At 38.7% G+C, this 72,089-nt stretch overlaps 3 protein-coding genes across 4 annotated transcripts in view; 1 reads left to right on the top strand and 2 right to left on the bottom strand.

The window, feature by feature from the left end:
- cth (cystathionase (cystathionine gamma-lyase)) overlaps positions 1–3,084 on the top strand; it is a 9,206-nt gene extending 6,122 nt beyond the window's left edge. Inside the window, exon 12 of the mRNA XM_044044836.1 lies at positions 2,609–3,084. Coding sequence (XP_043900771.1) covers positions 2,609–2,626 — 18 coding nt within the window. The 3' untranslated portion in view covers positions 2,627–3,084. The remainder of the gene's footprint in view (positions 1–2,608) is intronic.
- Positions 3,085–50,152: 47,068 nt separating this feature from the next.
- Positions 50,153–57,184, bottom strand: ptger3 (prostaglandin E receptor 3 (subtype EP3)). Its single transcript, XM_044044201.1, has 2 exons — positions 54,250–57,184; positions 50,153–53,062 (listed from the first exon to the last, which is right to left on the bottom strand). Exons 1-2 carry the CDS (start codon positions 55,099–55,101, stop codon positions 52,733–52,735), a joined length of 1,182 nt encoding a protein of 393 aa, XP_043900136.1. The 5' UTR covers positions 55,102–57,184; the 3' UTR covers positions 50,153–52,732.
- A 66-nt stretch (positions 57,185–57,250) lies between these two features.
- zranb2 (zinc finger, RAN-binding domain containing 2) lies at positions 57,251–62,161 on the bottom strand. Of its 2 annotated transcripts, XM_044044203.1 has the most exons (10): positions 62,030–62,158; positions 60,656–60,708; positions 60,457–60,565; positions 60,209–60,291; positions 60,050–60,126; positions 59,771–59,920; positions 59,532–59,689; positions 58,947–59,006; positions 58,355–58,504; positions 57,251–58,142 (listed from the first exon to the last, which is right to left on the bottom strand). In XM_044044203.1, the coding sequence occupies exons 1-10, from the start codon at positions 62,083–62,085 to the stop codon at positions 58,085–58,087; spliced, it is 954 nt and encodes a 317-aa protein (XP_043900138.1). In that variant the 5' UTR covers positions 62,086–62,158; the 3' UTR covers positions 57,251–58,084. The 2 variants fall into 2 exon arrangements, with proteins under 2 accessions (XP_043900138.1, XP_043900137.1); XM_044044202.1 differs by having other exon boundaries at positions 57,251–58,504; positions 62,030–62,161.
- Between the last annotated feature and the right edge of the window lie 9,928 nt (positions 62,162–72,089).

The following is a 72,089-nucleotide window of genomic DNA, read 5'->3' as shown; positions in this document are numbered from 1 at the left end:
TGTTGTGTGAATTTATATTGTAGGCCTCTAAATTCTACTTTTGTCCTTTTGCCTCTCTTCACATTTAAATACAAGTATTAGCCTGTAGACTGAACTGAAGAAATCCCCCAAAATTCCCAAACATTTTTTCCAAATAGCAATGGAATATGTAAATGAGGAAAAGACGGATAATATTGTGGATCTAATCCTTTAGTGGATATAACACAAAACATTATTTGAATGCAAAACTGTGCCATCGAGATTTGTGGTTAAGCATACCACAAGTCACTCCATACACACAGAAACATAAGAGTCCTTATTGTTGTAAAACCGATAATGATCATCACATACAGTCACTTTATTTCACTCGGTGCAGTGTTCGATTTGTGACCTTATAAGGACAGTTTCTTTCTTGTTTGTAATTTAAATCATGAATCATGAATGTGTCGTTGTTCTGCTCCAACATAGTTAACTATACACGTCAAACTTTATGAAATGAATATGCTGAAGAGAGGCTCCAGATATGTGATTTGCTATTCATTAGTCAAATGTTAAATATAGCTGGCTCTATATACAGTTACATCCATCCATCTTCTACCACTGCCATAGGGAAAAAGTGGGGATACACCCTGGACAGGTCTCCAGTCCATCACAGGGTCACATAGAGACAAACAACCATCCACTCTCACACTGACACCTACAGTCAATTTAGAGTGTTCAGTTTACTTAATCCCAACATCTGCATGTTTTTGTACTGAGGGAGGAAGCTGGAAAACCTGGAGAAAACCCCCACACACAAACATGCAAATTGCATGCAGAAAGACTCTTGTTCCAACCAGGTTGTGAAGCCAGGGGTACAGTTACATGGTTCTAATTTTGCCATGTCACGTGAGTCAAGATATGCGCTGATGGACAGGTGCATTTGAGTTTCCAGGGAATTTATTCTAAGGAATCTTTAGAAAAACAAAAACGTAGAATCCAAGAAGCCATTCCCATTTGGAGTTAGGGACATGCAAGCTTTTTCACAAGCAAATCGATTACTCTCACGAGGAATGTTTCCATGCAGACCTCAGACTATAGATTTGACCTGTATGGTGCCTTTATTTTGGCACCATACAGGTCAAATTTATAGTAGTAGTTAAGTTAAGTATATAGTGGTTTCATGTCGACTTCTTATACAGCTTTGGCATTTCCATCCATCCCATAAAGCCACTCTCTTTCTCTTTCCACTGCACAACCAGGAGTGTGTTTTACCAAAAGCGCAGATGCTAACTACATTAACAATAGTAAAGCTTCAATTACCTCGGTCAGAGCAGCTCATGAGCGTGTGGACACTGCATGTATCAGCAATGACAAGTATTAGTAGAAGTGTCTGCTTACTCAGTTCTCTGAGAGAAGAAACAGTGCTGACAGAAACTAGTTAAACTAGTGGGACATTTAGATCAAATGACATAAAATGTCACAGAATGTCAGTAAATGTTGGATCAATGTTTCCCAAACCTCAAAATAACGATGTTCTTTGGTGTCTCTATGTCCACAAAGAAACATATTCAGTTGATTTCTTTGTTAAACAGGGCAAAGAAACCAGAACATATTTACATTGAAGAAGCTGAAAATTTAAAGAGCTTGTTTTATCTATTAAGAAAAACAACTCAAACTACTTACTTGTTTATTAAAATAGTTATTTAGTAATTGGTTAATCCATTCAGTGTTGCAGCCCCAGTAAATATCAATGAATGGAGGTAATCACCATGTGAGTTATTCTTCATATCTGGCATGGATCCAGACATTGACATTCTTATCACATTTCTCTCATAGGACCAGCTTGTGGTGGTATTATGATCTTCTCACTTTAAGATCTTATGTTTTTGTCTTTTATGTTATGCATATGCATCAATAGAAAGCAACTACACACTAATTAAATAGCCAGGATGCAAACACCCATTTAGACTCAATTTGACACATGAAGATCAGGTTTTGTTTCAATGTTATCACATTGAAACAATATTACCAGCTCCCACATGCACACAGATTCCCATCTGTCATCTCAATGGCTATCAGTAGAGAATTTGATTTTCCTGAAACTCTCTTTACCCTCTCTCAAAACCATATCCTGCATTAATATCACGTGCCCCTCCTCTCTGATTCATCTCCGAATCCCTCTGCTGCTGCTCTGCAGCAAATGGAAATTAAATGCAGACAGATATCTCTAATGACTGTCTGTGGTCCTCGGAAAAAGGCAATTCTGATCGGTGTAATGTTTAATTGGACGGGACGTCAGGTCGGATTGGGGCAGGCGGTCACATTTCCGGTCAATCTCCTCTTCCTGGGGTTAGCTTTTAGTCACAAATTCAGCTGTTGCTTAATCATGAGTGGGTAAATATGTTTATAATATTTTTGTCTACACACTATTTGGTCCGTGGTGTCTTTTATTTGACCTGTTTGTTAATCTGCTTCTGACATCTCGGTTAATCAAGCAAAGATTGCACTTCCTATTCCATTCTCTAAGAAAAGAAAACTCGAAGAAGGTTATTACTTGTGGCCAATGTCTGTCTGCTGCTTCCTTGATGTGGAGTGCAGAGTATTGATTTCACTGCTATTCTTTTCTTTTCCTCTTTTCCTATAATAGCATCCACAGAAGAATTGAAATTACCTCACTAAGGTTGAATCGGTCGAAGTCAGGATCATCACTGCAGGCACCTGAAGTCCATCGCAGATGGGCACACGGCAAAACCTCAGTCGAGCGCACAAACACAGTCGATCAGCTGTATACATACAATTCATATCTCTGAATCATTTACATGATTTGCAATTGAATCTTTTCATTGATTATTCTACTAGAACACAAGTTTTAATCTTATTTATCTTATGCTGGTTTTGTATGTTTGTATGCCTTTTCTTTCAATTTGAAATGCTTTAGTAGGTTTAAGTGCTGTCCAGCTTAAACTGACACAGAACAAGGTTGTTTTTTTACTTTGTTATTTCAATGACATGTTGTGTCGGAGACCAATAAAGCTTTCAAAGAGGTGCTTTTTAAAGTCTTGTCAAAATGGATGTAAAGCCTGCTCAACAAGTCTCATTTCATAAAATTGTTTTTGAAAATTACAAGTGTTTTTTTTTTTCATCTTATTGCCTAAAATATAGGTAACACAAACAAATAATGAAATATTATTTAATATAACTGTTACACAACAAATGAATGCTTTCAACACAATTGCAAAGCCATAGTTAATTATTTCCATTTATTCAGTTAAACCCAATAATTATTGATGAAAATAAAGATTTCTAGTTATGCCACATATAATGTGTATGGCGAATAAGATCACATTAAATGCAAATCAACCAGAAAGTTCCACTCCAGTACTGACAAACCAAAAATAATGTGAAATTGGATTATGCTAAAACAAAATCAACGTCATGTTTGAAAAAGCATTCTGAAATGGTCTGTTTATATCAGTTTATATCCCATGATTTAATTGTTGGGCATTTCTTTCAGTGGTGCCTGGCTTTTTGCAAATAATTTAAATCAATAATCTTTTAAAAAATGATTTGCTACCAAGTTCTTCCTATAATGTGTAGATTTATGATAAAATAATATATTCATAGTCATTTGCTACCTGCCTTGAGTTTAAAGAAGCCCCTTTTTAAAAAAAAAAAAAAAAAATCAGTATTCAAAAGAGCTCTGAAGACTTTCATTCAGCCATTATTATATCACTCTATCTAAATAATATTACATTACATTTTGCATTAATATGCGTCTCTTGTGACCAAGTGAAGGTCCATTGGCTGGTTGTTAGCTTCTGACTCAAAGACCAAATTTTAACATACAGATCATGTTATGTTAAAAAGCTGTCGAGTTAAAGAGACGGTGAATCTGCGGGATGTTTTGTGATTGTTTCAACAATAAAATGCTGACTTCATGGGGTCCATGCTGCTGGAGGGTTTGTTTAGTATGTGTAAAGTAAGTTAAAATAATTGTACCTGATAATAAAGGAAATACCTGTGTTACGTGCATAAGCATATACAGTAGGTACATGTCCACGTGGCACAGGGTTTTTGTTTTGAACTTAAAGAAAAATATGGTCACCGCACCATCGTTGGACGTCCATCAGGACTGTGGACAGATATACACTTGGACTTGTGACCATTCGAGTCTGACAGCAATGGAATGGAAGACTTCTGGTAATCCTCAAAAATAATCCTTAATCCTCACCACTATTTGTTAGCATGTACCTGATGCACTGTCTTTAACTCCCACTGCTCCCAACAAGGAATTCTTCTTCTAATTTGTTTTGATTGAAATATCTGACTCTTCCTTCAGTGATGCTCCTGAAACTATTCTTTAAGATGCTTCTGGTGACCAGATCCAAACTCTCCAATATCAGTGTCTGATCAGGAGCTTGACTTGTGTTTGAACTCTAAGTCCGTATTTGGGTCACCACCAGAAGCTACATACATCCCAGAACAGGATTCACATGCTCTTTATCTGTACAAAGAATGTATTTGACTCAGGAATTCCTTATTTACCGTGGCCACTGCTCGTGATCAATATCATTTATAAAACTAACTAATCCATTACTAAGTATTTTGCAGCATGCATCTCAGTGTCTCTCACCTTCTCTCTACCATCCTGGTCTACAAACATGTACTAATTTACTAATATGACACTTTTAATTCAGTGGTAGGCTGATGAAGCAGGTTAGCTGCTGCACTAATGACCGAACCACAGTTCTCCACAGATGCATTCTCCTGTTTGAAAGAGTACATTTCTCATTAGGAACAAACTTCCAGTGTTCCACAAACTTCTGATGAGTTTCCACATCCAGCATTCAGGATTTGTGTAATCCATACAAACTGTCAAATGTATGCCAAAGCAGATTTAATTTGCTAATGTTTTAATTCAGCAGCTTCCAATGTAGCCTCACAGGACCTTAATAGGAAACCAGGCATGTTCATTTTGATCACATAGATTTACTGATAGTGGTGAGCGTAAGTGGAACAGTCCAGAGGGAGTCTGTGTACGGAATGTAGAAGTCCAAATGAGAGGTTTGATATTTACTTCTCAAAAATATGCTCATGAGATATCAATCAGTCAGTCAATCAATCAGAACTAAAAAAAAGAAACAACCCTTCATGGTAATGCTGTTCTATGCATTATTTTACAAATATGGTGTTATAAATTGGTGTTTAAATTAGTTTATGACAAAGCTGCTGTAAGTGCTGCCCAGCTTTATTCATGCTGTGCAGTTTATCAACCAGTAGATGCCACAAACATCGTGAACATGTTCCTTAAATTTGCAAAGCAAATGAGTCTGTAGCCTATTTAAAGCACCAAAACACACCCACAGCAAGCATAATATTATATATTAATATTTCTGCAAGTGTCAATGACCATTTTAGTGAGCTGCTGGTTAATGTGTCAGCACTGAATAAAACGAAATAAAACAAAATAAATATCGATTTTTTATTTAATTTACATTAGCTGTAATATACCACGGTCACATGAGGGATCTTGCCTATTTTACAATGTTTCACTATGTATAAAATATATTAAATAATTAAATATTGTCTTCTCTTCAGTAGGAATGGGACGATACCACTTTTTTGGGTCCGATACCAATACCGATAACACCAGTATCTACCGATATCGATATTAGTCCGATACTCTGAGTCATTTTAGACCATTTATGAACTTTGAAGTTGTTAACATTTGTGCTGTACATACACATACATATATATATATATATATATGTATCGGATTTTACATTTTTATCTGTCCGTTATTGATCCATTATCTGACCTTCTCTTCAGTAGACTGTGTGTTGTACCATCAAACATCGCTCTCTTCCACATCTAGCACCTTGTTTATGCACCTAAATATTTATCTATTTTCATTGTTATTATTATTATTATTATCATCATTATAATAATTATCATTATTTAGATGTTTATTGAGCAGCATTTGCAACCCCTGTCCCTGGTTAGGCCTTTACTATTAAAATAAAAGTTCAAGAGCACTTCAGCCAACGTCACTGTAGGCTCCGTTGATGTGAGGCGAAAACAACGTGCCAGTGTGTCACCGTCCATTGTTGTCAGTGGTGATGATTAATGTGCCACCGCTGCATAGAGATGGTTTGAAAGGGCTCATATTTTTCAACAGCAGTGTTTTTAACAAAATTCTCTTGCCCTTAAAGTCACAGTTCAACAATGTTGTCGTCGTCTCGTCATGATGTCGCATGATTAATAAACACGTGATCATAGTTTTGATTTTATTAACACTAGCTACAACACACACACAGTCGTTGCCAGTGGGGGGATCTATCCGTCTTCATTTGACGTTGAAAAGTGTGATTGTTCAAAAACATTCTCCACAATGTTTTTCATTGTCTGCAGTCAAATGTCAGATGAGGACTGTGGCCTATTTTACTATCTCTCAAAGTGGGTCTAATCTTGTTCTATATAAAATAAAAGTATAATCTCATCTTGAGTAGACTGTGTTGACGCATGTAAACATACAAGGACACCACACATCAGCCTCAGACCATGTTTATCCACCAAAACACAAATTACAAGCAAAACATTATTCAACACCACTGACAGCTCTGTTGATGTTTGGTGAGATTAAATCTGTGTAGTTAATGTTGGTCACTAATGTGTCACCAGTGCATTCAGTATTTGGTTTCACGAGGCTTAAAAAACAAAAGTAATATTATTCTACAGTACATGTGTAGGGGAGGCTAATGCATTTCTGCTATTGACTGGATATTTAGATTATGTCATAGGCTTGTTGACAATATTGCATGTTGTCTGAAGTTATATTCATTTTTAATAAAAATGTGACTGCAGAGATGTGATAAATGAAACCATCACTGGCTGCATTACAATGCAATGACTTCCTTTTTACCGATGTGGAGATGGACCTTAATTGCACTTCAAAAATGGGATTGTTCAAATGTTTAGCCTCCACAGTGTCTCATTGTCTGCCATCAGAGAGTACATGAGGTCTCTCTGGCCTATTTTACAATCTTTCAATCTGTGCAAAATCTTATTATACATACATACATAAATAAAAAATCTAGTCTACTCTTTAGTAGACTATTTGTCATGAAGACATGTTTCTCCTAGGTTTAAGATTGTTTTTTGTCTTCCTGCAGAATTCTTATTCTCCTCATTATTCTTATAACATTGTATTAAAGAGTCCTGCAAGTTTGGGATGTAAAAACCTTTCTAACTGTGCATCACTCTTGAGGTGAGCCTATATACACTTAACAATGTCAATTCTTTTTGTCTGAACAAATCTGCCCTCCATTCCCCCTGCCAGATATGAAATCAAAACCGATAGATTTTAAGTTCAATATGGCAACTTGCCCCATACTTTTTTGTTGTAACCAGTCGTTGCTGCCAAAATGCTATACTGAGTGTTTCAGTGTTCTTTGCTTTCATTTCTCTTCTGTCGATTGAATTATGTTACACTGCTGGTGATAGAGAGATAGAGAGATATATAGATTTCATACAATGTTCTTAATGTTAACAATAATAACAATGATGATGATAATAATAATAATAATAATAATAATAATAATAATAATAATAATAATAATAATAATAACAATAATAACAATAACGATAATAATACATTTTCTCAGTACAACACAAGAATACGTCTGGTTTTAAACACGGCCATTTCCATTACCGTCCTGGATTAAACTGCTCATCATCCGTATATTTATTTCACACTTGTATTTTGTATATTCTTTTAAACTGATTTATGTTTTTACTCTGCTTTAATTCATCTGTTAGACTGTTCCACAATTTAACCCCTGAGATCCCAGAGACCTCAAAAGATAACAGTATAAAGGAAGATACGATGTCTGACCTGAGCTCTTATACTGTAACAAAGAAGGTGTCATGTTGTTTTTGATATGGTGAGGAAAATAACGCTACAGGTGAGATACATTGTGGCCCACCTACATGTTTTTAAAATCCTTAAACATGCAGAAGTTAGGGAGATTTCTCTCAGGTTCAGGCTGCAGTGCTGTTGTAAGAGCTTGACTTGTTTGGATTTCGCTGTTCACTACTGTGTTGCCTCTGTTGTTCATCTTGGTTTGTTTGTTTGCAGGTTTACAGAAAAACTACATGATAGATTTCCACAAAACCATTCTATATATACTTGAATTGAGGGAAATTTAAGGCATTTTTTTCCCATCACTGGTGTGTCATCCCTCAGCTCTGGGATTTTGGTGTTTGTCAGTGTCTGACAACACAACTGAAAGGACGCATTAAAAGTAATGTTTTGGCTTTGTGGTATTTTCGGTGTTTATGTTACAGACGACTATGAAGTGACATTCTCTGCTTATTAATGTGTGCAGTCATCCGTTAAAACAACATAATCTGAGGCAAAAGTCTTCAATATAAACACAAAGTGGCTGCTACAACTCCCACTGTGTGCTTTCAATGTGTTGCCTCATTTAAATTCAAATGCTGCCTGCATTGGACAGCATCTATGGTTTGTGATGACACCCATGTTCATACATTTGTTGATAAGATGTTTTTATAGTTCAAAAGGGCAAAATGGGTCTGTGAATGTCCTGAAAATGGCAACAAGAGGCAGCAATTGATTCAAATTGCAAATAACACGATTGTGTTTGTCAGTCTGGAGAGTTTGTAAGTGTATACCAGTAGCAAAGGGGCGTAAGATAGAAGAGTGTTGAGTCCAACTCTGGATAGCTGTTTACTGCTGTTTAAGATACAGATATTTCTGTTGGTTCAAGTTCATATTTCATGTCAAGCCAGTGAGAGTCACATCTGAGTTTAGTTTGAAGAATTAAATCATGCTAACATAGTCCTGTACTGTACTGTAAAATCACAATTTGTTGCTTTTTTTTAACAAATAAGGTCTAATTAGTGAGCTATAAAATAGATTCATACGATAGCTTCATATTTAAGACTTGGCAGAGAAGATGATTTTCCCGTTTAAGTTCTTTGTGCTAAGCTGACCACCTTCTGACTCAATGGTAATGGATGAAGAGTGACACTGATACTCTTATCCACCTCATAGCACCTCAAAAATACACAACAGTTTATTTACTTATAAAGTCGGGGTGCTATTACCCATAGCTTTTATTTATTTGGAACAAAAAAACTAATTCTTATATTACATCATAATTTTGCATGCCAAAATAAGACATACGTGTATTGTGCTTTATAGCCCACCAAGTATTGGTTAATTGTAAGTTAATTGTTTGAAAATGAAATTTTAATTGCTTTTAAGTGACTACTTTTTGCAATTAAGAATACTTATGTTTAAAAACAACTTAAACTTAATGCTAAGCAGATGAAATTAAGAATAATTTATGTCAAACAGATAAACATGAAGTCAATGAAATGTCAAAAATGATGGTTATGTGTAACCAATGAGGATTGACACATTTCCTTCAACGCTGAGCAAAACTTCACCTGCTGATGAGGATAAGTATCATGTGACTCAGTGTTTAACAGTCACAGTTTAACATCAAGCCAAAGTATATAAAAAATTGTACTCAACCTGAACAATAAAATAGCTATGATTTGTGGGTGTTGCTGGTTTAAAGTAAATCAGCATCTGACTGCGCAGACCGTTTGACCAGAGGAGAAACAGAATGATCTCTGAAACCATTCACTCACGTCCCATATTAACCAGTTTGTTAACGGGAAGAAAGCCTGTGAGTTTATCGTTGAATGCACTGCATGTTATTTACCATGTAAGTTACTGTGGGTACATGAGAGGGTAAATAAACCTGCTTCATGGCTGATAAGAGCTCCATCTGTGTGCAGCACCGATGAAGTATTTCTGACTTAGGGTCCAGATCTGCCACAACTACAGCATTACGCCAACAACCTATCTGACAGTGCCTAATTACAATATTCTGCTGCCAACTGCTTGAGGCAGATTTTTAAAATTGAGTTTCTCTGTATCTGCATTTGACGAAAGACTGCTCATTGTGGGATGTTTCGGGTTTCTCCCTCATGTTACAGTCTTGACTTAACTCTGTAAAGTGCATTGAGATAATGAACGTTTTGATTTGGTGCCATGCAAATAAAAGTGAATTGAGTTTAAATGAATTAAAGAGCTGCAGTAAAAAAAACCCCAACAACCTAGATTTATATTCCCAGCACATTGAGTTCTGTGTGATTAAGCTTACAACTACCAAAACATACTGAATAGGAGCACTACTCGCTATTTTAGTTCAAAAGATGTGTTTCCTGATTGGTTTATTAAGTATGATCATTGTGGCTGACCTTCAGATTAATAATCTTCTTGTGCGGTTTCAATTCTTCTCAAGGTTTGAGCCAAAGGAAGAAAACAGTGGCAGGACAAATCAGTTTTACACAGTCTGCATGTCACAGTCCCAGTCACTAATTTAGGAAATGAAGAACACAGATCGTTGTGCCGAAGAGGGAAGGCGCACAATTAGTCCTGTATTGATTCTCTGCAATGTTAATTTTTCTGCTATTCTAGGAATCCATGGCAGCAGTTGTCGATCTTGACAGTGGTCAGTAATTTGAACTAACTTGCCCAGAAGTGCACTGCAAAAGAGGTCAGAGACATTTTGTAAATTTGGACTGATTTCTGTGATATGACTCATTGTTGGTGATGTCCAGTGAATATAATGATGATATGTTCAGAGGAGGAAAACCATTAAAGCACCTGCTGAGCTGAGGTTATAATCAAATCAGCTCACAGATACACAGTAAATGCTTGCAACTGACGGTGAATGGGGAACGTGTGCAGACTGTGCAGGTTGAGGCTCTATGTTGGCAGAAGTGTAAACTCAGTAACATGGTGCTTTAGTGTGCAGAGCAGCATTTGTTTTGATACCGAATGGCTTTAATGACACAAAAAAATGAAAATGAAAAAGTGAAGCACCTGGCTGTGTTTGCCGATGAGGACGAATGAATCAGGTCCAGATCTAAAAGCTGGAACATGAAACAATAATACAGCTCTCGGTTGGGAAAATCCAATTAGCAGTCCCAAGAGAAGTTAGGACTGATGAGTGGAATCACATTTGGTTGCCTCAGCTGCAGAAACACATTATTTGTCTAAAAATCAGCTGTTGTGGCCCTAGAGAAAACAGGGGGATCATGACTCTCCAAAGCTGATGGATGAAACCAATAAACCAGTAGCACATCACAACAATGTTCTTAAGGGCAAAGCACAATCAATGAGAATCAATTCAAATCTTTGTATAAAGATTTTACAAATTATTTGAATACACTCTGAAGGGTTTAACAGCAACATGGTTGTTATTTATGGCTTAATCTTCTTTGCACCATCCAAATGTTTTGCATTTCAAAGTCAAGCCTGTGAACTATTAAAAGGGATTTTGTCTTTAGTTGTTGATCTACTTAAGACAAATTTACAGCGAAATATTAAACCATATTCAACCTCATGTTGTTATACATGTAAACTTAAAATGATATCTATCAAAATCAATTTCAATCAAAAGACTCATTGTTGCATGTCATCTCCTCCTATAGCTCTAGAAAAGCATTTAACTCACAAAACCAAAATAATACCCCTCACTCCCAACCTCCCAGAGCATCACACAATATTACAAGACACCACCCATCCCACTCCACTACGATTTCTCAATCCTTCCAGATCCCTCCAGACGCAGATACAGAACACTAACATGCAACAAGGCACACGTTAAATACAACCTGATCCTCTATTTATTTGTTTCAGAAGGTATAGTAGGTGCATGATAGGTCTATGCATTTTCACATATATGATACAGTTAAATGTGGTTTTATTATGTGTATTAGTAGTAATTATCAGGTTTCCTTGAACCTACACCATAGAATAAAACCATAGAATAAAAAAAAAACCCTTCAGTAATCCTTCTAGGGGGACATATTAAATACACTTGCTCATCTTCTCCCGCTTTATCCTCCATGTGAGGGTCACAGGGAGGCTGAAGCCAATCCCAGCTAGTCCATCACAGGGCCAACATACAGAGACAAATAACTATTCACTCACTCAAGCCCCTTGATTTGACCGAGAGGGGAAGTAATGCCATTGCTCCACCGCGTGGCCCCACTATAGTATAGTGTAGTGTATTATTGATTCTTATTGTGTAGTGTAATATTGAGTTATCATCATGGACTGCAGAAAATAGACGACTCGGCTGGTTGCAAAAAGAGCAGTTGAAAATAAGGAAAATGAGCCTATCTCTTATTTGATTTCTTATTTGATTTACTGCTTTTCCGTCATTAGCTTCTCCAATATCTGATATTGTGTTATTGTAGTTTGGATGATTTGTCTTTGTTGATGTGTGTGTGTTTGTTGCTGTTGCCTCTTGGCCAGGACACCAAGTAAAACAAAGGTTCAATAAAAAAATTAAAATAAGAGGTTAATTGCCTTTATAGCTAATTTTAGGCCTTTTTTAATAGAACACAATGTCAGTTTTTTAAACAGTTTCCCATTTACAGGAAAGTAGATGATTATACCACGGCACATGAGTGGGCGCCAGTGGGATTGACGGCTGTTCGTGTCCAATGGGCACTTCTGTTTGCATAACTTCTACATGGTACTGGCCAAATCACAAATCTCAAGGCCTCAAAACGGGAGATATTTATGTGCAACATCTCGCCGGGTTGCCACTTGATTATCCTCATCAAAAACAAAAGTAGCTTCTGTGTACTCTTGCCTTTAAAAATATTAGTGTATAGTATGCCATTGTCACGCACAAAGTCATATTCAGGCAGAAGAATGCAAATGTCCACTTAAAAGGCAAACACAGTGATACATAAACTGCACCACATGGGACCAATAAAAGAGTCAGAACTCATTTAAAAAGGTGGAAAAGAGTGATTTTTAAATGCCAATACACGCTCATATTTCCAGATTAATTTATTAGTGTTTGATCACGATGGAGTGAAAAATGTATCTGATGTCGAGGCCTTTGCAACTCATACCATGTCAATAAAATGCTTTTTTAACTCTGGGCTAAAATCTGTAGCAGCACAGCATGCACACTCTGCACACTCATGGTAAGATGAAGCAGAAAATTGCCTTGTTCCTCATCATTAGACTCTGTCTGCTGTTTGCCTTGGATCTCTGCATAAGACCTCATCAGTATGCTGACTGTTTGTGCTGCCTCCCCAAGAGAAAGCAAGGTCCAATACAAGTCCAGCAGATTAGAGAGTGGGATAGAGTAACTCCTGAGTAAGGAAAGAACTCGTCAGTGTAAACGTGGAGGAGATGGATGTGTTGGCACCTTGAGCTGGAGGGAATGTTTCCCCTGCTCCTGACCCTGTTGATGTAAGGTATCGCATCAATTATTTACTCTCTGAGGTCTTTTCTGGAGTGCAGACAAGATGCACCATAACCCCTGGATCTGCCTTAATCCGGTGTTTCATTCGTTTCCCAGAAGTCCCTGCATTCGCCATTAGAAAATTCTCCTCCTCTGATTAGGAAAAAAGATTCTGCTGTGAAACTGCCATGAGTCACAGCCAGCAAAGAAGCAGAACACCACATACTGATATCGCTTAGACAAACATTATGGTTAACGCTGAGTGAGATGACAAGTGTACGTGCAAAACACAGACAACTGTTTAAATAAGTCGAAGAGACACAAGGTTTAGCTCGAGATAAATATACCGAGTTTGGTTTAAAAAGTGTGATGTGAAGTGAGTCATGAAATCTGTTTATATATTGTATAAATGGAAACAGAGCACAGAAAATTGTATCCACTACATGGAGTGCTGTACTTCATTAGGAAGAAAGAAAGACCAATAAAGAGTATTTTGGAACCAAAGATATGGATTCACTTGAGAGAAAGAATAATCTCTTATTTGTTTTGTTTTGTAGTTTGACCCCTGCAGTAGTAAAATGAAAATAAGATGTGGATGTGAACCACATGCAGCACATACAGGTTGTGTTAATGGACCTGCAAGGAAAGCAGGCTGCTCGGGCTACCACCACTAACATTAACCACACTCTGTAAACTAATGACTTTGTTTACTGGCAGATGTTGTGATCTCCACTGCACTGTGCTCATTTGTGACTGATGTACAGTATGTCTGTTTCTAAGAGGGTGTGGACATTAGTCACACATTGACTATAATATCTTACTAAGTCAGACACAAATGCTTGCATTTGTGTCCTGATCTGTTGCTCTGACGAAAAAAAATACAATTTTAGGAATCTATGATCTTTGGTATTGATTTGGACAAACTTCATGCTCTCTCTCTTTCTTTTTTTTTGCAAGTGTTGAAAGAAAAAGAAAGCCAGAGTACATTCCTTCTAACAAGTTGGCCTTGTGTGCTGTGTCAAAGAGCTTCTTGTTCTCTTCCTAAAAAAAAAAAATCTGTAATACACAAAATAACTGAAGAGACAAATCCATTATATAAAAAGATTTGGATGTCGAGTGGTAAATGCACAAAAAGTCTCTGCCAAGGACATGAGGGCACAACCATGTGAGTCCATGTGACTGTGCATAATAAAATAAAATACAAAGTATGAGATACCATTTCTGAGCATTAACAATGAGCCAGAGGCTTTGATTTTTGGAAGATGGATGCATGTGGTGCGAAAATAGTCCGCACCACAAGCCCATTGATGGACGTCCTCCAAAGAGAGATCGTCCACACAGCAGGGACAGAGTGGGACTACGACTGAAGAATTTCAAGCCTCAGAGCAGCCGACACTCAGGGTCTGCTCTACACATGCTCAACTGCTTGTTAATGCAAATATAAAATCAGCCTTCTACATGACATCCTGCTGAAGTATACTGTATAGTATTGTGTAAAAGTCTTAGCATTAGATTTGCTGTTTTAGCAATCCTATAATAACCACACTGTAGATTATTACTTTAGAAAACAACCAGAAAATACGGGAAATATGTATACAACGTTTACAACAAAGGTTATGGCTACAAAAAAAAAAAACAGGGCTACATCCATTAATTGTTTTAGGTATAATATAGTGGTGTTTTAGTGTAGTTTTAGCAAGTTTTAACATACTTTATTGTACTGATATTATTAATAATTTGTATATTAATCATTTGACAAATGTCATTGTGTGAAATGTAGCTTGGCATGTAGTTGCTATGTATATGCATTTACATTTTAATGTGTTATGTAATTTTAGCCTGCAGTTCTGTGTTATAGTGTATGTGATCATGTAGGCATGCATGTTATTATACTGTTAATGTAAAAGCCCAACAACAGACAAGAGTTGCAAACCAGCAATAGCTATAAACTATGTATAGCACATCAGTTGCATTATTTTGTATTGGAACCATGTTAACTGTATTGTCCCTATTTAAATTCTATTCTAATCTAATCTTAAAAAGTTTGAAGTTTGGCCCGAGCGGCCCACGTACTGTTCCAGCCCACCAGGAATTATTATGGGGTGGAGGGATGAAATGCGGATGTTACCCGTCGTTTAGCAAAGCTGTTGTTCTATTTCCACTCTCCCTGCTGTGCTGTTGTCTGCTGTACTACTGAAGAAAGCAGGATGAAACTTAACAAGTGAAAGAAATAACCAAGTAAGTCAGATTGTGTGTCATTGCCTTGCACCTTCTCAGCTCCTGCAGTGGAATAAAATGCATCTTCTTTTTTTTGTTTGTTTTTAAATGATTTTCTCCTCCATGGATTTTGAAAATCTGCCACAGTTTTAAAATTGGATTCCTGCCTGCATAGAAAGACAGAGTGTATTCTGCTTAAATGAATCTGTGCAGACACATGAGTCAGTCAAGTCAATACTGTCAGACACAAACCTGCGGTGTCACTCTGAGAAGTATCACATTTAGATTAGCGAGTGACTGACGCTGCGGATTTACTGCAGCCTGCTTGCCTCAACAGTCTCCTTGAATATTATGTGTTAAGACACACATCAACGTGATTTAAGTGAGAACAAATCAAACCGGTGGACGTTGATCAGGCCGGAAAAACATCAAAGAGAATTAAATTATATCACAACTCAAGGTGAATCCATAAGTACCTGAAAAACAGTCTGGAGACTCATGTTAGTCACGTGAAACAAAGAATAACCAGAGCTCGGACATTTGTATCCTGACAAATACAACAACACATGACAACCAATAAAACATGTGGACACAAATAAATACATATTGACCACTTAAAAAAAAAAAAATCATTCTAAAAGTCAAATCATAAACTTTTAGCATAAAATAAGGCTGTGACAAACCGGGAGTTCATTTCCCAATAAGAGAAATTGTACTAATGGTTTGGTGTGTGTGCACATGGATAAGCTTCTGCACAAGATTTGCTGTTGCGCACATTCAAACACTGGAGACAGCTCTCCAAGACGCACACACGGTGAGAGAACTAGATTTCTACAAGATCAAAAGGAAGAGAGAGAGAGAGAGAGAGAGAGAGAGTGGAACAGCTTCACGCAGGAATGTAAATCATGTTGATATGAATGTACTGTTGCACATTTATTAAATCAATGGAAATGTGTAATTGCAGCGTTCAATGGCAAAATTCCCTAATGAGCAGATTCATATTCATAGTTTAGTACTTAGTCAAAGGCTATGTTCCATGATTGTAATGAACGATAAGTCATATCCAACTTAATATTACATTTTAACCCACGACAACACAGGATCAGGTTGTAAACATGCTCTTCAGATGCAGAGACATTTCCCTGCTAAACTGATTGTATGACCTTAGTGATCCGGTCAATACATCTTCATCTATACTGTATGTCCTCTTTGAAAGAGCCTCTGCTGGAGGTGAAGATCAGTGAGGTGAAGGACAGATGTTTCCACATACTACCACTCCCTGTTGTAGTAGACAAATGTGGACTCATTTCACATTATGTCCCTACGTTCACTTGGAAATAAATCCTTAAAATATTTCATTTAATTCTCTCACTCCCTGATTGATTGTGTACAGTTTCCACAAAACACATTGAGACTGAAACGCCAACACTGGACATCGAAGTCTAATATGGGATTTGTCCAATAGTAAGAGAACAGTTTGAAGACAAATTAGTTCCGTTGTGCAACTTTGGACTTCAAGTTAAAGCCACATTTCATATAAATTGACAGAGATGAGAAGGTGCCACAGTCTTGGCCTGGGACTGTAAGGACTGAGTCAGCAGAATAAATCTGATTAGCTGGACCTTTAGAGCAAATGTGAGTTATAAGGTCTTTTATTGGTGTTGAATTTGTTGCTGCAGGTCCTCAAAATTCCTCTATACCAGCAGCTTTGTTTGTTTTTTGTAGAAGGATAAATCATTTTTAATCAAGTTTCACACTATGGGCATGGAACACAGCAATACTGAAACGTGTGTTTATTTCTGACAGAATTAGACACTTTTTTTTTATCTGCACCTGTTTCTATCACAGCATTCATCACACTGTGGTTACTGCAAGACAGGAGAGCCAACGTAAGATAATGAATTCACCTGCCATAATTGATTATGTTAATTTGTTTACAATGTGGAGACCCACTCCTCAGATCAATGGACATAAAATCGATCTGCAGCGACGGTTGCAAAACACAAATATACAAAGCTGTAAACACAGAAATCAAATCTATGCTGGTAAAAATCAATTAACGATGTGTCACATTCATAACATTAACCTGGTGACTCTTCATGTTGTGATGGACCTTTGTTACACGGAGAGCTGTTTACCGTGTGGGCATAATGAAGAAAAGGGACCACATAACAAGGATGGAAGACACACCCCATTAATGCTGAATTTACATTCTTGACAGTACGTCACAACACCAATTTATTATGCCATTAGGATCTCTCTTTGTTTTCTTGGACCATGCTTGAGTGGAGCAGAGACAGCAGAGTTTGTTATGGGCCAGAAGCAGCATATTCTTAGATGATTTGTTTCATAAATCTTCCACTAGGGATTAATAAATGGAACACTTACCCTGCTTTTCCTTTTACTTTCCGTTATAGGTCAAAATACACTGTAATAGATCATGTAAAGCAGAGTGCATTAAGTTAAATTATGAAATAAATCATCCTTATGGACAACTGTGTGTGTTTATTTTAGCACTGTGGACAATTTGTTTTTACCTTACTTTGTTGTTTTTAGCTGATAGTCCTGTTGCGTGTGTGTGTGTGTGTGTCTTCTGTGGCCATTTAACCTGCACATCTGTGTTTCGGCTTCACTCCTCAGTGAATCAACTCTCACCTGTTGCAGAATAATAACAGAGATTGTATATCAAGAAATGTACTGTACACACTGTAGCTTCTTGGGTCATGAAGATAGCCAATGTGGAAACACATGCAACCTGTATTCTCTTTAATGGCCATCAGGGGGCAGACTCCACTGGTTGCAAAAAACAAGTCTGTTTGTCTGTAATTAACTCAAACCAGGTGTCTTCAGCAGATGAAATTTTTGCAATCACACCTGTAGGCGCCAGTATTTAGTTAATTTAGTTTAGCGTTAGTTTAAATGATTGATGCAGGATTATTTGTTACAGTGTAATGTGTGAACAGTTGAAGTAGTTAACCGTTGGCCTTACGACTTTGGAATTTGTTTGCCACAACAGCGCTCATTCATAAAGCGCATCTATATGCAGCTCTTTTTCTATTACACATCCATCATATCCATTCACATGCTGCTGGCACAACCATTAGGAGCAACGTGCAGTTAAGTGTCTTTCCCAGCGACACATCATCATATAGAGTAGCAGATGTCCCTGCGACATATGTTGTAAAGTATAATATTAAAGTTCTTTTTGTGTTATCTATGGAAGCCCGAAGTTCCATAGTTCCAATATGAAACATAACCAGTCGTCACTGTGCATGCTGCTGATTGAATAGTGAATGAATAAGCTACTTTATTGGATTCATATATTTGTAAATGTGACTCCAGTCCAATCCAATCATATTTCAATAGCCCATTTAAAAACAACAGAGTGGACCAAAGTGCTGGGCCTCGCATAAAAACATAAAACAGACAGGAAAAGAAACAGCCATGAACCTCAATGCATGTCACTGCCTCTCATCTAAATATGATGGCACTGGCTACGTTTAAAAACAGAAGCTCACATACCAATGTCACAGTGAGTTTCCCTTTGAATAAAACCCCAACCCATCTATTCTCTATTCCCAAAATGTCAAGTGGTTTGTTGTCATAGCACTAGAGTTGATTTATCTCCAGTGAAATATACAGTCGAAGCTTGGTCATCAGGTTCATCTACCAGCCTCAGTTGGCCTGCTCGACCCTGTGCTGAGAAACTCTGAAACTCACTCCACACCTGCTCAGACTCACCTCACTTCTGCTCCCATGAGTGTTGGATCACATCGTTGGTTACTCAGTCTGCACGTTCCCGACATTCACATTTGTCATGATAAAACTTTTGAACCTTCACTTGACTCCGAGTGACTCTGCCTGTTGGAGTCGAGCCATAGAAGAGACAATGTCAACAGTGGGGCTTGTTTTACCACAAGCTTAAAATTCAAGTCCATATCTTCAATAAATCAGATTTATATATGGCCCTCTAGCCACTTGTTCCCCCTTTAGTTTAAAACTTGTGACCTTTTAAACTTAAAGGCAAGTGTGGCTACAATAAATTGCAAGCAATAAATAACCACTTTCGCTACTCCTAGAAAAACTGTTATACATAAACATATGGCCTAGGTTTCGTTTTTTTTGTACAGTTATGTCTGTAGTTTATAGGCGAGAATCTGTAATAACAAAAAATAGTGTTTGCATTTTTTGCATAAATTAAGTATTTCTCTCTATTAGTTTTTTTTTTTTCACTCACTCTTCCTGCAGATCACTTCAGGTCATGATATATTTTTAGGCCGTCTTGCACAGAATGTTAAAAAGATCTTTGTTCCACAAGATTCAGACTGTGTTTGTTGGAGAAGTTCATGATGGATTTTGACAGGACTTTGTTGACCTACTTTACACAGTAATGTAGCTTTATATTATACAGCATACACCCAGTATATAGAGATATAAAGGGCCATAATTCTATGTTGGAATATGAAATACTTGCTTTTCAAGAAACTATGTGTTGCACTTTTGTTTTGTGGCAGAAAATCCATCTTCTACGTCTCCGTCTCTGGCCACAAGCACATATGCAGTCCAGATGAAAATAGAGATATTTATTTTCATTTCACATCATCTTCAGGTGTGTGGTCACTTCATGTGTGACATTCACAATCTGAAATGATCAGACACTGGAAACAGACTGAGGAGCACAGAATAGCCTTCCACACATGTCCATGTGTCTTTTTGCTCTCAGCCACGAGCCATTTTCCATAATCTGGTCTTTGACATTTTTTGCTGAATGCCTGAATGTGATTTATGTGGTGTCCTGTTGAATCACCCACACATCATACAGTGGCTTGTAAAAAGACACATACAATTCATTGTGATGTGCAGGATATATATATATATACATATATATATATATATGTATAAATAAAAAGATCTAAAGCCTGAGCTGGTTGTTTGATTTTCAGACCCGTCTTTGATAGCTCTTGTGACATCCAATTATTAATTTGGTCAAGATAAATGACAGAGTTTCCACAGGAGCACATACAGCACCATGTGTCAGGTGAAAACCAATTATCTCTCCATGTTTCATGCTGCTATACTATACGCGAACTGACTGATGAATATGGCTGGTGATTTATACGTACGTAGTGCCTCACTCTGATAAAATCATGCATGTATTGTCTAGTCAAATAAAAAAACATTGTTATGTGTTAAATTATATTCCATGATCTTTTTTGGGATCCTCTTCCTCTCCTCAATCACAGACTCCTCTCAACCATTTTATGTGAGTCAGGTCTTCTGCCTCCCTGTGTTGTAAATCACGCCAGAAGGCTCCAAAAAGAGAGCCAACCTACATCAGAGCTACATCGAGCAATTCTTCACAGCCTTATTTCAATCTCTAATCAGTTTCCTCCTTCAGCTCAATTAACCTGCACTTATCTCCATCCCTCCTCCTCCTCCTCCTCCTCTGGAGACTGATGACAACGTTCATCCATCTGCATCTTCACCATTAGCAGCATCAGGATGCCTTAGAACAGCTTTCCTGGCCGGGCTAATGAGTTAATCCAGTTAATTGACCCTCTAATCAAAACTGTAGGTGTAAAGAAGGGTGGAAAGATTTCTGTTTTAGAGTTTGGCTGCTTCTTTGAAAATTGTAAGAAAATTCAATTCAGTTAAAATAGGTTATATACACACACACACACACACACACAGAGTAAAACAGCATACACATTATGTGCACACATTCATATTAACACCTACATCAATACAGTTTTCATATAAAAAATAAGCTCAAAAAAATTCTTTCAATATCCATTTACTGTAACTGAATCTTCCGTCTGTTATCCACCAGAGACACATCCTCACCACAAAACACACTCTATCCACTTGTAAACAAATCTGTGTGTTCACACTTCAGAGAGTGAAAGTGATCATGGTACTTTTATTAATCCCCGTAGGGAAATTTCTTCTCTGCATTTAACCCATCTACTAGAAAGTAGAAACCTTCCTACAATTAGCAGCAGCCACTGAGAAGCACCCATGCTCAGGAGTACCCCAGCCCTTTAACCTGGTGGGGACTCTAACTGGCAACCCTCCGGTTACAAGCCAAGTTCCCTTTTCACTTCTTCCTTACTAGACATGTGGTTTGAGTTAATTAAAAATGTCCTTACTCTCCATTATATTGACTTAACATCTAATCTGTGACTGTGCTGGCCTGACAATGAACACTGAGTTTTATTAATCACATGTCTTCAGTCATCAAAACATCTGACCAAGTTGCACTGGAGTCTAATAAGAATTTATAATGGTGACACCGTTTGTTTCAGACAAGAATCACATTGAAAAAAGGAACATGTTTTAGTAACTCCTCTGCTGTGATTGAGTCGACTTCTAGTGCGAGTGCACGGACAATCTGAAGATCACATTTATTTTGCCATTATGATGATGCATCATTTTGTCGTCAATTAATAAAAAACCCCAAAGCATTTCTCAAAAGGGTCTTAATTTATTCATCAATGTTTTGGAGGAAACTAAAATACGTTTTGAAACAGCAAATCTGCTGATCTGATCATTATTGGGTTTTATTTGTAACAATTTTTTTTCCCCCTGCATTTTGTTATTAAAAACTTTGGATGCTTGACACAAAATTGCTCCCAAGTTGATTGATTTTCGCTTACACCATTTAAATTACAATACGATCATGCTGTGAAACAACGTTTCCTGTTCTCATTAACAGTAATATGATATTTAATTAAATGGGACGAGAGTTGTGTCTTTATGGCAATATTGCAATTATTTTCCGTCAGCGACTTCTTGTCGCCGCCCGTTTCTGCTGTAGGTAACACACTGGCATTGACATGTTGTGACCACTGAACCACACATTTAATGACTCAGAAGCCACAGGACGGCATTGTGGCCACCATCACCATCAGTCATCCTACATGTTATGCCGTCAACAATAAATTATGTGTCGTGTCACTAACAGACCATTTTGTCTGCATAAGTGAAATACAAGGACAGTGCACTGTGTATTTCAGAAAGAATAAAAGCCTGCTGCACCTTTGACTATTTGCCCATGTGACACCAAAGCAGAATTTTGAACTAATGGTGGAAGATGGTGCCATTTTATTTTAATTTAGGTACACCTATTCAATTGCTTGTAAACACAAATATCTAAATCAGTCCATCACATGGCAGCAACTCAATGCATTAAGGCATGTAGACACGGTCAATATGACCTGCTGAAGTTTAAATCAAGCATCAGATTGGGCAGGAGAAGTGACATAGTTGTTGAGTATTTAAGAAACTGCTGATCTTCTGGGATTTTTATGCACAACCATATCTAGGGTTTACAGAAGATGGTCAGAAAAAAAAAAAGATAGAAAATATCCACTGAGTTCTCTTGGTGAAAATGTCCCACAAATACCAGCAGTCAGAAGGAAAATTGCCACACTGGTCTGAAATGAAAAAGGCATCAGTTACTTAAATAACCACTCGTTACAGCCACAGTATGTGGGGAACATCTCTGAATGCACACAACATCAAACTTTAAAGCAAATGAGCTACAGCCTCAAAAGACCACACTGAGTGTCCCTCACACTACTCAATCCCTTTAAGTGTTCTGTGTACCTAATAAAGTGGCCATAGAGTGTATGTTATACCATAATAGTTCTGGTGTTCTGTCAATTAGCAAATTGAACATTAAAAAAAATCTATCAAATAATAAAATTGTTGTTTTTTTTCCCCTCAGTCCAAACGAGCGAGGAAAAACAGATGTTGAAGCTGTGATTATATTAGCACATGACACTCTCAAGCAAAATGACAAACACAACCATTACCAGTGTAAAGTCATTAGTTTGCACAAACAGCTGTTATGCACACTGGTTACATGAACCAAGACAGTTCCCATGTAACAATGTGTTTGCTCACTGACTTTATATAAATCATTCCTCTATAAATAATTCACATCTTAGCAGGAACCTTTTACTCAGCAAAACCATCAAACACTGGCTGCACTTGTCTCGTGTGGCCTTGACTGACTGGAACCATCTGGTAGAAACAGCGGACCATGCAGCTCATGCTCAGGAACATTGATATGGATGATTTTATCAACACGTCCGTGCAGTGAACGGTAAAATATTCAAGGTTTTGCCGCCGGCTAATTTGTTTAAACAGGACTTGAAGCTTCCCATGGCTACAGTGACTCCATCTGTTGTGGGTGTAGGTTTTTTTTGTCTGAGGGAAAACGCTAATCACCACAACATTCACAGTCATTAGAGCCAGTATTCATTATGGATCTGCACCTCGTGCTCGTGCTCTGCAGTCATTAACTGAGCAGTGAGAAAGCCAACATGGGAGTTTATGTAGGTACAATATGTAGTGTGTAGTAAATAGAGAGAGGAGGTCACAGCGTACACGTACTTCACATCTGTTTGTTATTTAAAAATTCATGTCAGCAGGAAAACAAATAGAAGATACATTTGTTATTTCTACCAATTTTTGGAAGCAGGGCTGATATTTACTTACTTTTAACATGAAATAGAGTTCAATTCTGTTTTATTTTTTAAAATGCCAACACAATATGATTGGGTATTATATAAATAGGCTGTGAGGTCTTTATAATGTAATGGCAAAATATTAGACCTTAGACATAAAAGACAAGTAAGTCCCACCATGGAGGACAAGAAATTAAATAAGAGGAGAGCAAAATCAATTTCCTTTTAACTACCCAACTGTGTTAAAGGTGCATTTACACCAAATCTTGTAGGCAATCTTGTGTGTTTTGTGTTGCTGAATTAATGACTACCAACAAACAACAATGCAAACGACAGCCTCAATTAAAGCTACACTGTATATTGGTTAAGTAGCATGTTACAGATGAACAACATGCAGGTTACTGGCCTTTCAAACAGGGCAAGCTCATTCTAATTATAACAAATTCTCCAAGCGAACAACGAGGAAAGGAAATGCGCTAATTATGTAAAACTGAAACGCTATAATAGTGTTTTTATTTACAGTGTATATGTGTGAATGAAAATGGTCTATATCTCCAAGTAAATAACTCACAATGACCAGCTATTTGTCTACAGACTTCCCTCTCAAAATCCACACAGGACTAAGGCAATCAAAAACTGGCTCCGCCTTTCAGACAACTCCTCCAATCATCATGCAGAAGCCCAGCGTCCGCACCCACCCACTGCTCCATTGACTCCCAGAGAAGCTGTGCTTCTGTGGGTGGAAGTAACGTTTTCACCGTTGAGCTCACTGTAGTGAAAAAAACCTATTCGGTGCCATCACACATCGAACAGTTCAAGCTGAGCTTCGAGTGGTTTTAAGGCAGAGGCTGCTATGGGAATAAGAAAATCACGTAAGACGATCCGTCATCCGTGATAAGCAGCGGATTCTGAACTAACTAGTGACACGTTCTAATCGCGTTCTAGTGCAGGTTTAGTATTGAAATGTAAAAACACCACAATAAATATTTGATGACATTTTAGGGGAAGCTGAGCTCCCCTTGTTGTCTTGGAGCGATCACCACTGGTGAAGAGCCACCGCAGTAAAACAGGAACTGCGTATTTGAATAACAGCCCATGGATTGGGCTTGTACAGAGGTGAATGGGAAGTGTTCCCATTCATAAAACCCCTGTAATGTGAATGCATCCTAAATCCTTTGTGCTCTACATGTATATATATATGTATATATATATGTATATATATATATATATATATATATCAAGGGGAAAACTGAAACAAAGACCCTACAAGGCACATAATTTCCTCTTGGCGTTTCCGATGATGAAAAAATATCACGTTTTGTTACTTACAAAAGGACATTTAGCTGAAAAACATGTTGCTGCATAAATCCTTGATGGCTCAACTTGTACCATGGGGATGATTTACAGGACAAGAAGTTCAGTACATGTCAGAGAAAATGGAAAAAAATGTTTTGGAGATATAACTGCTTATTGAAGGATAACAGCGTTGGTAATGCCATTCTACAGAAATGCGTTACCATTACTGGCGTTCTCAGTAAGCCTGGAGCAAACAACAACAACTACAACAAAAAAAAACAAAACAAACAAAAACAAAACAATTACTCTCAGTCACGCATTAATTTAACCCTTTTAACCTCCAGTTTGGACATTTCCTTTCTGTTGGAGCTGATCCCAATCAATGTTCACCATCAATTCTCCCTTTTATCGTACAGCACATTCTGCAATTACCCAATTCAGCTGGCATGTGCAGGCTGAGGCAATTAGCTTCCATTTTGTCCAGTATAGGCTCATTGCAATTCAGTTCAGTCCTGGGTCTGGAGCATGAGACCTTTTACTGAGTTACAGTAAACCGAGACAGAAAATGAGATGCCTGGAAATAGCAGGAGCATCTCACAGTCCAGGGGAAAGAGAGAGGATTTCCAGAGGTTTCGTTTGGATTGCTGTGGTGATGGACTGCATGGAACGTATGCGCAATCATCTCCTCCGATTTCAAAATGCCACCAAAATCCCATTACATTAAATCTATTGTCCAAGGTGTAATTATTGGACTGCTTATTTATTTATTTATTTATTTCCCCTCCATTCATTTATTTATTTATGCACTTTAGTCTGTTTGGTATTGATTTTGTTTTGCTTTCATGTAACTACAGTGACAGGCATGATGAGACTGCAGGGGCTGGAGCAGCAGTCAGTCGTCCACCACTAATGGTAGCACAATAACCACAGCCAATGGCCTCCATGCGCCAAGCCAGCCGTCTGTTTTAATGTAATTGGTTTATGATTTACTGAAACACCAGCCATCAGCAGCCTTATAATCAAAACTCTCCATTCAGCTCAGCGGTCAACTCAGATGTTTTTATTATTACCTAGGTGTATAGTTTCTATACCTTTATTGATTTAGTGCTGTACCTGCTCCATTATGTCTGAAAAGTCAGCACACAGGCAAAGTGCCTTGAAGGTTGAACTTTGTCCTCATAACACTTTGTTGCCAAGGCAAACAGAGCAGCTCGGGCTTATTGTAGGTCCAGTGAAGTACAAACACCCTTCATTATGGCAGTCAGGTTTGGCTGAGATGGCATCTGTAGAAAGATGAATGACAGCGAATAGAACTGCAAAGACAATGCACAGTCACTGCTCCTGCTCTGGGGAATCTCAGTGATCCCTGTTGCCTGTGGGACATTTCCAGACTCACAGAGGCTGTCACTTAATCTGGAGATAAGGGATCCTGTAAACAATGATCCACTCACTGCAATCATGACAAGAAAATGCTCAAATTGAACTAATATAGAGTTAACTCAGTGTTGTGGCCATTTTGCCGAATGCACCCCGATTGTGCAGAGAAGATAACTCCCTGGGAGGATTTCCATAGAAACAACAGCATGGCGCAAAGTATGATTAGCCATTTAACCAAACCAATTTATTATACAAATGAGAACTAAACCTCGGCCAACTGTGGACCACGACTTCTTTTAAAATTAAAAAGAGCAGCCTGTCATTTTGTGACAATGACCCATAACTGAAATTCAGGTATGTTAATGTCCAGTGAAAGCTTTGGACTCATAAAACTCGTAAAACTGTTTGATTACTGTACTGGACCATCTGTTGAGAGTCACAGATTTAACAGCTGTCTTAATTTAATTTTTAACCACATATGGACTTTCCCATTGTCAGGTCAAACTGAAGCAGGCTCGTTCTGGGCAGTCCTGACCGGTGCGGTGTTTAGCTGCATGTTTAAATATGAAGTACTGCTTTTTAGAGAAATAACAAACCTGACTTGGACAGTGTGTGTGTCTCATGGAAAAATAATGATTATACGATCCTTTGTTGATTCCAGGAACAAATGGTCTCCTTCTCCAGGTATCAGATATCAACTCAGTTAGGCACATTAACTGACGAGTGTCCATACATGGCTCGCTCACGTGAGACATGAGGCTCACGACAGAATAAGTGCATGTTCTAGTCCCAAAAAAAGAATCACACACGTCTCACAGCGAAGATACACAGTGAAAATTATAGCTGCCACATATCGCGCAATCACAACATCTCCTCTTCCTGTTTCAAAGTAAAAGCACTGTTCTTTTTTATTCCAACAAATTGTGAAATATGTGCAGGAATGGACCGACGGATGCATGGCTTCATACTGGAGTCTGTATTTGAAGATTTAAAAGTACGTTTTATTATTTTCAAAAGGAAAACACTATGCATAACAACAAAAACACAGTTTACAACTGCACAACTGATTTTAAACATAGTCTTATTGACTATGTTTGAGATTAATTTTCAATTGAAGCAGCAAACAAATGAGTTCCTCGTTGGAGATGATAAACAGCTGTGTAATAAAAAAGTTAACCTGGGCACACCTGGTGATGTGGTGGCGAGCATTGTTGCCTCACAGCAAGAAGGTAACTCGTCCTTTATTTATTTATGGGTTTTTCTGTGTTTGCATGTTCTCCTTGTACTAAGGTAGTACGGAGACATGGAGACTGGTAATAAGTTTAATGGAGATTTAATTGACATTAGATACCAACCCTCAATATGATACGCATTCAGTAAATTAACTTAAAAAAAAACCCTTGTGCTTTCTAAGAACATAGACGTAACACACATCCATAGATTTACAAAACAGCCAGTCACTGAGAGAATTGACTATTCCTGGAAATCGAACATGGACATTTCAAATAAGGTCTTGCCACCCTGTTCATTCTACGGTTCAAAGATTAAAACCAAAAATGGAAAGTACATCGTTTCTATTGTTAGATATTGGACATTTGCTAAACTGATGACAACGGATCCAATTTGCATGAGTGATGAGTTTGTTGTGTTTATACAGCTGTTGTCAATGACCCGTCTCTATCCATCTGTCGCAAACATCTTGTTTCATTTTAGTTTTGACAGCCTGTTCGTTCATGTTATTCCTCCACGAGGCTGTGCCATTTCAGGGAACATTAGATTTCTCTCCACTTGTTACACTGCCTCAGTGTGCGCTGCTGTCAAGAGCAAACAACCTGTACATAGCTGTAATTCTCTGTTTGAACAATTGCCAACATTCTTGTGAGACAGAAGCGAGGAGAGGAGAGAAGTTCAACAATCTGTCAACAAGAGGAGAAGGGTTCAAGCCCTCTTACTTGCACAACCACCACTTGATTCGACATCCTTGACTCACAAGTTCAAGGAGTGCAGAAAACCATGAGAGAAATGTATCGACATGATAATCAAGTGGTTTTTTGCTGCCTAGTTTCTCTGCAGGTTCAATCAATACTGAATTAAGTATTAATGTAGAGTCCACTTTTCAAACTGTCCATCTCAAGAAATGACAGCATAATATACATTTTTAAAACTGTCCCAAAAGTCAATGCACCGTGTCCACATTTACAAGATCCCGTCTTTTGTTCCGTTTGTACATTAATCAGAAATTTGTATTCTGTGAATACATCTGTCACAATAATGGAGTATGTGTAATCAAAGCATGCCGTTAATTACGTGTGATCTGTGTAGGTGGAGCAGAGGAAATCAATGAAAAGACTAGCCTTCCGACAAATGTAGCTTATAATTACAGAGGAAAGGTAAAGTATAATTTGCATAATTATCATTATTGTTGTTTTTTTTCCACTTGAAAAGGGCCTGACATTTTAATGCTTGGGGTGGGAAATAATATCCTTGTGTAAGTGTGTGGGAAGCAGCGATAATTAAATAGTTGATAAAGGCCAAGTTAAACTTACAAGCTGGAGAAAAAACCCCAGACAAAAGCAGAGGCCAGGGTTTGTGAAATAACCATCACGTTTGTTTGGCAACAACATCTATTTTTGAGCTACCACACCTGGTTCTGGTGAAATATGCAGAATTCTGACCAGCACATAACAAATATCTTTGTTATGAGTTCAGTTCTGAGCTGTGTAACAACACTGAGCCTTGTAACCATACATGTGTCAGGTGATCCTAAAAACCTGACCCTGCAGATGGAGCTGTCCAAGGTACTGATCTCTGTTGATTCAGGCAATGTTACAACTGTTATCACAAGTATTCGGCCGTTAGTGGAGTCTTTTCTTGAAACAACCAGTTTGTCTCGTTATGTGGGTCGTATGTTTAAGTCTTTTAAATGTGGTGCATAACTGCACACAGGAAGTGATTTGCATTAAGTCAAGACAGATAGAAGCCATAACAACAATGCGCTAGTAAAGCAAGATGGCTGCAAACGGGCTGAAGTATGCCTAGTTTCACAAGTGAATTCTACAGCTATTGGAAAAAATCCAACTGTTTCTGAAAGCTGGGAAGTTGCACATTAAAGCCAACATGTGGCTATTACGGTAATTTCACTGCGTCTTTCGAATCTGCGTCTTTGTTACCAGAGTGGAGAAAGTCGCATACGCCTGTGCGTAGTTTACACTGTTTTTACACATTGAGGCGAAGACTCAAAAAATTGTAAATATGTCTTACACTGTTAAAAATTCTAATTTAACATGAAAAACACGCTGTTTTTCTTCATTTTAAATAAGTTATTCTGGAAAAATGGACCAAAACACTTACTCTCAGGACATTTTCTGGTAATTTTCTGGTTAACATAAACAACAAAAACAAATCTACACAGACATTTAGACATTTTGAGGGTTAGGTGTTAAAGAGTAAAAGTCTGTGTAAAGTGACAAACTACATGTGGTCTGACTTTGAATATGTGTTCAATTAAAAATAAAATGCCTCTTTCTAGAGTAAAAATTCCCAGCTGCTTCATTCATCACTGTGATAAATAGAGAAATCAAATCAGAAAATGCATTATTATTGTCATTTTCTTTGAGTCTACAAACTTATTATTTTTATTTTTGTTTTGTAATTCAGAACATCCCAAGTTGGGGGTTGATCTAAACGGATGTTTTGCAATTTATCCACAAATACTTTTGCTCAGACATCTTAAACATGTAGTGTTCCTTCATGCTGCTCTCTTCTCTTCACTTTGTTGCACCACACTAAGCAACAGCTGCATCCTTCCTTTAATAGGCTTTCCTACAGTCGGCTGACGTCCTGATGCTGTAACCTGTCCATACAGGCTGACGACATCAATCATTGTAAACTGGACAATGTCTGGAAATCTCTAAAACATTTAGATTTCTTTTGTTAGTAGTAAAGTCCCATAACTGTGCCACTGTATCCTGGTGTATGATTCACTTACTTCCTCTAAAATGGTATGAAAGCAGATAAAGTCATGGCACACTGCAGGAGAGTGTAGAATGTAACAAAGTAATAGATTTGGCCCATGTGCAACAAGACAGTAGAAGAGGTGAGCCAGAAAAGTATCATTCCCTCTTCCCTTTGATTTATTGCCTTTTCCCAGCAGTAATGTGCCTCTGAGAGGCTCACAAAATACTCCACCACTGAAGACAATGTGGAGCATAATTATTTTGGTTCAGCGGTGACAATTTCCAGGAATCCTCCTGTTATATGAGGTCACTGTACTGACTCTTTCAATGAAAACTAAAAACATGTTTGTGATATTTCTTTCATATGTATAGAACCGTCTATGCAAGTGTCATCCGAAGATAATGAATTCCAAAACTCCACCAGTTCCAGGAAAAGCAGGACTCATGGATGAGAATATAATAAGACTTTGTCTCTCGGCAAAGATTGATAACAGACATGTTGTTGTCGTTGGTGAGTTCACTTAAAACTGGCACTGCAAAGATCACCTGCAGGTCACGCTCCTTAAGTTTATATGTGGAAAAGAAACTTTCTTTAAGTTCTTGAGCAATAATGCTCCTGTTTGTACCCTCCTGTGATTTAATATCGTCCTCTGTGGCTGTAATGTAAAAGTCAACATACCACAGGGATGAGGTATTGCTACCATTTTTTCCCCCCCCCAACACAAATATTTTTGAGTTTTAAACACACTGCAAAATAAACGACGACTAACAGATGAGCACAAAAGCAGAATACGCATATGATTTCTTATAGTAGAATATAAATATAAGTATAGCCTGTGGATGAAGCGCTGCAAAAGACCAAACACATCAGCTCCGTCACTCACTCCTTAAGAGTTTTATTTTAACTGTGTTCCCCTGTGCGTTTCACCTTGCATATGTTGCTAAATTTCACCGTTATTAAAAAGGTAATCTTTGCGTAATTGAGATCCACAGCCACAATCTGGCATGTGACTTGATTGCTGGCTGAGTTTGATAATATAATACAATTCAGATTTATGCATGAATGAGGGGTACTGTAAACCACTGGCTTTGTGAATAACGTGGATTCACTCAGAGCACAAACAAGTGATTAGAGCGAAATTACAAAGCAGTGCTTCACATAAACACAGTAGAACGTCAGGAAGCGAGTTAAAGAAAAGTTTCCTCTCCAAGTCCCCACAAAAATATGTTAGTGGACTGAATTAATTTAAAGTGAAAGCTACATATTAGACGTTGGCCATCCATTAATTTACAACAGAGAGTAATTTGTCTGAGACAATGCATCATTCATGATTAAGACATGAACAGTCTGCCAAGAGGCTATTTTAAGGGTGGGGCGTCTTTGGATGGAGTTGTTCCAGTAGTTAAACCATCTGTGATGGATTAGAGCCCAATGTCGGCTGGGATTGGTTCTCGCTGTGAGCAGGTAAAGTTATACACAGTTCAAGAAAGTTTTCTTGATCCAGTGGTCCATCCATTTATTTACCACTTTATCATCCACATGAGGGTCGCAGGGGGAGCTGTGTCGGTCTCAGCTGACATGGGGTCAAATAGCAAAATTGAAACAATGGGAGTCCAACTCAGGCTGTGTTAAACGCGCTGGAGTAAAAGTATTTTTTTAAAGACAATTTCAAATGCGCAACAGTCTGGGTGCCTCTAACTTAGACATAATATTGTTGGAAAGGCACTTATTTTTCTCAAGAAAATTCAGGTTGTTTTCTAAAAAGATATTTCATTAGGGAAACTTTTTCTTGTTTGTAGGTTATTATGCCATTATTTTACTGGTTTGGCCCACTTGGGATCAAATTGGTCTATATTTGGCCCCTGAACTAAAATGAGTCTGACAACATTGGACTGTGGGAGGAACGTGAGAACCAACACCAACTGAACTCCTTGTTCAGACCGAACCCTGGTCTTCTTGCTGCAAAGGCAAAAGTGCTATCCACTACCACTACCATGTGGCCCCCCAGTGGATGATGATGTAAAAACTTCAGGTGCCATTATGTGATGAGGTAGCTAAATGCTACATATAGCTTACCAATAACGGCTTGATTTAGCTTTTTTTCCAGTGTCCGTTTTTGACATTACACAGGTGGAAAAGCACAGGTGATTCTGATCATATTCACAGTGACTCTGTTCAGTTCAAGTTGTCAGGACAAGCTTGTTTCCCTTTCCCTTGTTGGAACTGGACATCTGGACACACTGGGACAAACCTGGACCATCACTCTGGCAATGCCAGGCATTACACATTATGATGTAATATGTGGGATTTGCCTCAGTTACTATTCAAATGTCAATATGCTTCCACAAGTCTTGTGTCTTATAGAACCAGTGATCAGGAGAGATTTCATGATAATAATTTCTATGAAAGTTGTGCCTGCCTCAGGAAGTTACTAAACTCGCATTTAAAATCCAATCAAGCAACGTGCTTTAAAACGAATCAGCAACTCGATCTGTCCCTCAGCTTTAATAACAACAGACGTTATTTCAGAGATAATTTCCCCTCAGGGCCGTTGTACTCGGACATAAAAACGAGTGGGCTTCCAACTTTGCTGGACGCGACTATGATGTACTGTAAAACTGTGAGGTTTAGAGTTGGACTGGTGCATGGAAAATAGATGCAGGGCAGACTTTTGTGAGGGCCGTGATCAGCACATTTCAAGGGCAGAATGTGTTGGACAAACAGGAGTCGAGACAGAAATGTCTCCCTTTTCCCTTTTTGATGAATTCTTTTAAGTCAGTTTAAAATCTAACCATTCCAGAAAATGGCACCCAAATACAGACGAGTATACTCGTTTGCTGTCAGGTCCGATTCCTCTATTCCAACACATCTCTAAGGTACCAAAAAAAAAACATTCAGTTCATTGCATCATGGTGATCCATTTTCCTTTGCACTCCTCTCAAACAACAGTTGGGTAATTTATTTATCCACAGGGAAAATTCACTTGCATCAGCAGCTGAAAACCCTGAACATGACAAATAACACTGGTGGAATTTAATTAAAATAACAGAATATCTGTATGGCATCACTGCTGTTGAATGTGTGCTGCCTAAAACCACTTATAACAGGTGTTATCCACCTGAATGTCTGCTCTTAAAAGTATAACATGGTAAACAGTAGATGAAGTGAAAATTGCCTTGTGCCATGCTGAATATGTGTTGATGACACACAGATACAGTGCATTTCTCTGAATAGAAAATAAGGGGAGAGAATGTCTGAAAGGAGAAAATCAACATGAAGTCACAGGATTGACGTATTGGGATCGAACTGATGTTAAATCCACTTGTCCTTACAGGGAATGAAAAATCATGTAATCGCCTTACAACTTTTCTTTGTTTTGTTTCCTCCACTGCGGCAGTGAGGAGCCTTGATTTAGTGAGTGAATGTGAGGCCTTGAGTTTCTGCACTAGCCCAAAGAAAAGGCATGAAAGTTCAGTCCATTCACCATCTGGTTTTTTTCCACATCTGTTTTGTCTTTCGTGCTTCTAAAAAGTCTGCATTCAGGACACCAACCAGCCTGTATTTGGACAATGTTTTCAAAACTATGTTTGGTTCTGCCCTGTAAACTGCTGCACTCATTATTATATAAGATTTCCTTTTTTTTCCTTTCAGAGAGACAACAACTGCCGGCAAAGAATTCCTTGTATGCGACTACGTTCTTGGCAAATAAAGCTGATTCAGATTCTGTGAAACACAAATGTGTCTTGTACACTATAATATGCACTTAATGCAGTCATTTTTCTAAATGGTGAAGCGTCAAAGCCTCTCAAACACGCTTTCAATGTTGGTTGTGAGTCAGGAGAATAATGACAAGTCAAAACTAGTCATTTTTACCCGATTAACTTATTTCTGTGCTACAAAAACATGACAACATAACATGAACATAGCAAGGCAGTTCATTCAAACAATAATTGAATTGGACCAACCAGCAAACTCAAAAACATTTCACAGTCATTAAATCAAATTCAACAAACCAACACATAATTCAACATTCAGAGAAACCACCAAATGATTCAAAATGTCTTTCAGTTCAGAGGGATGTGAATGCTTAGCATGAGGTTAGACGTTAGAAGGAAAGTTACAGAAAAACGTACTTATCTAGTTCCTGTGTGTCATCAAACCGAGACCTCTGTCACTGAATCCATGCAACATTCTCAGGTTTCCTGCTCCAGGATGAGATTATTTCACAAGTCCTTTATCTGTCCATAACTGTCTTTTTTTCAGTTGATCAACAGTTGATCAACAGACTTCATCAGATTTCTTTCCGTGTGCTCACTTCTCACAGCATTCATTCCACCTCCATGCTCCTTTTGTTTGTTTCCCTCCTTTCCTCAACTCTCAGGTGTGACTGATTTATCAGTTCCCTCCCCGCTTCACTTCCTGCTCGGGCTGGTCTGACATTTTCCTTTATCTCTTTATCTCTTTCTCCCCCTTTTTGTTACAAAGGACATAAAATATGTAATATCACAGATGCTGTTTATTAACATTTAGTGGTGAAGACGTAACCATCTGAAACCTTCTTTGAGAACCTCGCTGCCTTCAGCTAACACAAAGACATGAAAAACTCTCTTTAGTGCTAATTCTTGATTTGTCCATATTGGTTTATTATAGAAACATGGGAACATGAAGTGGACGCTGTGGACAAGGACTTGCTCCCATATGAAGAGCTAATGAAAGCACATATTACAGTTATGTTAATAGATTCATCTTAACTTTACTGTGCACTCGTAACAAATTCACTTGAAATAAAAAAAAATCTGTACATTAAGTGGAAATATACTTTCGTCCAGCACTGACTGACATTTTGAACTTTCCGTATGAACTGACAGGTACCGGCCAAACAAAGGATGAACACAGCAAGTTCAAGACTGTAGACTCGTCTAGTCTAGTCCTGTCCAAAAGAAATGTCGCTCCACAGACAGGCTGATGTTTTCGTGACATACATAGAACAATAAACAATAAACTGTCTGACATTAAGTTTGGGGTCCAAGAAAAGAGCAGAGTAACACGATTAGACCATGAGAAGCCAGATTCCAAAGTCAAATTACTGTGAGCAGAACCGAGGCTGCGATTTCTCTCAAACACTGACACTTTTTGTTTTTCTCCCACACTAAAGCATTTCTATTCATAAAGTGTTTTTTTTTTTTTAGGAATAATGAGACTTGACCTTGTTTGTTCAGACATTGGACTGTGAGTCTTGGAAAGTGTTTTAAAAAAAAAAAAAAAAAAAAAAAAATGTCTGGATTTTCTGTCTCTGGATAGTATGAGCTTACCAAACTGTCTCATTGTTAAACAATTAGGTTTTATTATTATTATTATTATTATTATTATTATTGTCCCTGCATGAACTAAATGTCAAAGAGTGAAGACAACGGACAACACAATTAGTGAGAGAGACATTAAAGTGTGGAGTGTTTTTTCTGTTATTAAAAAAACCCTGAGAATTTTGTACCATTGATGTCTCCTTAATTTATGTTAAGAACAGACAGTTCTTTGTGAAGGACACAAACATAGTGTGTGGATTTTACACAATGAGCTTCATGCACAAAAACATTTTTAACTCCAATTTTAATCTTTTTTAAAGTGTTCCAAGTATTTACTGATAAATACCACCTGTTCATGAGGTGCAAAGTGGAAATCATTACCATAATCAGGGGGATATTTACATATACTGCAGTGTACAGTTACCTCCGTCCACTGGGTGGCAAGTTTCATTTCCCCGAAAAAATAACAAATACATGAACAAAGTTTAAAAAGAGAACAGTTTGTCAAGCCAGGCCTGTAAATCCAGCTGTCGAAGGTCAACGGTGAAAAACAAAAGACACTCGGCAATACTAAAAGAAAAAAAGAAAAGAAAGAAAGTTAGTGGAGAACGAGCAGGTTGTCTGAAGACTCATCATCACGGCCTGAATTCAGCTCATACCCATTTATTTCAGAGGTGAAAGTTGTGACTCTGACTTATTAAGACATTCCTCCTTAAAACAGTGACAAAAGAACGTCAACAGGGAAATACAGTACCAGCCAAACACAACTACACACAAATTGGACACAAATCTCGGAGAGAGACCTTATAGACCACCTGGAATTTGTAGCATATTTCTAACCCTCGAGAAACAAAACAAACAAACAAAAAAATGCACGAGGGATTCACAAGTCTAAAAATACAAATGTAGCTCTGCCACAGCCTTGTGTCCATGCAAGGAGAAGCTCGGTCTGTCTGTGTTCAAGGTCAAAGCAAAGCATGTGTTCCACCCACACGCAAACTGAGAATCACTGAAAAGCTGCATGAGCTGCATTTCATTTAATACAATAAGATAGCGGTGTCTTTTCTCCTGGGTCCTGACCTTAACAGTAGTATTAGTATGACAAAGGTTTGACAGTGGTTACCTCTGTCAAGGAGGTTAGGTTTTACGTGTTGTTTCAAAAACCTCTGAATCGAAATCCATTAAACCCGGAAATGGTATGACCCTTTAAATAGTGTTGTTTTTATTTTTTTCAAAATCAAATTTGATTAGATAAGAAACATTTCAGAGAGCATTGTGTTTATAAAAATGTTTTAATTTCATTTAGTCACACTACGACGGTCGCTAGGGTCAAACAACCACAGCATAAACACATGGCACAGAATCAGAGCCAGCTCCTCTGGACACAGGACTGAGCTGTCCACCTACATCTGAAGGACAAGGGACACTCTCTTAATGATTAGAGTGCTTGTATTTTGGCCAGGAAAGACAGCGGGTTTGAAAGAGGAGTGAGAGGAGGTCATCTATGTCAACCTGGATAAACCATCACTCAACAGAGCAGGTGGACTAGGAGGACACCAACTATCAATGTTGTCATGAGCTCTCGTCCTAAAAGGATCAACAGTCTCACATGGAACAAGTCATTTATTTCCTCTTGCACATTTTCTCACTCATGGAGCTTTTGCTGGTCAGACAGAGCAGTCAGCCAAGCAGACACACTTCCTGAGTGCTCAATATTTTGTCTGTCTTCCCTTCCCCCTCCCTTCTCTCCTCTCTTTTACCCCAGTCGGTCGAGGAAGAGGGTCGTACACTCTGAGTCTGCTTCTGTCACAGATTACTTCCTGTTACAAAGGTTCTTCCTGTTTTTTTCTCTCCACTGTTGCTCACTGTTGTGCGTGCTCCTGTATTGTTTCTCTTAAATAGTTGTGAGGTCATGACCTGACAATGTTAAGTGCCTTGAGATAATGTATGTTATGAATCAGCGCTTTACAAATAAGATTAAATTGAGTTTAATTGATAATGATACTTAGAACACAGAGCATTTAGGCTGCTTTTTTTTCCATTTCTATGCACTATGTTGAATCGTATGTACGGAGGCTATACAAATGTGCAATCGAGAGTGTCTTATATTTGTTTTTCAGCACAACCTTTAGGCAATCTGATATAAAAATATTTTTTAAATTTTCACCAACTATATTGGAAAAATGTCAACATTTTCTGAAAGCTGAGATGTTGCTAGTGAAAGCTGATGGGTGGTCATTACAGCAATTTCTCTTGGATTTCACACAGGAAGTCAGAGAATCAGCATCTTTGTCACCAGAGAGGAGAGTCGGAAAAACACCTGCACATAGTTTCCATTTGTTGGCCAGTTTTTGCACACTGAAACAAAAACCCATTCAAATGTCGTTTTAAATATGTGTTATACTGTTCAAAATCTGGTGTATTTTTTCGAAATAAAACTTTTTGTTTTCCTTATTGAAAATATAGATATTGAAAAATGGGCAAAGCACTTACTCACAGGACATTTTCTGGCCCTTTCATGGTTAAAATAAGCAAAAAAAAAAATGTAAGATGTAAAATTATACTGAACTTTGACTCAACAACATATAAGAATCCTTATAAGGAGTTTTGTATTATTCCCGTGGCAATCTACCAAGGTGCACCTGGTCTGTGGTCTGCGTAAGCAAGGGTTAATCTTATATTTATTTATTTATTTATAGTTTTCTCTACTCGATACATAACATATTGGTGTATTGGCAGCACACTCATTCATTCAGTACACTGACATGTTGAGCTTGTTCAGTTGTATTTTCCGAATGGAAATGATTGACAGCTTTCTCCAGATTCTCAATCAAGCATGAATTTGCAGCTCACAAGCAAGAGAACAGGTCAGTTCTACAAGTGTGCAGGAGGCCAATTAGGTCCACTCTACTGATGTCGTTGAAAGGTGGATTTGTAAGAACAAAAATCTGAAGCACTTGCCACCTACGGAGTAATCAAAGTGAAGTGAGGCACTGTGTTCAGAGCGGCGGATGAACACATACGTCTTTCCTCGATTCAACGATGCATCTCTTGTGCCAATTTAGGTGGAGGTGCCCCGTGACTCATCAAATGATGGAGATGACAGCCTATTATTTGTGTGATACAATTATACTGTATATATCAATATTTGTTTTTATTTTACCTATATCAGTCTGCAGCAACATTAAAAAAACTAGGGTCAATTTTAATGTTGGGTAATAATAAAAGTAATAAAACATTTGAATGCTGTGGCTGTGCATTCTGTATATATTATAGTTTAACATGTAGCCATAATTTCCAAAAACACAGGACCTTATGCTTCGAATTGTTACGTTTTTTAATGTGATGTACTTGATAATAAATAAAGGGGAATCTGCAGAATGTTTACAGCATCTGATTAACAGTCAAATGTCTGTCTCCATTTCTATAGCACTGAAAAGGAGAACACACGACAATACAATAAAGGCCATAATAACGATGGTATGATGATACAGTGATTCTGAGATACTCTACTTATATCTTATCATGATGTATGTGTAACAGTACAGGGAAAAAAAAAGCATTTCTTCAGTATCATTAGTGGCAGCTGTGGCAGGACGTCTGCACCGAGGGTCATCTTGAAGGCTCTCCCTAACCCTTTTGAATGCATCTGCCCACTTTTACACCTTCGATAAAGCTGAAGCATCATCGCCTATGAAGCAACTATGTCAGCATGAACGTCCTTGTGCGCTAAACCCTGTTTTTCTGCAGATCTTTGATACCATAATCACAACATGTCTCTAGTACATTCCAGGTTCTTAATTATCTATCAAATGTGGGTTTATCTGGAAGGAAACAATGATTTATTATCACAAAAGGTTTAATTTGACACACGCCGAGTTCCACACCTCTGGTATTACTCCTCCTCAGTCGGCTTATGAAGTTCTCAGCCCACCCTCTTAAACAACAAGAGCCAGTCATCCACGACCAAACCATCACAGCATGAAACAAAGTACGTTGTTTACCGAGGGTCTCAAGAGAATTAGATTTACCTCTGTTCAATTTACAGCAGCTGCTTCATTTACAAAGCCCTTAATAAACTTCTCAGAGACAAGTGTTTACACTGAGCAGTCAGGAGCAGCACCTCTCCAAATCACTTCAGAGTTACAAATTAGAGTAGTGTGGAAAAACATCAGATACTCTCTGAATACAAGGAATAGTGTTGACATAATCTGTGTTATAGCTACTTATTTCCTGCCGTCCCACGCTGCCATCTGCTCTCAGGTTTTACTGGCGCATCTCAGGCACAAGTGAATTTCATTTGGAATTAACAGGCTTTAGATGAATTTCCACTTTGTTGTAGAGTATCTCAGCCGACACTTTAATTCAATAAAAATGAATAGAAAGGTAATTAGGCACAATAGGCATATTTACATATACTGTACACATACAATAATACAGATATACCGTCAACCAACTTGCACTATGGTCAAATTACTCTACCACTTCAATTAGAAATAATTCAATTTGATGATTTGCAGCTCGCTAGAAAAAAATAAAATCAATTTAATGCACATTGATTTATTTTCCCCTCTAATAAAGAAAAATTTAATTAAATTCTATTTAATTAAATTCAAGCCTTATTTTTAAGTGTTTACCTAACATACAACAAACAATGGGTCAAACAGTCTTCAGGAACTAAATGACTTAAAGGTTTTAGTGGAGAAACTAGAACACAAACTACAATGTTTCATGATACATGTTTTACCTCATTGGATCTATATTATTTGATTATTGAAGTGACGCCCACTATGAAACTGTATATAGTAATTTCAAGTGTCAATTTCACTATCGATCTTGGTAATGTGGTCGTATGACTGATTACACTGCGTGTGCTGATGGTGCCAGGAACCAGTTTGAGGCTTGCGCTCAAAGTTCAGGGGATGAGGGGAGTGACAATGTATAACAGACCTCGGAATCTTAAAAGAAGAGAGGCAGAGACAAACAGAACCATCTATACAAAGTTTATTTACAACGAATTAACAAAACGTAAACTTAAAGCGAGCTGCTCAAAAAGTAGTTGATGGGCCTACGAGAGAGGGAAAAACACCATGAACTTAAACCATCAAAGGAAAACGCATCCTTTTTCTACAGGAGAAAGTATCACACTTACTGTTGTGAATAAGGGGTAAGAAAAAGGAGAATGGAGAACACACACAGCTCAGTGGCTCACAGGTTCGCAGACTGTCAGCATGGCTCCATGAGGCCTGTCCCAGCTTTTTCTTTTCTCCACAGCTTGATTGCTGAATTGGAGGCACCTGTGGAAAAAGCAGAGTGGGCGGGCCCACAAAGCACACAGCAAACACAGGAGGTGCTGTTTGTAAAGTGAACATTTTGCTACATTTAGCTTCAAACTATGTTTAAAGAAGTGTTGTGATTTTTTTAAATGCTCTTTTTCCACATTGAGACCAATATTTGTTAACTTATACATATATTAAGTGTAAAATCGAAATGTTAAACGTTAAATCTGAATATTACATTTAAAAATACTTTTTAAATATAAATGTTAACTCTAAATAATAAATTGAAATGTTAAGCGACAAATCTTCTGGGTGAAACTAAATATTTAGCTGATATGCAAATTCACACAGTCGGTAACTGGAAGTACCAAAATAAAAGCTTGGGACGGTCAGACTGTGTTTGTAGAATCAGATAACGAATTAAAATAGGGGGGAATTAACATATTGGATCAAATAAACACTTGAACACACCTTAGTGTTATAATAACTGCCTAAAAATAACACAACAAAACAACCAGACGTTTAGACAAAAGACCCCGATATAAATGTGTCTTGTCAGTGTTTATTACCTGCATTATTTGTGTTAGTGTAGAGTTTAAAAGAGCCAGGTGTGTCTTTAATAAACAAAGTAAATGATGATGTGAGGGTCCACCTTGTTTCATTACTGAATATGAGTCATCTGTCTGATCATCAGCCTGACATATCCAGTGGCTGTGTTACTAAAAATGTGTTCCCGTCATTATAAACAAACACAAGCAGCTCAGTTGCTGAACTAGCACGGCTCTTGTGGCTCCTGTGTGTTTATCTCATTGAGCCTTACGGTGCAGCACACACCACATATTCAGAGGCTACATCATTAAAGTCTAATTATAAAGGCTTTGTGCTTGAACATCTTGACTGACAATGATAAATGAGGTAAAAATAATGCGTCGCATTAAACAAGCTTATTGTTTATCTATGTGGTGAACAACTTTACTGTTCTGTTCACACCACTTGTGGCCACAGCTGGCAGCAGCTCAGCACCAAACAGCAGGAAATATAACAATGTTGTTGGAGCAAACACTTTGAGCTCCATGGCACAGTGGGATAATACGCATCAGACAGGTTTCAACTTTAATCTGTCAACCTGTGACCATGTGAATTAGAGAAGACATGCGTCTGCTGCCTGCCGTCCCTTTTCCCAGGGAAGGTAACTGGATAGTGTCAAGATCTATAGGGCAATATGTTCCAGTTTGCTCAGAAATTGTCCAAAATAGATTTTCTTTTATTAGAACATTGAGTGGTGGCTCAGTGCCTTGGTATAAATCTCCCCCCTTGAAGTGAGTCCTTTCACAGCAGCAGCCTCATGATCATGAAAATCAGTGGTAGTTGTTTCTTCTCCCTCTCAACTCGGCATCACTGCTGTACAACAATAGACTGGATGATCATTGGAGACAAATTCTAGAGTCGACCTCAACCCGATTTAACTCCTGGAGTTCACTTCCCAAACGAGTGTCCCGCTTTATTGCCTGAACTGAAACGCCGCTCCAGGCAGGGCTTTCCAAGATAACAGCTTTATTTTTGTTCCAGTTGTTTGTCTTTCACAAGCAGTTGCACCTCCTAATGTCACTCTTCAAACTTGAAACATATACGAATGTCATTTACGACTAAATTCATTCACTGCATCGTCCCGTGGGGAAACAAAGAGCAGTGTTGTTATTCCAGCTCAGCAAGGACGTTTTTGATCCTGTGAGAAAGCACAAGTAATGTCGGGAAAACCCATTACATCTGGAGGTAAACTGAATTATAGATGCCGGGTGGTCAATATAATATGTAAAACAAGAAACAAAAACATGTCAATAGGTCATTTAAAAAAGCTACATGCATCATAAATCGGCAGCTCTGTGGCGTGACTACTTCAACCCTTGCACACGTGTGTTTCTGGTGAAATAACACTTTGTCAGTGTTGTGTTCTCTCAAGACTGATGTATTTATTGATATAATACAGCACTCGTTCCTCCTCTTACCATAAATCAATTCAGCACACGCAAGCATTTATACAGATGCAATGCATATGCAATGTATAGTATCCAACATCATCATTAACTACTTCTTTTTTTAAGATAAAAGAGAAATGGTAAGAGCTGGGCAGAGGGCCGTTCTAAAGATACATGTATTTGTCTCGCTGGTGTCTCGGCATGCTGGGGAAATTCAAAGCTCATCACATTTGTCTCTGAAGCCATTTAACAGGAACATCATCATCACCCTGCACCCAGTTGCATAGTAACACGACAGATTCTTATGACTTTTGGGAGCCACTTTAAACACCCAGCAGTATGAAAAGGGGGGAGTGTTTTTGAATGTTTTTATTGTGGACACAATAAGAGAGCAGGTTCCAAGAATCTTATTCAAACTTATTTGTCAGATCAGTGTAGTACTGGGTTATGTTTGTCTTCTCTACACATTGTTAACGTTACATTTCTTTGTATAACTGTATTTTATTTGGAGCTATGACCACAGTGATTTATTGGTTCAACTTTTAAAGGTCCTTAAACGACGTGTCACAGTCATTTATTTTCATACTTGTTTGGGAACGGCTTCATCATGGAGATGCAAATGCAGTGCAGCGATTGTGGCGGTTGACCACAAGCAGATCACAACCAGTCTATGCATCATCACTCCAATACAAGTGACTGCTTATTGAAGAGTTGGCCATTAATATAAAGTGAGCACCAAAAAAAAAAACAATGAACCACAGGTATGCTTTAATATTGTGCTCGTATGCTCATGGACATGGATTTTTCCTTTGGCACGATCATAAGTGTGATCTGTTATGTTGGGTCGGTTTAAAAATACTGAATTGATTTAAATTCTCAACAGATGATCATAGTTTGTGTAATTCCTCAACCACCACAAGGTTAATGTTTAAGCCAGGGGTGTCAAACATACGGCCCGGGGGCCAGAACCGGCCCGCCAGAGGGTCCAATCCGGCCCGTAGGATGAATTTGTTAAAATTTCACACTAATCTAAATGTAATGTCAAATGCTCCAGATACCCGTGACTAAATGTTTGTGCATTTATAGATCCAGTGTGCTGTGTAAATAGTAAATTTAGGCATGATATTGTTGAAATTGCACTTATATTTCTCAAGAAATTTCATGTTTTGTAAAATTATCCTTCATTAAATGTAAAACAAAGGAGAAAAAACATAGGAGTTCTTGTTGTTCATAGGTTATGATTCTATTATTTTGCTATTTTTACTGGTCCGGCCCCCTTGAGATCAAATTGTGCTGTATGTGGCCCCTGAACAAAAACGAGTTTGACACCCCTGATTTAAGCAAAGAAATACTTTAGAGCTCTTAGAAAGCTGACCACCAGAAAAATCTCCGTCTAATCTACTCAATCGCATCTGACCATCTGATTATATGGTTATATGTATGTATAGATCTATATCTATGTAGCCATATAAATGAGAAACAGGAGAAACACTAGATAATTAGACATTTAAAAGATCAATTCTGCTAATTACATAATTACTAATGCAAGAAAAATATAAATAATCATCTACTTTCTGGTCTAGTTTGCCTGGAAGAGTGAAAGAAAAAAAAAACAGTGTTGCCTAAGCAACAACTCAAGGTCTTTGGATTTCATGGATTTAGTGTCCAACCCCTGTGTTTCCTGAGAGGAGCAGCGTGAAGTTGTTTACTTTACATTACATCCATTAGACACAGCACCGACAAACATGTGTGAGTGAGTGAGTGAACAAAATCCCTTCAGATTCATGTCGAGGCTACATTCCAGGTTTGTTTGGTGTCGCTGTTTATTCTGATGTTACGTGACAGGAGGACATACAAAGCTTTATGGACAAGCGGATGAAAAGGACAAACAGCATTTTACGTATAACCTTGCGAGATGTCCCTTTCTGACAAACACACACACACAGGACGTATACACAGGGTTTTAATTGCATCCATAAAATGGGGACGAGATGCTGCGCAGTTTACCTCATCAAAACATTTGTTTTGCCAGGTTAGAAATGCTTAAAGCTTCTTTACCCTAGTTTTAGTCATCGCATTGGTGATGGCTCTGAGCGAAATGATTGCCCTGAAGTGAAGGAGCAGCATAACTGTGACAACGTGGCTCTGTGTCAAAACTCTACAGCAGCACATGAAGGAGTGAGATGTAATGAGCTGCTGCAAGATCAACATCAGCATTGAGGCAAAACACAATGATGTTGTAGCAGTGCAACAATGGCAATAATCTGAGTGCACACATCTCTGTTGATAATCACATGCATGGATTGTATAACACATTAAAGGAACGTCTCCTGTATCTGAAACGTCTACTGGTACAGATTTAATAAAAGCTGTAGCTGTAACTTCTTAATAGAGTTGATGCATTATCTGTTTTCCTGAAAAGAAACCAAATAATTGTACCACTCAGTATCACTGAGACTATTAAGTGTGTGATAAAATCAGTGCTTGATCACGGATGGTTTTACCATCTGTCTTGGTTTTGCAGGACATGGATGGATTTATGGCTTCATTTGGAAGACACAGAGCAACAGTGACAGATGGAGGTCTTAACAAGACTGACCACAATCTCCTGGAGTTAATAGAGAAAAAAAACATAAATCCAATGAGAGATTGACAGAAAATGAGATATATACATCAAAAATCTATACATCAGAGTGTGACAGTGTCGAGATAAATTAGCTGAAATGATGTACAGCACCTGTTTGTGCTCTCACGTGTTCAGTCCCACTGGAAACCACATATCTGCTGTCGTCTTATGAATAAACAAGATTTACATATCCATTTAATTATCTTTGTCATTCAACAACAGCACGAACCAGCAAGGATATGTTGCCTTTGAGAACATACAATGAAGCCTTTTCCACAGTGGTTGTGTTCAGGTACCTGGACGCAACTGTTTGTCCACCTGAGGCCAAGTCATGTGTTAGTCCTTAAGAAACAATATGCGTGAACAAAAGACGTATAATCGATAAATCCAAACGCATACATTATAGGATCAGTAAGTTAAAGTAGAGACATCCATCATGGAACCAATTAATGAGGTTAAAGACATTCCTCCGCCCCTGACTGAGAGGCCCAGGAGGAGCAATTATGTCATTTAAAGTAAGTAGGCATTCATCTCTCTTAGCATTACGGTCTATGCAAGTACAGCCTTAAAGAAACATAGTGGTAATGCTCAGCCAGTGAAGTCTAAACTGTAAAAAAAAAAAGGTAAGTCAGAAAATGTGAATCGCTATATATTTCCAGCCTTGAAAACGGATGCATTTTGTGGGTGTGATGTGCTGCAGGCTGACTTTTTTAAAAAAAGAACCTAAAAGTAAAAAAGAAAGAAATTGAGACTCAGTTGCCTCTTGATTTTAAGACGATAACATTCACTAAAACCATTGTTTTATTCAGGGAAAACTGATTGACCATCAAGCTCTTTTACAGCAATGCTCTCAGTTTGTTTGCAAAACAAAGTAATGCAATATTGAAAAGAACTAAAGGAAGAATAAGTGACAAAATTGGAACTAAATACACGGGGGTAAACATGTCCAGTGATGAATAAAAGAAATTCTAAAACAATTAATGACACTTCCTCAGTGGTAAAATGATAAAAGCTGGTTTACCAAGCTCCGTGTTGTGAGAGCGTGTTTGATGACAGATTTGGTGATGAAATATGAAGAAACAAACAAACAAAAATGTTTTTTTCTCTATGCTGTTTGGATTGTTTATATCTACTTTTGTTGCAAGTTGAATAACTATAATTCATTTTAATATCAATATGGGTCAACGCTGTGCGCCGTGAAGCAGAGACGTTTTCACTTTGCGCTGTCCTCTTAAAAAAATATACACCCTCAGTCTATTGAGCTCAACGCAGATGAAAGATGGGACAATAAAGGCTTTAATGGGCCAGAGGAGAATGCATCAGATGCAGACATTACACTGGCTCAGCAATAATCTGACTCATGGTGTGCCAAACTCAGAGGCAGGTGATTTTCACAATTCATGACTTATCGAATTACAGCCTCAAAATCTGTCACAAATGCCACCGACTGAGCAACGTAATGCTCTCTTAGATTTTATTAATGGACGCTGCATCATGCAGATCCTCCTGAGTCTTTTCTGAAGCATCTGTTAATCTTCTTTGTTCGGTAACTTTACTCCAAGGAGCTGAGACTCGGTTATTTATTGTTGGCTCTATACTCGAGGCTTCATCGAACCTGTCTGTGGTCATAGCTGTTGCTTATTTAAAGAATGTAATTGTCTCTTATAAGCCAAACAATGTTAAGGCATGAATGACAATAATTAAATAATCACAAAACAAAATGGTATATTAGGAATAAAGTTGCACATCTCAGTCTGCTGTGAGTGTTTCAACTATAATGTTTGTTTATTGTTGTTTTTTTGGTTATATTTTGATAAAATCAGGTATTATATACACTAAACTACATAGTAGAACTGTATTTAGGACAGTTGCTTCTTATGAGGATACTTTCTAATTAATACACTAGCAAATTGTAATGCTTACACAGTAGTCCAATCTTTTAAAAGTGATAATGTCACCTTTTCTGATAGTTTGGTTATGTTTTGAACCAGCAAAAATGTTGGCAGAGGTTTGTACATCAGACCGCAGAGCAGCAAAACTTCAACAACCTTTAAAAAGGTTACCGCTATAATCACATTTTATATCTTTATCACACAATTGCAAAGCAAATTTTGACTGACAAAACAACAGTGGCAGAGTTTGCTCAAGAGGAACACGGCTCATTTAAACCCTCATTCTCTGTCACTGTAGTGAAGATTTGTAACGACAATTAATCACAAATTATAGTTTGGCAGCCAGAACAGCCCAAAGCATATTGAGAAAATATGTAGAGTTCTGACATTACACACGACACATGTAAGTCAAACATACATGTTGCATGTTGATATTCTGATAATCTGTGAACACACATCATGTTACGTAACCTTATGGACATATAAACCCATCTGATATGGAGAATATTAAAGTATAAAGTATATTATACTGTATGCACATGTGACACTATCATGGGATCTTAAACCTGAGAACCACCATATTTTCTCTTTATGTTGTTGAAATATGCAAAAATATCATATCAACAGCAGGGTTTCACTCCTACAGCTTTTAAACGAAAGTTTTAAACGCAATTTAAAACTGTCCTGTGCCTGACTATAGTGATCTACTTGTATACCATAAAAACATGACACAGTTATTTCTGATCATCGCTGTAAAAAGTTGAACAAAAATGCTGCTGTCTTTAAATTCCCCAGTGAATTGAATCAAACTGAATTAAATCTAAGTGGTGACTACGTCTGTTGCTGATCATATATAGTAATACTGTGTCAGAGGAATTTCCATATGAACTAAAAATAGTGAGACGGATGAGCTGCAAAACCGTTGAAATATGCTTATTAGATGATTGTGAGTGGAGAAAGAAATTGTGAAATTGGTCACGCTGGATTTGAGGAAATAATTTGCGATAGCAGATCACAACATTTTATTTATCTAATTATGGGGCATGACTTTCAGTGGCTTGTGAATTGGTTTTATTCATACCAATTGGATTAGAATCAAATGTTTGATATGAATGGGACACTTTCAGAGTCAGGAATCATGAGATTTGGGATGCCACAGGCTAGTATGCTGGGGCCATTATTTATTTTTAAAATATTCAACTGGCCTACAAATGACTTAAAAGCGACCACTTCCTGCAATGTTTTTTATATGCTGCCAAACTTTTTTTATATGGTAGCACTTGGGAATCACCGAAGCAATTTGTTTTTCATCCAATAATAAAATCAGTAACAGATTTCATAGTTAAAGTGGGTTAGTTCCCTCCAGCCGATAAACACAACAGCACACTTGTTTGTCTGCGTTCTGGACAGTTTCTGGACAGTTTCTGGACAGTCTCATTTTTCATACACTAGTTGGAGCTCTACTGAGAGTCATTTTTGATTACACTCCAATCTCCTAGTGCATCAGATGATCACAACACCCTAAATACCAGTCACACATTTTGGTGGTGACCCAGACATGTACAGTATTCACCTTTTTTAATGGCTATTTTCTAACAGCCTGTTACCGGATTCTCATATTTTTTCCAATTCAATGTCATTATGGACAAAAACTAATTTATTTTAAGTGATGCAGTTTACTTTGGCCTTATAGTGTTTTTTCCCCATCAACTTTAATTTCCTTACAGGGTTCTAAATATGACGTGTATGTGTGTCATAATGACTCCTGCCCTGCTGTTGCTGTAGCAGCAGATGAGTCAGGATGTTGAGAGCCTCATCATCTACCTACCAGCTCACCTCAGGCCAGTGGCTGGTGTCTCTTTAGCTGCTGCTGCTGCTGCTGCTCTGTGATTCACAAATGTTTTTTTTGTCACCTGTCATGAAAAAAGATTATACAATTATACGTTTATAATTGTATCTAAATCTTATGAGAAATCATATGACTAACCATGTCCATGTCGGACCAGCATGGAACGGAGGACTAACCCTGTGTAGACCACCAGTGTTCATTGATTCAATGTGGAGAAGGGGAAGAGAAAACTTGAAAGTGCAAGAGCAAGTGAAAGGGAGGGAAGATGAGATCGGGGAAGACAGATGTTATCAGAGTGTATCCGCTGATTACACTTGAGTAAGTAGAATTGAGTGATATGATTGGGATTGATGTTTCCCTGTTGCTGCACTGAGTGTTGGCCTGCAGCGTAGAGAGACACAGAGAGCTGGAATACTAAACAGTTTCATTTTTGTATAATTTGATATTAGTTTGTGATATGCATTTGATCTAATTTTGGTTGAAATCTGACGACGGAACAGGAGAGAACTGAGTGTATGACGGTTAACACCGAATTGTCACATTAAAAGCAGAAGCAATGATCCAATTTTCAACACCAAAGCTTTTCGTTGCGGCTGCTGAAAACAAATACAATAATGAAGGTGAACAAGAAGTCAGTTTGCACTCATGTAGTTTATTTTGTTGTCATGTTGTCAAAGCCTTTAGCAAACCAGAATCTGTTGGTAGAGCACAGCGTCTCACATCTTATTTACATTTTACGATGAAACAGCATGTCTGTTTTCAGAGAGTAACAATGCCTCTGCACAGCACAAGAATTAGGCACGAGGGCCAAATAATCTGGGCAATGAAGAGCTCGAATAACATAGGTTTCTTCATTTCATAAAGTGGCTCATTTGCAATATGCACATTAAAATGCAACATTCTTATAGCAGGGAGCTATTTCTAAATTAAGCCAAGCTTCGCTGCACCCTTTGGACTGTTAAAAAAAAGAATATTTCATCTCGTAGCCTTGTAATGAAAATGTATGTTTTATGACAGTAAACTGTATTGCAGAGTCACAGAAGATGTTGTCTGTTAACATCGTGTACACTATCAATGGGCCCATCTTCGTTTCCATCATGGAGCTTGGGTGGTCTGTAACTCCCTGGAACATTCACAACCCCATATAGGACCAATTATCCCAAAGGGGATATTCCTTGATGTAAAAGTTGTCCCTCCAGTGAAAAGCAGGAGTCTCTCTCAGAATCTCCTGGACAAGAAAATTGAGATAATTGCGCCGCAGATTCAAGTGAGCGGCATCAATCGTAAACACAACATGTCCTGCAGCAAAGTGCGAATAAATGCAATCACTGCTTAAAATGCATGAATTAGCCCCTGATGTCACAACTGTACATGCAGCACAATGTGCATGTGTCTGGAATAACATCCTACAATCAGAGAAAATGAAGCACTGCATATGTTTCCCAAACAAAATACCATATTCAAATGAGACACGGGCCTCCAAAATAATCATGACTTATGGAAGAAAAAAAAAGATCTTCTCTGTGCAACTAAAATGGTTGTTTCCCTCTGTTGTTGTTTTTAGCTCACCTATCAAGGTGTGCTTCTAAGGCAGACTGGCTTTACAATCAATACGAGATAAAGTCCACTCTGCTGGCAAATGAACAGATTCGTAGATTAGAGAAAATGTCCCCCTTCCACCAGGCTTTTCCATTTGACATTCTCCGATCAAATCATTATCACTTCAGATTATGTTCTCACACTGAAAGGCAAGACCAGGCAAGGCAGAGTGTGCAAGCCCTCGGTGGCTGCACAGAGAAGGCAGAGTCGTCGGTTGGTGATGATACAAAATTGCACCATAGCTTGAGAGCAAAATGTGTTTTTACGTGTCTTTGAAGACGGTCAACTCAAGGCAAAAGTAGATCATAAAAGCAACACATCCTGGGTGCTGCTCAACAATTATATTTAGTCGGCTCCGGGCAAACTGCCTCATTTAAAAGGTGCCATGATGTCATGTGAGCACTCAGAGAAATTGCACAGTGCACATTAAAGGAAATGAGCTACAAAGACAATATTTTTCAGATGAGGAAAACAAAAGTACAATGATGGATTACCCAAGAAAATCTACTGTAGCTGCAGCATCGACCCTTTATTCTAATGTGACTATAAAGCTGGCTGTACATTTGTAAAACCATAACAAATTATGTGCGTGGCTTTTGTACGAGTAGTTTTAAAACATGCGATAAACACTTCTCGATCGTTTACATTTTGTGTACGAGACATTCTAGACATGGCCCTCAGTATTTTTCATCGGACACAAAGGGCACCCCTGTTTCTACATTAACGTTACTGGTCATGAGACTGGACCAATTATCTTTTTTTTTCTTCTTTCAAAAAAGGATTTGGCTGGTGAAATTCGGCACCCTTGTCAGTTCACATTACAGATCATGAATGCTTTTAATACACAGTGGTGACAGTAAAAGCTTCACATTTCACAGTCCCTGGCTCGTTGCCTAGGAACACAATTTACAGTGTATTATAACATTTTACAACAGCTGATTCCCAACAGTTACCATCGCCAACATATTACAACAGCATTCTAATAAATAGTCATACAATCAACGATTGGCTCCAGTTTAGGATGTGCATTTTCTTCTGAATGACCAGAGATCTTTTTTTAAACAAAGTGGTTACATTTTATGTAAGTTATGGCAAAAGCTATTTACAAGTCAATGCAAGCAATCTACAGTTTCATGTTTTTTTTTCAATAAACAGACAATAAAAATTGTCTTCAATGGCTTCAAGTTGATGAAAGTAATGATCACAAACCCCATGAGATGCACCACTTCCATATAAGTCAGTTTAGAGTCACCCACATTCAATTGTCGCACCTGGAAAGGTCGTGATAACAAAAGAGAGTAAAGATAAGACAGTTCCTGGTAGCCACGCTGTGGCCAAATGCAAGAAGTGACACAGTCATGCGTCTACATGCTGCTGGGTGACTTTGACTGGAATGTGTTTTAAGCAAAACAAATACACTCAAATCAGATTAGGCTGTTCTCTTTAAGAATGCCACTGGCACTACATGTGTCCTCCTAATATCCTCCTCTGTAATGAAACCCATTCCCAGTTTTTTGACACTTCCAAGACAACCCTGCCTCCATTTTTCCCCATCCGTCCAATCTGTCATTGTATTCAAGGTCGCAAGATAGCCATTCCCATCAGTGGTCACCTCAGCCACTTTGTGTTTTATGGAGATTATTGCTGTCTTGGCTCTGCTTGTTAAGAGCATCCAGTGCATTCGGATTCTCCTTCTGATTCTCCAAGGAGCAGTTGGACACGGCATTAGCTACAATGCAGAACTTACGGAAGAGGATTTCCCTGAGGAGCAGGTAGATCCAGGGGTCAAGGATCTGGTTGAGGGAGGCCAGACGGATCGCCGTCAGAAAGAAATTGCAGTCTAAATGGACATCGCGGCTGCTGGAGCTTTCACTGGACATCCCTGTGGTTGTACTGCACTCATGTGAGGACACTTGGGTGGAGATCATCCTCAGCATCAGCACCTGAGGGGAGAGGCAGGAGCGGGTTTGCACCAACACCACCATGTCAGATACAATGCATGAATTATGTTAAATATTACAGGAACTCAGAGAAACCATAATCGGGACTGACTGTAATAAACAGATGAAGGACAAGCTCACACTCTCAGTAGATTACTCACACTCTGCCATCACTACTACCACAGTGCTGTGGTTTCTATTAATATCAGTATATGGAGCTATTAAATGTGTGCCTGACAGTGCATGACCTCATAACACACTGAACAGACACCCCTAACAGGACTCGGCTAAATGGATTGCTCCTTAATGGCACATGACAGCAGAATTTCAAAGGAAATACACCTGGAAATACACATGGTGTTGGTTGTTTGGGGGCAAAGAGACAATAATTAAAAATAGATAATTTACATGACTTGTAAAAAAAATAGTTGTTAGTGTTTTGTATTAAATGTATTGCCACATGGATGTGCACAGCTTGACCCCAGGTGGTACTAAAGCACCTGCGCCTTTTTTGGCTTTTACTGAAAGATTTTGAGTAATTTTTTTCCCTTTAATTTTTTTTTATTTGGCTGATAGCATCAATTCTTAATTATGAGTTTGTAATAATGCCCATATTGCACTGAATATTTACAAAAGATGAACATTGTCATTTTGTGAAAACTTGATGAGATGCTAGTTCCCATTTTTTTCCTGCCTGTTTTTTGGACTTTGAGACAAAAACTCAAACCAATTATTACCAGTTATTTTAAAAATATGATTTATACTGACATTTGAAATTTAACATGCCAAGTCTGGTGCCCGATGTAGGATAAAGCGGCAGATGATGACTGACTGATGACTGAAGTCTGGTGTTCGTGTACTACAGTGTTTTTTCTGAATAAAACGTTTTGTTTTTCTTCATTTTAAATTGTGAATACACCATTTTAACATGCAGTGAATAGTAAATATCTGCCAGATCTTACTAACTCACTCAGTGCTTACTCACAGGACATTTTCTGGCCCAGCCTAGTTGTATAGTTATTGAAAAAATAAGGAAAGAGAAGATTTATAATCTTTTTCAATTGGGGGACACCTTTATTTTCACTTGAGGCCCTGCCCCTTGAAATGTCTAAGCACGCCACTGCCTTGCCTCAATTAAGTAGAGGAACTACTAGTTTAAAAAGCATTAAAAACGTCTCTAAATACCATACCAGCAAAGGAGACCAGCATACAAGCAAGACGCACATAATCCCCAACAACTGAATGACGGTCTCTGTGGTGAGTCGCTCCCACTGTTTCGAGGACTGAGATGCGCCAGTCTTTGTTTTACATCGGACAATTAAACCCCGGATCGTCACGACGTTGCAGGAAAGTGTCACAAGAAGAGAGAAAATCCCAAGTACAGCGAAAGTAATGGCGAAAAACATATTTCCCGGGACTTCTCTGTCCCCCGTGCTGATGAAGCACCAGGTGCCAGGCCACTGCCGCGTGTACTTCCCGACGCCTGCGATAGGCAGCAGCGCAAAGAGCAGCACCAGAAACCATATGGCAGCCAAAGTCTGCTTTGTGACACTCGTCTTCATGTGACTGGAGTACCAGTGGGGGTTTGTTATCGCCATGGCCCGTTCAATCGCCATGGCACTGGCCAAGAAGAGCGCGCACAGTCCAAAAGTTGTCATGCACGCACCGAAAAAAGCGCACAGCTTCCCCGACGAGTCGATGCGCTCCCAGTTCAGATCCGCTCTGTAAACTGAGATCACTATTGGACTCGTCAAAAGCTGCCCAAACAAGTCAGTCAGCGCCAGCGATCCAATGCAAAGCAAGAACGAGCGTTTCCGTTTATTTTCCTTCTTTATGTAAGAGATGTACACCAGGACAAGAGCCAGAGAGTTCCCCACCATGCCAGTAACCATCATGGTGATAGGAAAACCCACTGATACAGATCCACAACTGGAATTCTTGGTGACATTTTCTTCGCGCAATGACTTGGAGACGTTGGAGCTCAGCATCTCTGCACCGGATGTTTGCAAGTCCTCTAAAGAATCACAACTGGTCGCAGTCATCCTTTGGGGGAAATGATGAACCTCTATACAATGAACAGCCCATGTGTGTCCAGCATTTTCCAAACTGCTCCAACTGACAGCGGCGCTTAAAGGCGCGTCAGGTCCTGTGCGCACTGGAGGCGGGACTACGCTGAGAGGCGCACAGAGGAAACAAGCGTTCGAGAGGCTGCAAATGATTAATATGTGTTTAATAAACCAAATAACGATTTCTGGAAGCCGTGTAACGATGTCTGCTCGGATGATTTTGGTTTATTCACGTCCTCATCACAACAAAACCGCGTTGCTCTTAATTGGAACAAATATCTCAGACGCGTGCACCTGCTCGTCAAGATGCCAGAGAACTCACCAGATGAGATAAAGGGAATAAACAGCTGCTCTGGGCCCCTCACAGAGAGAAGTACAAAACATTACCCAGAAGCAACTGAGAGCAGATGGTTTATGGTATGGTCTAAGTGGAATATGAAACAATTAGTTAACCTCCAGCCACTGATCATCAATCTAATACAGAGTTAAATAAAAGTAGTTTGCTGATTCAATTGCAATCTATTACATAGGCTATCACACTTGTACTACGGTAGTAAAACATTCAAATACAAATATAGCAGCACCTATTTTCTACATTGCTGACAAAATACTCAGAAAAAGACTGCAAATGTATAATGTTAATCTACTCATTTGATTATTACTGGGTGCAAAAACTGGTGGCTGTATTTGTGAAAAAGCAAATATTCACGATAAATAAATGAACAAATCACAAAACCACTTCAGACATTATCTGCAACTTCTTCTGCCAGCTGCAGATACTGTACTGTATGTCAGGAGTCACAGTCAACAGTCCTAATTATCATGAACACCTTAAAAGTCAAGTGTGTAAGAATTAGTGACATCTAATGGTGAGGCTGCAGACTGTAACAAAGCCACTCACTTTTCACTTTCCATGGTGCATCAGAGAACTATCGTTGGCTTTTACATACCAGAAAGAACATCTCTCTTCTGAGTTTACCAAGTGAGCTTTCACTTCAAAAGCATAAAAAGGCATAATCTAACCTGAAAACCAAATGATGAAATCCTCAGCAATATAACAAAGTAGAGGAAGCCAAATGTTTTTTATCTGCAGTGCAATGTTTGAAATATGATGAAATGTGCTCAGTAATGATGTTACTACAAGCTTTCTTAAGGGTTCAAACAATCTCTCAGACATACAGGCCAATACAAATACAGTAGTATTAGTGAATAATGTGACTTGACAAGGTCAAGTTTGTATGTTGCACTTTGATGACTGCGGTTAGTTTGGACACGTTTATCAGTAGCTACAGAGATGGCAGTGGCCATCTGCAGGCACTTTGGTCTGGTTAAATCTGTCCAGCATACAAACAGAAGAGTTATTATTACTTTGCACTTCTCTATTTAACACCAGCTCACCACACAGTGAGCTGGTTGTTCAGGGCAGTCAGGTCTGCAGCCTCAGGCTCTGTGTATGGAGAGTTGCAGCAGTGTGATACTCCTCCTGATCCTGATAGTAACACCGATTACTCGTTCGCCCCCAAAGTCATTCTCTCCCCGTCAATCTGATAACTGCAACTGCGCTGTCAGAACATCACAGCCTTAAACAGCGCCTGCCCGTGGACGGACAGGACTACTACAACTGGAACTCATGTTCTACTTCACCCTCTGCATGAGGGTTGCTGGTGCCAATCCCATCTGACTTTACATTCATTTAAAACTATTGGGTGAAATAGTGCAAAACAATAATCCAAGATGTCACAGATTATCACCAGGGAGCAGGAACATTTGTTTTTGCAATGCACAGAGAGATAATATATATATTTAACATTATTCAGTATTTATAACATTTATCGTGTTTTATTCTGTGGCTTAGATTCTTAGCAACACTTCACACCATTAAGGGGAAATATAGCAATGGTGATTATACCAATGCCAAATTAAGCCTCCTTCCTTTGCCCTGGTGTTGCAAAGTGCCACCTGTTCACCCTTCATCAATCACTTGTTCATACACCTGCAGCTTCTAGTCATCTTTCACTGGCATCCCTCTTTTCACATGAGATCTTCACCAAATACCTTCATTTATACATAGCATTGGTAACACTGAGAACAACCCTTACCTCAGTCAAATCAAGCACTAAGAAGCAACAGGGTCGACAGGATTTTATTTACATGTCTTCTTTAGATGTTCCACCATTATCATGATAAGAATTAATTGACATTCTACCATTAACAGGACATGCGGCTGTTACTTTTGTAATGTTTGCACTAATCTGGAGCAAAAATGTCTATTTTCAGTTCATTTCCCACGTATATGAATAACTGAACTGTCATTAGGTCTCAATCGTGTTAGACTAAAGAAAATAAATCATACATTTACTCAGACGCACATATCATTTCAAGAATTTTGAACCTACTGCGTTAATAAAAAACAAACAAAAAAACAAGCAATATCAAAGGAAAATACTTACCTTGAAAATGCAAAAGCAAATACATTTTATAAAAACCAGAAACAATAGAACAGGCCAAAATTCATTGCTACATCTGATATTTTAAATTGGTGCTAATGTAGTCCACCCTTACTTAATCAAAAAAAAAAGCTGCTTTTTAAAAAGAATAACAATCTCAGATGTTTCCAAGGGCCAATGGCTTACTAAGTTCTCTCCAGTTGAGTAGAATTAAAGCAGAATGAATGGGAAATAAGATACAGCCTCATTAGACCATACACGTACGTATGTTTAGTGGACACCTACAGTTACTGACACTTGTCACAGATTGGGGGTTGTATCTGGTTTCAAAGAGGGCACGTAACGAGCTGAGAGAATCGTGGCGCTGCCGTCTTTCTTTTAAGGGAAATAAGACTTTCCAGGTTCTGTGAGAATGAACAGCATAGTCATTGGATGTGGTCGCTATTTTATAACACAACATGCACTTGTTTTTAATTTTCCTTTTGTTATTGGACTGACAGGCTCTAATAAAGTTATGCCTTTTTTGAACTGGAGCCAGAATGGGAGGATCCAGAGGAATGGCCGCCGCGCCTGAAATCACACAAACACCACGGGAAGAAGAACAAGGTCAGCAGGCGCGTATAGTGAAATGAAGTTGTGCATATATAAAAATCACACAATTACAATTAAACACACAACGTAACACGTCAAAATGCAAAAATGTTTCAATAAATTCCGATAAGCGAGGCATCTGATGGCTAATAACAATCAGTGCCATTGTGGTATTCCACAGAAACCCAAACCTTTCGGACGAATGTGATCTAGACCGCCTCCGTTTTCTCCCTCCAGACGAAGACCTGGAGCGGCTGCGTTTCTGTCCCCTCTCGGGAGAGGAAGAGGGTGAGCGGGACCTCTTCCTGGGAGAGGAGCCCTTTCCAGACCTGGAGCTGGATCTTTTGGAGGAATAAACCAAGTACTGAGGTCAGTGAGGTACAGGCAACATCTTCACCAGGATCGGCATTTATCAAGCGTCTCTGAATAAGTGGCACTGAATTTATACGAGCATTTTTCACCGCGATGCTGTGAGACTACCAAAATAAAAGGAATACTTAGCTACTACTGAATTTCCTAGCAGACCCGGGCTATTCAACTTTTCGAGCATGTTACTTTCTTTAAATTTTGTAAGTATTTCACTGGGAGCAAATCGTGTGACTGAAAACCACTGTAGATGCTAATGACCGAAAACATAATGGCCAGGTTAAGAAAAGGGACCAGGAGTATATGAAGTAAACTCTACATAAGATTCCCTTTTCTGTTAAAACTTAAAACTGCTCGAGTGTGCAGCCCCATACATACACTCTCTCAAAGGGAGAAAGTGCATGTCACCTCATTCACCTGGAGTGGGACCTGGAGCGAGATCCAGATCTGGAACTGGATGAGCTTCTAGAGCGGGACCTGAAAAACAAAAACAGTCTTTCCAATATTTTCCAAACAAAAACAAAGCTGTATATGTGGTTTATGTAGTAATTCACATCCAAAATATCTGACACCACTTAGGTCTTGATAATACTTGTCTTGCTCATTCATATTATCAAATCACTGTCAGGTGAATGAAGAACAGCCAAATCCTGAAGCTAATAATTTCATTAGACTGCAACAGGTAAATTAATAAGATATGTAGAAGAGGAACTCTCAATGTGCTTTAAAAAATGATTTAAAATCAAGGGTATAACATAAATACTGCTGTCCCTTCCATCTTATGTCAGAAATCTCAAAACCCATCAAAGATAATAGGAAAAAAAAATGCATTCATACTGCAGATTACTCGTCTTACAGCAGAGAGGGGGAGGGGTTCAGAGGAGGGAAAACAACAAATCAACAGAACAGGACATTTTATTGATGGTGATCAGTGAATCAGAAGGAAGATTGAGCAGATACTGACATTTTGCCCGGAGTTACCCTTGACCTGTACCCTTTTACCTGGACCTCGACCGAGAACTGGAGCTGGAGGAGCGCGAGGATGAACGGGACGATCCTGAGCGGCTTCCCTTTTTCTTGGCTGGCTTGTCTTCTTCATCACTGGCATCTAGGTCATACTTTGACAGGTCTCCATCTTCGTCGTCTTCGTCGTCTTCATCCTAGAGAATGAAATTTCAACAAAATATTTAGTATTAGCTTGTTTCGGTTTGTTTGAATTTCCAACTCCAGCCACCACTTACATCCAATTTGTACTTTGACACGTCACCATCTTCCTCCTCTTCTTCTTCTTCATCTTCCTCCTTCGCCACTTTTGGGACCTCTTTCTTTTCACTTTTTGAGGAAGATGTGCTGTTGGTCTTCCCACGATACTTTTTCTTTTTCCTTCCAAACTGCAGTATTAAGAAGAGAACACACTCCATATCACCACAACTATCAGGAGAGTTAGACTTAGATCAAAGTACTGGCATTAGTGATAAAATGACTAAATATTACATTTGATCTATGATTTTTTTTTTTACCTCATCATATTCACCATCTGATTCCTCCCGTTCAATGTATTCTACATTTTCCCTTTCATTGAAACCTCCACCATAACCTGTGAGCAGATCAGAAAAAAGGTCAATATACGACAGTGAAAGGCAAAAAGAAATGAACTATTCGTGTAATTGTTGCATTACCTGTTCTCTCTTCCAACTTGGCATATTTGGGTGTGTTACACATGTTGCACTCTGACCGTCTCGCCCAGTTCACATTGCCACACCTTTATGGAATCCAAGAGGAAACGAAAAAACGCATCAGGTCATCACATCAAATGGTTACACTGCGTTGTTCTTTCACACTCAAATGAGAGACACTGTTAATTATGTAGTACTACTGAGGATGAAATCCCACAAACCCTTCACTGGGATTTACAAAAAACACATACGTTTTGCATTGCCAATCATTTGCACTGAAGAGGCCTCTGCTCTTCTCAGCCAGGGTTTTCCCAATCTCTGTTCCTCCTGCTTTCATCATCTTTGCCTCTGTGGTTTTCTCTGCAGAAACAAAACAATGGTATTTTTTTGCTGCAGCATTTTTCAAGAAGAAGGGAAGCTACGGTAATGAGCATAGCAAGAAGGACTCACCCCTGCCACATCTGTTACAACTAGTTCTTCTTGCAAAATTCACATTTCCACACCTGTGACACATCAAACACGTGAAGCACGTTATATAATCAGGCAAATATTGAGCATGTGTAAACATCACCTCTGCAAATAAAATACATAACTCAAAAGGCTTGGTTTAAGGGGAAAAATAAAGCAAATCTTTAAGCACGAGAAATATATAGCTATAGCTTCAAAGATTTCTGATAGTGATCCAAATCGGTCTGTCCGTCATGAACAGTTATTGAATCAAATTTGTTTTGGCAATGGGGGTTTTTGATTGGATTATTTATTTTCCAACAACTGTATACTCTATTTATGAAATAGGGTACTCAACGTCTACAGCCTTCGTGGAGATTTGCTTTTCTGTGAGGTTTCTCGTGCCATCAAAAACTGCTGCACAACCATGTCCAGAGACTGGTCCAAACAAAATCCAGAGTGTAACAATTATCTAGGCCAAAAATACCTTTTTGATGCCAGACGTCAGACTCGTTACAACCAAGGTATGCAAAAGTTTTAATATTGCAGCAGATGTGCTACAGCAGCAGAAACACACAATCAGAGCCACTCCTACCATTAGAGTAGGTATCCATTGTTACCATGTGGCTGAACCCCTTATATTAAGCATTACTTTGAAAAATGTACCTCTGTGTTCTAAAATGTTATACTGTTTGACAAGTGTTTGCTGTTTCATGTCCATTACAAAGCTTTTAACCACAATTTACTTGTGTCTCAACTTTACCTCAGGAGCAAACATCGTATGTTTGTTGATTTTGTTGACATAGCATTAGTAATCGTAATGGAAAAAAAATTGTTTTAACATCATGTACACATCCAGCCCTGCAGTCAGAGGCCTACACACTGAACCCTGCAGCTGGCTTGTCCGTCACTTTAGACGCTGTTAATGCACTTCTCTCGCAACATGATATGGCTAACTCCACTCGTGGCAACTTGGCTTCTCCAACCCTGTCTGAACCACCAACCTACAATAGTGAATGGGAACTTCAAGGCACACCGGCTAACGACAGTTAGCATGCTGAGGACAAAGTCTACGCGTCTTCATGTCTAAGCTCTATTTTGTTGACACTATTTTAAGCACAATTCTAACTCCAATCTTACATGCACACTTGGCATAACGGATGTACGCTGTTAACTGTTCATTAAATAAACAAAGTAAGGGAAACGTTAGCTAATTAATTTCGCTGTTAACATTGACTTGGTGCAAATGCTGCAAGGCCAGAGCTAACTAGCGTGTGCATGCTAGCACGTCCAGCAAAGTCAACGGAGGCTTGTGGCTAAGATTCGCAACACAGTGTGACCAACGCTAAATTGTTCAAAGAATAGAAAAGCACTTACTTTTTATCGGGACAAATCCAGTCCCCGTCGCTGACTCGGAAACTCTTACCCGACATTCTAGCGCCTGTTGACACACTGTAGCTCGCTGGCAGAGGCGTGCTCTGTGTTCACTCACTCTGCGCAGCTGCCTCCATTGCTGCATTCAGGTGCATCCGGTAGCTGTGAACACATCGTCATTTCTCTGTTCGTTATATACAAATACGGATTGTAATATTACTCATGGCAAAGTCAAAATGCTTCGTTGTATTATACATGTTTTGGGGCATAAATAACAAATTCAAAACCCACAATGTTCCTCTGCATAGCGATGTATGCGTATTGGTATAAACAAAGCTCAATATTTCTGAAAGCACGCGAATGCAACACATATCGTGTACGTGAATATTCTTGTATGGGTATCTTTGTGAGGACCAAAAACCTTAAACCTAAGGGAGCGAGGACATTTTGACTGGCCGCCACCTTCTGTCACTACTTAAAAGAGCCGTTTGAGGGTTAAGACATGGTTTTAATGGTTTTAGGGTTAGGGTTTAGGGTTCGACATTTAGTTGTAATGGTTAAGGTCGGGGGCGAGGGAATGCATTGTGTCTATGACTGTCCTCACAATGAATGCTGCGCAGACATGTGTGTGAATCATTATAAATTATTACTTGCACACTGTATATTTTTCACCTACATTTATATTCCATTGCGCTTTATAGTACTCACTTGTGTGTTTGTAGCCTTTTAGTATAACCCTAACTCTAACCCTAACGCTAGCTCTGAGGTTAAATAGACACTAAGTTGACCATAGGTGTGAATGTGAGAGTGGATGTTTGTCTCTGTGTGTTGGCTCAGTGATGCACTGGCGACTTGTCCAAAGTTTACCCTGTCTTTTGCCCTAGATCAGTTGGGATTGGCTACAACTGCCCCGTGGCCCTCAAGTTGAGGATAAAGCAGAATACAATGAATGCATGAATGAATGAATGAATGAATGTCTAACTTCTTAAAAATGAGAGGATAAATTGTCACAACAGAGAGGTACTTGGAATCTAATGTCATATTTGGAGAAGTTTGTTGTGCTAAATTTTAGGTGATTACTGACTGATCTCATATTATAATTAGGGATTTGGGAATTAAACAAATAAAACAATTTCAACGTGTTAATAAACCTAATCTTGAATACCACAGACACTTCGCATCCCTATAGGCTGTTATTTTTTTGTTTGGGATAAACCCTGTCATTATATAATTTCCTTATTCATTCACTTTAATTATTTTAAATTTAACAGTTTTAAAGAACACAAAAAGTCAGCCTTTTGCTGGTTCACACTGCTACAACCTTTGAATGCTAAAAGACGGAAGCTAATGAGCCAGACACAGTGGATGACTTCATGGGACAACATTTGAGCTCATGCCTGATTATTAAAGATTCATGTGAAACTACCATTAATGATGACTTTAGCCACAGTGTCCTCTCATCATTACCACTGAATTCTACACAGATTTTGCTGTCTTCCCATGATGTCAGTGTTAGCCACCAGATGGCAGTTAATGCCAACGTTTAACATCAGACATGTTCACACACCTTTTTGTTTTATTTTGGTCTGAGTCACATGCTCTCAATGATAGTGCCTGTTCATCTAGATCAGGGCTGTGTGAGGTTATGGTATGTGGGAGGAAACTCACCTCAGAAGGTCTCGGAGTGGGTGTGTTCATGTGTGTTTCTTACATTTTTACTCAGGAATTTATATGGTGTGGTATGCTATATATCATAGTGGCTTTTGAATAATAGCCTATCTACTTTACACTGGAGTAAATATGATTAAATTTAGATTTACATTTGTTATGCAAGCCCCGCCGCTTCTGCTCTTCCTTTACTGTCACTGTCATTAAGAAGAATTTGTGAAACTATATTACCAGCATGTATTATTAATATTCATAGCTGAATTCAATTCACCGGACATACACCATCACATTTTTAGGACATTTATTCAGTACAACATAATGTTATACACAACGTGTATAAAAACAATGATATTTGTAAGTTCTTAAAAACACATGTCACAAAATGCCCTTGTTTTTGGAGTGCTGTGAAATATTCATTAAGTGGGAATAGTCTGTCAGAATAGTAAATATAATAGTGGAGCAGTCCATATTCTGTGCTGAAATCATACAGGTAACATGAACTGAATTTACAAGCCAGTATCTATTCATCACAGGTGACATTTTTAAAATTATACACAGCTCAGTTCAGACCTTTATTCAGCTTGGTGACTTTTCAAAGTATCTGATCAGTAAATATTTTTGAAAGTGATAAATTAAGACTTTTTTTTTTATTTGCAAAAGAACCCAGTTAAATTCAACCTTTTAAAATGGAGGAAATCAGAAGTGTCAATAAAATGTAATTAGAACTTTGAATATCTGGGTGGCTAACATGCAGGAAGTGGCACGACATAGAACATACCGTACTGTTGAGGTGTACAGTTAATACCAATCATGATGATGAAGAAAAAAAGTGACTGTTATTCCTCAGAAGATATTCTTGAACGACTGCTACACCAGACACCAGACCTGTGAGGCTGCCCTTGCTCTTCTTGCCCACCCAATCTGCTATGGGTCTAAGTCAAAGATCATTGGCGGTCACTCTCACAGCTGGTCCATGACCTTGAGGTCACATCCAGTATCCATTCTGGTGTTTCGATTGGAGTCATATACTTTCATGTCTTTGCTCTCTGTTCCTTCAGTCTGCAGTTGACAGCAGTGAAATCACACTGTTAAAGTGTGTCCCTTATGTCTAGGACAAGATGGGTTCATTTAATTGAATACACTGGAGATAAACTGAACAAGATTTTTTAATCATACATTGTTTTAACCATCATGTATCTGATAGGGAGGCATGAACTTGATTTATGAGCCTCACATCAGGTTTATTATAATGGGGGCCTGCAAAGATAAGGTATCAGAGGCAAGAGAAGCACATTTCATGATTCAGTCTCATTCTGTTTAAGGAAATGACTTTTGGACGCATCAGTATAATTTTATGGCACTTTTCCACAACACACAAAACCCAATTAGTGATAGTACCTGCTACTTTTTTTATTACCTGCTCTTGCGAGGTTCCAAGCGAGCTGAGCCGAAACTATACGTGACGTCGTCCGACTGCCGGCCACTGATTGTCAGAAAGTGTTTTCACTGGAATTGTGAGCACAATGTCCGATACAAGAATCAAACCGAATAATGGCCAACTGTAGATCAGTGAAGAAGACTTAAATCCCGAAAACGTGGGTTAATCTTCTACATTCAGCAAGGAAATGTCTGAAATCTCAACATGTAACAGAGGAGTCTGGTTTATTTAGCGACAGCACTGCTCAAAGTGCCGATCGCGATGACCCCATCTGCTGTATTTCAGTTCAGTGACTGTGTCAGATGGAGTCTGTGCTCTGGTCATGCAGCACGTATACTGAACAAATCTATGGAATGAACTGAGTCTAAGGATCCAGTATATGAAAAAGAACTGCTTTACAAGTCACTAGTCACTAGTTTGTGTGTGTAAAATGAAGTCACAGTAGTGCCATGCAGCCACGCAGTGATGACTCCACCCATATTGTAATAAAAACCAACCAAACCGTTTAGAGTCGTGCCGGGACTGTGTAGTGGAAAAGCGCCATTAGACTATTATTCATGGAGGCCAGAGGTTTGATAGTACATGAAAACAGGAGTTTGTACTCACACTATTTGTAATTTGCTCATGATTCTGTCTCCTGTCGGATTTCAGTCTACTTCATCAAAGTCATATTTCATGACGGATACCTCACTTCCCACCGGCAGCACAAGGCCCACCTCTGCTTTCGTATTACAGCTCAGAATGAATTCTCTGTTTGCTTTTAGTGTTGCACAGAAAAAAAAAAAGATGAAAAGAAAAAAATAAATGAAGCAAGCAATGCCATGAATAACTAATAAGGAGACATTACTAGTGTTGTGATATGTTTGTTTGCAGCGTATAGAGTTGCATGAAAGATTCAGCGAGAGGAGTCAGACAATTAAATAGCACTTAGCTACAACACCCAATTACACTAAAGTGGCTTTACTGGCAGTAATGCTCTCTTAACTTTACTGTGTGCCAATGTACAGCCCCCATCTGATTATGTCGTAGGTCAATAACACAACTAAGAGAATTTTCATGGGTTTCAATGAGACCAGTTTCTCGCCCCGTGGCTGGTTACGGATCAAGGTTCATGCACTGCACAGTCTCTGACAGGGAAAAGCAGACATGTCTGTGGGTTCGGTAAAAACCTGCTGCAAGCCACCAGAGCTTTCCAGTACTGACAGATGGCAGGCAGGGAGTCATTCCTGTGAAAGGAGGTAGAGTCACAGTTCTGGTGGATGCTGGTGCACCCCACCCACTGCTCCTATCTCAGTGTCATGATTCAGCATTAATTGGGCCAGTAACACAAATTTCCCATACACCAAACAAAAGTCAGCCTGTTTGTTAGCTGGATGCGAACTGAATCCCTGCTCTTCTGGGGTACATCTTTGTACTGCATGTTTGTCAGAGGACGGTCTAACACAACCAGGCTCCTGTGCTGACAATAAAGAGGTGATAGGTGAATTGCAGCAAAGCCCATCAGAATTATATATAATTCAGACTACTGCACAGTGAAACAAACAGCTCCAGCTTGGAGACGTGCCACTGCGTTGTGCGCTCTCCTGACGTCTCATCTGCTCCTTATCACTAACGCGTATTCATTTCGGGAGCCCGCATTTCACAATGCAGTCTTGCTGCTCCTTGTACAAAGTCTACAAACATCTACAAAGCATGGTACCATGTTCGAAAATATGGATGTAATAAATCTATAAATTGATCACTGAAATGTATTTAAGTATTAAACATTTTGTACACTTGTGCTTATCCATGCACTGGTCACTAAAGAGATGTTGATTGAAGATCCCTTGTCATTGCAAATAAATAAATAAATAAATACATAAATAAATAAAAAACTGCGCAGAGACAACCGTAATACCTTGAGCATGCAGGTGATCCTGAACGGTCCTTACTGACAATACCGATGTGTCAAGTCCGGAAGATCTTGACAGGCCAGAGAATTGGAAGAGTAATGTTAGCACAAAGCCAGAGACCTGACATTGTTCCTAAAATAGAATCAGAGAATTCCACAGATAAAGTGTTTCTCGGGCAAAAGGTTATGTGACTTGATGATGTCCGTGTGACAGCACAAAATTGCAATATCCAAATCTCTGCATCCATTATGACAAAGCCAGCAAGGCAATCTCCAAAGACATTTCTCAGCTGTTTCTGTCAGGTAAGCTTCATTTCTGTGCATCACTTTTTAGCAACCAGATGACGTGAGTACCCAGTTTGTATCTTGGAATAACTAAAAGTGTAAATAGAATGTTAACTAAAGCATAAATTAAATAAATGTGAGATACTGTAACACCTTTTGGACCATAGCTGTTTACAAATGGGTTGAACAGCCTTCAATCAATTACAAAACATAACATTTCATATGATAACATTTTGCTATGTCTTTTGGATGATGTATATTCTTGAAAAGGAGATCAGGAGAGTGAAGGTAAGTTCATTGTTGGACAGAGAAAATGAAAGGAGAGATAAGTTCTCGGTAAACACTAGTTATACTGTAATGAAGTGACCTGACTTCAATCAGAATCATAATATCTGGAATAAAACACACATTGTATTTGATCTCACAATTCTTCTCTCGTTATATTAAACCCTCCAGTCTGTTATTCACGTCAAGTTCCACATCACCACTTCACTGCTGGAATGACAGCGATTGAGGACTGAGGAGCCAACCTTGATTGCCATATAACAATAGCTAATTTAGGAAAATAGGAGGCAGCTTCAGCTCAGCTTTGGGCCTATGCCTCATCCGGCTCTGCTCTTGGCATTGACATAGTCCTGGCAGTGGGGTGATTAATGTGATAGGTGGAATTTGTCTCGTTATGTTGACACCGGCTAATAAATGCCTTGTAAACAGCCAGTCACAGCTGTTAATGCATCATCATAATCCAGGATTAGGAGGTGCCAGGCATGGCCAATAAAAGCAATTAGGCACTGACAAAATTAATTCGCCCAGACTCCGACTTTCCTGCACCTTGTCCATTCAGAGGGAAACTCAAGTGTGCAGTGTGATTCTTCACAGGGTCACAAGGGGATGAGAACTCTGAGAATCTCCTCATTTAATAAAAAGGACATGCGCGTCACTCTCTAGAATGTGATTTTGTGGAATATCGTACTATGAAAACAAACATTGTTCCTCCTTACATCATGAAAATGCTTTTTTTTAGTACTTAAATCCTGATATGTTTCAGAGGAAAGACAAGACAGGCGGCTCTTAAATGTGAGGTCACCAGGACAGCCATTAGTTTCCTGTCATACACCTTTGTCATGCCTCGTCGGTGAGAGTTGTGATGCATTGCTTTACCTTTTTTTGACTTACCGCACTTAATTTTGGCAGCTGGGACTTTGGCCGGTTGTTTTTCTAAAGATGTTTTAAAGACACCACTTCCTGCACCCACTCAGTCCATTCTTTAAGGAGAGTGATGGTCAATTGAGATGATTTATTTGCATAACGGGGCATTAAATTGGTCCCATCACAGCCACCTCTTAGCAGCTTGCTCCCATGGAGGGGCTCACTGAGAATGGCAATTGCTCTTGAAAGCATGACATCATGTATCCCCGTTACTGAAGTGTCCTTTCACCATGCTGTCTGAAGCATTTGACTGGTTAATGCAGCACCAGCCACTGAATAATGTAGGCTCTATTCATGGGTAATCTTTTTCCTGGATGGAGAAATTCATGCTAAAGAAAGAACAGTGTGTAAAAGAGAATGTTGAAGAAGAATTAAAGCTCAGATTTAGGTTTTTCACTCAGATTGTCTTTTGCTTTTCTAATACCTAACATGATATTATTCTTTTGAGTAAAAAAAAACAACTATTAAATAAAAGCAGCAGAAAAAATGACCCCAGTTGCTGTGTCCTTTCTATTGTTTTGTTTTATTTATTTTATTGTCTATTGCATCCTTGTTTTGAAAATAGCTATAAAACTACTATTATTATTTGTATTTCTTGCTGAGAAAGCTGATCATTTTGATTAAGACCCACCAAGAAAATCTACACTGTTATCACACGCATATTTGTTCAGCTTTTTAGAAGCATGTCAGTGCCTATGAAACTGTGACAAATTGCATCCAAGGGGCTGCTTGGATCTGAGGCTGTTGGGCAGTGATTGATGTGTGTGCTGGGTGAGTGGCAGGGTGGATTGAGATAAAGCCATCGCAGACTTCCTCTCTACCATGTTGCCTCTCTCTGAGGACATTCCTCAAAGGAGAGCACTGTCCAGGGAACAATGCGGCAGATGCTCCTTGGTGTAAAGGTTTTGTTAACTGGTTATGTGTAAGCATCAGTCTGGCATGGGGAGCTTTGGTGGCTGGCACGGGGATGGAACTGGATGCTTCAGACATTTTTTTACAGTAATTCTAATAAAATAAGCCTTTTTCATACACGTGGAACATTTTCATTATAACCACTCTCCGTGGAGAGACCACTGGGAGGACAAGTGGTTTGCTTGTGTAATGAAGAGTGACTGAAAAACTTCCTATGAGTGAGAATTACCTTTTCCTGCCACAGGCAGCCTGCTGGGCCGCTGGCAGCCTATCAGCTGCAGCCTGACAGGTGATTGACATGAAAGAACTAAGGGATTCTGTGGTATCTGTGAGACCATGGTCTGATACATTATAATTTTGTCATATTGTGATTAAATGAAAGGGGCCTGTAAAGTGTAATTTGGCAGTTTGAATAGAAGGTTTGTTTCTCATATCAGTCAAACTGAGGGCAGATTACTGGAATATATTTACAAAAAACTTGCGCTCAAAAGTGAGATTTGAGTCGTGTCAATCTTTGATTGACACAAGAAAAACTCCCAAAAGTAATATGCATTCACTTGTTGGGCTGTATACAGAATTTAGAATTCAAATACAAACGAGAAAGGATTGGCGTGTGCTTATTATTAAATTATTCATCTGCTTGGATAACATTCTCTCCTTTGATCATTTTGTTCTACAATGGACTTGTTGGCAGATAAAACGAATTTGCACGACTGTACACGTGCATGGTTTTGTATGCGGATGTTTGGACTGTAGGTGGGTGTGCAAATGTGCCCATATGTATCTCTGTGGGTGAGCCGGCAAGCCTGTATGGAGCTGTCTTGTCTGTGTTTAGAGCATCATGCAGCCTAGTTGGTGAGGGGATTAATTGGTGAGACTCTGCATGCATGAGAGGGATCTAATTTACCACCATCAGTTAATAAACAAGTAAAGGTTCCTGAACAGGCAGCAATGAAATACATCTGAAGGTCTCATTCCCATTCAGTGTTGGGTTTGGTTCATACAGTCGCAACCTGGTGCCCCCATTCTCGTCTCCGGGCTGTCATTGAAAACATCCTGCTATCTGACTTGAATGTAACACTTTCTTTGTTCAGTTTTAAATGTCACTGACGAAAGACAACATGGCTGAGTATTTGCTCCTCTCCTCTCCAGATCCATAACATTAGCATAAATGGGGGATCAATTATTCCAGCCCTGATGGAGCTGATTATGCAGAGACAATAAAAGGAGAAGGAAAGAGTCATAATTACATGATGACCTATGTCACCTTACCAGCATCACCAGTGTGCCAGCACCATGTTAGTATTTCATGGGTGAGCCAGTAATTACCTGCTAAGAACGGTTGAAAAGTGGGATGGCAGACAGGCACATTTTGCACATCTTTGAATGCAGCACACTTGAACTGAAACACGGGCAAACTCGGCAACCGCCACAGCCTTCCCACCAGATGCATACACAGCAAAAATATTGACTCTTCATTTTACTTCAGACGTCAGATTTAACTGGTGTGTCAGAGTCGTTGTGCTGTGCTGCCCATTTGATGATAATATCCAGGGTAGCACTCGGCGGGCTGAGGAATACAATTCAAATGACTCTATCTCCTGAGGCAGAAGTGCTGCGATTTGCCAGCCACTCAGCAGCACAGCCTACAACCAGCTCTGCACAGAAGTGGGGTTCTTTCCTTACCAATTCCATGTCACGCCTGTCAGAAAGAAGGAGGGGGTAACAGAAAGGCAGATAGAGTGAGTGAGTGAGTGCGATATGTGTGAAAGATGGAGGAGGGTGGGGGTGGAGTTTAAGTGAACCTCAACACCAAACTATCATGAAATCATCTTGGATGCTGGAGGGAATGTCACATAGATGATAATGTAACCAATTCCTAAATTTGAATAGTGCCTATCTCTTTTTGTGCTTACTAGGACAAAAAATGACCCTTCTAAAATTAGCCTACAGCCCCAACTCCCATCTATGAATGAGTGATTTTCAACAGAACAAGAATTTCTTGCAGAATCTCACTTTTTTTTGGTTAGACTGCAGGATATCTCGAGCCTGATGGAGCTGTAGTGCTAAAAACATGCGGTAACCCACTGAACTATAACTGAGTGATATTAGCAAATGCTTGGCAAGATGTCATGAATTATTTACAACTCTGGATACACAGCATCCTCTTGTGAGTACAACATTAAAGGCTCTCCTCTTCCTATTCTCGTAATAATGTTGGTTGTTTTAGTGCGAGCAAGCGGCGTGCATGTATGTATCAGTCAGAGCAGAAATCAGTGTGAGATCAGACACAACTTCCTCATTTCTACCCTGCTGTCCCGCCGCTTGCTTTGAAGTGCCTGGCTGCAAAGAATAATGAGGATGCAAGGTCATTCAGGATGACTTGGGGACCAGTCCACGCACACATGCAAAGATAGAAACGCTTCTAAAATCACCACAGAAGATCAACTTAAATGGTCGGAGAAGGAAAACAGAAGCATAAAGTCTAAATCTATATGTTGTGGAGGGTGAGACAAAGAAAGTTAGATACAATATAGAGATAATATAGAGATAGCGAGTCAAATTAAATGTTGTGTTGCAACTGGTATTCGTCAGCATCACACTTGCAGGTAGTAGAAATAACAAGTACTAGAAACTTGTAAAAATATTGTGATTTAACA

This window comes from Solea senegalensis, linkage group LG14 (assembly GCF_019176455.1).
Source record: "Solea senegalensis isolate Sse05_10M linkage group LG14, IFAPA_SoseM_1, whole genome shotgun sequence".
In the NCBI taxonomy this organism is placed as follows: domain Eukaryota; kingdom Metazoa; phylum Chordata; class Actinopteri; order Pleuronectiformes; family Soleidae; genus Solea; species Solea senegalensis.
This window is presented reverse-complemented; position numbering and strand designations above follow the sequence as displayed.

Excerpts from the sequence above, each read along its gene's own strand:
- zranb2 (XM_044044202.1), bottom strand. The coding sequence starts at position 62,085 with ATGTCGGGTAAGAGTTTCCGAGTCAGCGACGGGGACTGGATTTGTCCC. Across the intron at positions 60,709-62,029 it reads TGGATTTGTCCCGATAAAAA|GTGTGGAAATGTGAATTTTG; the intron begins GTAAGTGCTTTT and ends GATGTGTCACAG. Across the intron at positions 59,690-59,770 it reads TGTCAAAGTACAAATTGGAT|GATGAAGACGACGAAGACGA; the intron begins GTAAGTGGTGGC and ends TTCATTCTCTAG.
- ptger3 (XM_044044201.1), bottom strand. The coding sequence starts at position 55,101 with ATGACTGCGACCAGTTGTGATTCTTTAGAGGACTTGCAAACATCCGGT. Across the intron at positions 53,063-54,249 it reads TATGCTGGTCTCCTTTGCTG|GTGCTGATGCTGAGGATGAT; the intron begins GTATGGTATTTA and ends CTCTCCCCTCAG.